The 60,948-nt window shown below is 46.4% G+C and overlaps 1 long non-coding RNA gene across 1 annotated transcript; it reads left to right on the plus strand.

Moving 5' to 3' along the window:
• Nucleotides 1-33,410: 33,410 nt before the first annotated feature.
• Nucleotides 33,411-59,963, plus strand: LOC142803397 (uncharacterized). Its single transcript, XR_012894093.1, has 3 exons — nucleotides 33,411-33,484; nucleotides 50,458-50,493; nucleotides 59,820-59,963. It is a non-coding gene; the product is annotated as an uncharacterized LOC142803397 (long non-coding RNA).
• Nucleotides 59,964-60,948: the final 985 nt, after the last annotated feature.

Raw genomic sequence — 60,948 nt, forward strand, 5'->3', positions numbered from 1 at the left:
TAATAACTTCCTCTAAACATTCCTTGGAACCATTGTCTGTTAGATCTCATATGTATATATATATATATATATATATATATATATATATATATAAAGTTTGAGTACTGACTGTGTAGTTCCTCATCTTCACCTGCACATACAAGTCACCATGATCACCATTATTGTAGTTTCTTTCCGCATGTTCAGTTGCTTGCTCGTGCGTCGGCGCTGAAAATACAACGGTCCCTCCTTTCTACCGGACGTCGTCTCACAAGTGGTGGAGCGTGCTGTGATTTCAAAGTTCTCGTGTTCTTCCGGTCACCCCTGGAACTCTGTTCTGGTCGATGTTTGTGCTTGCGAACTGTGATGGCACAAAACGACCCACCCCCTGGCGCCTTCTTCGAACCACCCACTCAGCCTGCTGGGCCTCACTACACCGTGAGTAGACCACAACGAGACCCTCCGGTATTCCACGGCCTTCGTGGAGAAGATGTGGAAGAGTGGCTGGATAATTACGACAAAACAAGCGTTTGTAATTATTGAGACGAGGCCGAAAAACTGCGCTACGTCACCTTTTGCCTCAAGCATGTCACTAAGACATGATTGCACCACCAAGGACGCAACGTTCCTGATTGAACTACATTCAAAGTGGAACGTCATAAGAATTTGGGCACTTATGCAGGCTGCGTTGATGCAGCCTAACAGGAAATTGCCACCCGCATTCAAATGCTGGACGATTTCTATATATCCTGTATTGAATACGTGCATGCTCTTTGCCACCGAGCCCAAAGTGACATGACGGAGGCCGACGCCACCCGTCACCTACTGAAAAGCGTCAACTCTGTCGCTTTCGACGCCCTCATCATTCAGACACCCGATACATTTCAAGACGTCATCACTTCATGTCAACATCTAGACGCGCTTTATTCCGTGGACCTTCCACAGGCCTCCTGCGGCACTCCTAATACTGGCGAGCATGAGCTACGGGCTCTAATTCGCACCATAATGAGAGAAGAACTTCACAGCCTTGTTCCAGCCAGCGCACTTATTTCATCTGTCCACTAGCCTTCTCCAAACTTGAGAGAAACTATTGAAGATGAATTGGCTTCGGTGACTAGTGTCGCACGTGGCCAACCGCCTGTGCCCTTACATGTGTGTACGTATTCCGGAGTCGTCTCATGCTTTCTCGCACCACTCCACCTGTACCTGCAAACGTCGTATACGATAATTTGGCCACAATGGCAGCCAAGGCACCACTACAACTACACTTCCCTGCCTGGCGCTCTACGCGCCCCGTCTACCACTACTGTGGCATACGGCGACACATCTCCTGCTTTTGCCGCTCGCGACAGCAAGATGAACGACGAGGTTATACTTCGTACGAGAATCACCGTGCTCCGAGGGTTGACCCCTACGTTCCAGGAACCTACATTCCTTCTTCGCGATGTTCACCTTCACCTCCTTTGTCCCACAGTGACTTTCGTTCTTCCCGCTCACCCCATCATCGTTTTAACGTCGCCCTTCAGCCGTACTACTACTTTTACGTTCTGCTCTGATGCCCCTCCAAAACACCTCGGAAAACTCGAAGCTGCACTTTTTGGAGGAGAAACTGCGTGTCGTCGAAGTATCATAAATCCTCCTGCGCGCCCTGGAAATTTACTGACTCTTTGCGTAGAAGGCTTTCGGTTGACGCATTCGTGGGTACTGGAGCCGTAACTTCGGTAATTCATCGCGAACTATATCATCGTCTACGAAAAGTGCAAACTCCATATGTTAATACTATGGTACCTGGTGCTAATGACAATCGAATGTACCCTATTTGAGAATGCTCTGTTCATGTTCTGTTTGATGGAATTCGCCACCATATACACTTTTCTGTGCTTTCTTCATGCACTCATTCGACGATATTGGGCTGCGACTTCCTATCAGCTGCTTCCACTGTCATTTTGTGAGGTGTGCCCGTTATTCGCATTATGGACACTGAGCATTCTAGTGCTTACGATTTCTCGTTGCCTCACCTTGTCACAGCTGCAGATTTTGTACTGCCCCTGGCACAAGAACGTATCCTCACCATTAGGCCGAGTGATATCACTGACGGTGACGAGGTGGTTGTCCGTCATCAGCGCTGCGTTTTCCGAGGAATCACCATCGCCTGTTGTTGAGTGCGGTTTTCACGTGGTCATGGCAGTGTTACCATCTACAACACGGCTACAGAGCCACAGATACTGTGGAAGGGGTCCACTGTTGCCAACTTTATCAACATAGCACCAGTATATGTCGTCACTGTATCGTCTCCGTTTTCAGTCACTAAGTGTACGCCACCAAAAGGCTCGTCTAATATGGCTCTACATCTTACTTCAATGCAAACTATTGACTTAATGGCCATTTTAACAAGCACCATACTTGTTTTTACGTTTGTTCGGATGAATTGGGTCAAACTATGGTGGTTTCTCATCGCATCGCTACAGACTCGTCTCGTATCATTTGCCATCGCCCTTACCATGTGTGGTCTTGACAACGCAAGGTTATCGAAGAACAAGTCAACGACATGTTCTCACGCAATGTTATCAGGCCTTCAGCAAGCCCTTGGTCTTCTCCTGTTGGCCTAGTTAGGAAAGCGGACGAATCAGTGCGATTTTGCGTTGATTACAGGGCACTTAAGAAAATTGCCCGGAAGTATGTATATCCTCGGATTGACGATGCCTTAGAGAACTTACAGGGTACAGAATGCTTTTCGAGCCTCGGCCTACCATCTAGCTATTGACAGATTCCGATGCATGAGTCTGATAAAGAGAAGATGGCATTTGCTACTTCTGATAGTCTCTTCGAATCCAATGTGATGCCTTTTTGGCTCTGCAATGTCCCAACCACATTTGAGCGAATGATAGGTACGGTGCTGTGGGGCTTAAAATGAAAGACCCCTATTTATACCGGGACGACATTGTCACCTTTTCATTTAGCTTCGCGCAACGTCTAGAACGTCTGGACGAGGTGCTCATATGTCTATTGAAAGCCGGTCTCCAGCTAAATACCAAGAAGTGCTGGTCTGCGGGCCGCAGCATCAAAGTGTTAGGCCAAGTTGTCAGCAAGCTTGACATCGAACCTGATCCCGACAAGGTGGCCACTGTGTTGCACTTTTGTAAGCCCACCAAGATAAAAGACCTTCGCAGCTTCCTTGGCTTAGCCACTTACTTCCACCGGTTTGTCCGTAGTTTCGCCACTATTGGGGCTACGCTTCACAAACTCCTGACCACAAATTCATCATTTATTTGGACAAATAACTCTGAAGCTGCTTTCCAGCCCATAAAGCGAAGCCTCAAGTCAGGGCCAGTTCTGCGACATTTGATCCCACAGTCCCTACTATATTACACACTGAAGCAAGTGGGTATGAAATCGGCGCTGTCCTGCTGCAGTGTGACCAGGCTATGGAAGAGCAAGCCATGGCTCACGTGTGCCGTCCTCTCTTTCTCCAGCGGAACGGAATCACAGCATCACTGAGTAAGAATGTCTGGCTATCGTGTGGTCCGTTCGAAAATTTCCCCCCTATTTGTATGGCCGCCGCTTCACGATCGTCATGGATCATTATGCGCTCTGTTGGTTGTCCTCCTTAAAAAACTTGTCAGGATGCCTCGGTCATTGGGGGCTCTGACTGCCGGAGTATAGCTACAATATCATATACCGGTCGGGTCAAAAACACCAATATTCCCACGGTTTGTCACGCTGTCCGCTGTTCCAAAATCGTGACGCATCTACCTATGGCGTAGCATCTACCAGCCAGGGGACCTCGCAGATCACCAGTTTTAGTCCTATCGAGTTTACTGCTCCGGATGACCTCCTTCAGTCCGCAGACCTCACCTCGCTGTAGCGTGCATACATACACTGACGTACAATCATCGATCGGCTCACCGGCTTGTCCCGTGCTCCCAACGGCCGCTTATGACGACAACTCACGCGTTTCAAACTTCATGATGGGGCGCTACTTGGAAAAATTTACCATGCTCTCGGTAGCTGATAAGGCCCTGGCATACCTCGCTCACTCCAACATCAAGTTTTAGAAGCCTTTCATGACTATGAAGTTCGGCAGCTTGGGCTGGCTAGTATGGTATGCCTCTGTCCAAGTCTCTGTCCGAGAAGGAACTAAGGTTCCTCGAAGGTTCCGGTGTGCGCAGTCGTTATATTACCTTTACTTTTCCGCTTCGTTTTCTAATAGACTTTCCTTTGCCTTTTTCTGTGCTTTCTTTTTCCCCCTTGCTCATGTTTTGCTCTTTGTGCTATAAGGTTTTTTTTCATATGGTTTACTGTCTCCTCTGTATATTTCGCGCTATGCGCAATAAACTCATTTGGAAGTTAGCACTCGTGTCCTTCGTGACCTTCTTGTCTCTGTGTCGTCGTTCTGTTCTCGTGCTATAACTATCGTCCTTTCATGACGACCCGATGGCCGGCCACTTCGGTTTCATAAAACCTACGATCGCTTTAGGACTCGCTGCGTCTGACCTGGCCTCTTCACTAGTGTTTTCAAGTATGTCACTTCCTGTTTCTCATCTCAGCACTGAAAACGTTCGACATGTCTTCCCGCCAGCTCTGCAACCTCTTTTGTGCCCACCTGCTTCATTTGAGTTCGCCGACATGGACTTATATTGACCTCTTCCACTTACCCCCACCGGTCACCGCTGGATTGTTATTGCCATAGACCATATTACTCGCTAAGCTGAGACGGCCGCTCTTTTATCTGGCTCTGCCTCAAAGTGGCCGAATTTGTTCTGCGTGCCATTATCTTGCGCCATGGCACCCCTCGTGTTCTCCTCAGTCACCGTGGCAAGACATTTCTTTCTCATGTGCTCGCTGAATTCCTACAGGCCTCTGGGACCATCTATCAGACCACCTCAGCATATCATCCGCAAACAAATGATCTCACCGAGCGTTTTCACGAAACTTTGTGAGGCATGATCTCTATGTATATGCAGCCCGATCACAAGAACTGGGACACAATACTATCTTTATTCACGTTTGCCTATAGCACTGTCGTTACACGCACTTCAAGTTACAGTCCGTTTTTCCTTGTGTATGGCTGTGCACCATCTTTTGTTCTAGACACCAGCTGCTTGTCCACGCCATATGTCACATCTGCGTTCCTCCCGGAAGAGTTCGGTGCCCGTGTCAACCATTGCCGCACAATTACCCGTGCCAACACCTCTACCATTCAGGCACAGCGAAAGGTTTTTTGTGATGCGACACGTCGAGTTGTGTCATTTTACCCATGCGACAAAGTGCTCTTCTGGACACCTTTTCGCGCAAACGGCCTCTGTGAAATATTCGATCATAGATACCTGGGTCTTTACACCGTGCTTGAACGAACATTGGCTGTGAGTTATCGCGCTGCTTCGGTTACTTCGGCTTCTACGCACCGTCGTCGCGGGACCGAGATTATCCATGTGCCTCGCACGAAGCCTTATATCCGGCACTCCTACTCTTCCTAAATGGGCATCTTGTTGACCGCTTTCGTGTAGGGGGAAAAAGTGTGAGCACTGACTATGCAGTTTATCATCTTCACCTACGCATACAAATAATCGTGATCATTGTTATCGTAGTTTCTCGACGCGTGTTCAGTTGCTGGCTCGCGCGTCTGCGTCGAAAATACGACGGTCACTCCTTCGTACATGACGTCGTATAATATATATATATATATATATATATATATATATATATATATATATATATATATATATATTGTAGGCATCTATTATGCGCCTTCAGACTCATCTGGACAGCAGTCAATCATCATCACTTGTTCTAGATCATCGTATTTGAACGTGCGCGTCGTCTTGGTGTCCGTTGCGCTTGTTTGTTCCCGAGTTCATGGCCAATAAACCTCGCTACAAACCGAGTCGTCATACGTGGTGGAGCTAGATTGACAATTGCGGTCCTCACTTCACAATACCTACTCGCTGGAGCTCCATTCAGGCCGCCGCTTGGACCCTCAGTCCACCAACATGTCTCAGAGTGAGTGTGCGGACGCCTTTACTGCTGCCATCCCTGCGCCGCAATCCCCTCCTCTTTAGATCGTAAACCACCAGCGCGACCCTACGATCTTCGTTGGTCTCCGTGGTAAAGATATGGAGGACTGGCTCAGTAACTACGAGCGAGTAAGCACAACTAATAATTGGGACGAATCTAAAAAGCTCCGCCAGGTTTCGCTTTATCTCACGGGCGTTGCCAAGACAGGGTTCTTGAACCATGAGATTGACTTCACAGACTGGCCTGCCTACAAACAGCAGCTTTGCAAGCATTCGGCACACCTGCCATTCGATCCTTTCTAGCGAAGAGAACCCTAGATACTCGCCAATAACATCCCGGAGAGTCGTACACATCATATATCGAGGATGTCCTTGTGCTCTGTCAGCGCGTCAATTCTTCGATGTTCGATTCAGACAAACTGCGTCACATCCTGAAGGGCATCAGAAGCATTACTTCCTGAGTTATTGTTATTTAGGCATGTTATGTAGTAAGTATGTTACAAGACTTGTATAATCAGTCATATTCAATGTAACATGATATTTTTGTCAGCTATTCTTTGCTCTGTTGCTTCTTTTGTTCATAAAGGTCTGGATGCCGCGAAAGCTGTTTTTTTATTTTTATTTTTCGATGTACGAACTGTGTACAAGGGTGTTGGGTCCTCTGTCAGGCTATATGCTTTTAGCCCCAACATCTTTTTGTTTCTTGTGTCTTGTACAAGAAAACAATAACACAAATTTTGAAAATTGAATTGAATTGAATTGCCTACAATGCCCTTGTTGCCCAGAATCTTTCTAGTGTCGCTGACGTCGTCTCTACGTGTCACCGTCTCGACGAAATTGATTCTGTTCGCCTTCAGTCGGGCAATAGTAAACACCGTCCAGGCAACCGGGAATGCGTGACATGATACAGATCATATGCGAATAACAACCTATGGTTTTCTCACCACCTTCTCCATCTGTCACGCAGCCTTCAAGTATGGCCTTACGTGACATCGTAAGGGAGCAACTAACATTATTCAACGGTCCTGCCCACGTACAGCCACCTCCGTCCAGCCCTTCAACGTACGCGCAAGTTGCGGAGGCGCCTCCTCGCAACGTAAACTCTACGTTGCCGCTGCCATGGTTCACGTTGGTTGCTGCTGCACCACCGGTACACTACCGGCCAATGCCGGCCGACCCTCCGTCTGCCCACTTGAGTGCGCCATCTCCCGGTGCGCCAAACGCCCTCTACTACTTGTCTTGGCATCCGTCTCGCCCAACATGGTTTTACTGTTTATATCGTGGCCATATATCGCGCCTCTGCCAGAAGCGCCAGCAGAACGAGCGTTGCGGGTACGACATGCACGAACGGGTCTTTTGCAGTGGGGATTCTTACGCCCGGCGTTATTCACCTGGACAGCAGCGGTCTCCATCTCCGCCCACATCGGCTGAGATGCGGAACACTTACCCTTCAAGGCGGCGCCGATCACCTTCGCGCTTTCATCGCTCCTCCTCTCATCTTCGGCCGGCCTCGTTTACCACTGACAACTGGTCGGAAAACTAAATGATGCAGTTATCGGAGAACAAACTGCATGTAACAGTAGGACTGATATTCCTCCAGCCCGCCCATTCAACATAGTTTCTGTTATGATGGAAGAAATTCTCGTGGACGCTTTGGTGCACACCCGTGTTACATTTTTTGTGATCAAATATGATTTGTGCAAACTCGTTAAAACGTAATGACACCTCATAATGGACCCACTCTAGTCGAAGCCCAGGGGAACACTATCCACCCTTTTGCTGTTTGTACTGCTCGTGTTTTTATCGGTGACATTCTGCATTACATCCAGTTCACTGTGCTTACCCGGTGCTTTCACCAGCTAATTCTAGGGTGGGACTTCCTATCTTCTTTTTCAGCCGCTATATGTTGTGGTGAACGAATTCCGCACCTTACTAATATGAACAACATGTTCGACGGAGTCGCCTAGAAGCCACTACGCCTGTTTGCTCACGAAGATCTGAAACAACCACCACAAGAAGAGCGAATTGTGACCCTGACCTCTAAGGACATCGATCACGGTGACGTCTTGGTGTACTCTTCATCGAATTGCGTCTAAAGGCATAGCTCTTGCGTCAAGTGTCGTACGCTTTCACAAAGGCTCCGCGCTCGTTATTGCTACGAATGTAACACCGGAGAAAGTTCTCCTGCCAGGGCGCACTGCAGTAGCCTGTGTTGTGGATGCTGAGCGAGACAGCGTTTGCTGTCTGCAAAGCCTGCCTCTACCAACGACCCTTGTATGAGTAAGCCTGATTCTTCCTCTTTCGTCACAGCACTTATCATTGATGGCTTAACAACTATGCAGGTGCAGCAGTTGCATGCTTTGTTTACAAAACATGCCGATTCTTTTGACGCCTGCTCCCCTACGTTGGGCCGAACTACCACTGCAGTGCATCGCATTCAGACTGAGGGAACATCTAATGTACAACGCCGCCCGTAACGCGTGTCTCTCGCTGAGCAATAAATAATTCGTCAATCAACTAGCCCATATGTAGTTTCAGAGCAGACTTCACCTGCAAACTACCGCGTGACGCCTTTTGTCGTGCCAACTGACCGCCGTTACCGCAGCACCGAAATCGTACACGTTTCCCGCATAATGCTTTTCACACGACGTTCCTCGTCCCCTTGACTACCCGCTCGCAGCGGTCAGACTGGCCGCTTCCACCTGGGCAGAGTTAGTGTAGGCATCTATTATGTGCTTCATCCTCATGTGAACCGGAGTCAGTTATCATCACCTGTTCTGGCTGACAGTCATCATTGTCTTTGAACGCGCGCTTCATCTTCGGGTCTGTTGGGCCTATTTGTTCCCGAGTTCACGGCCAATAAACCTCGTTATAATTGTCATATACTCATATACTCGTCATATATATATATATATATATATATATATATATATATAAATATATATATATATATATATATATATATATATATATATATATATATATATATATATATATATATATATATGTTTATATATCCTGCTCACGGCTGGTTATTTTTTCAACCACTTTTCTTTCTTCCTATTTACATTCCAATGGTTCTGATAACTTCCCCTGTACATTCCTTGGCATTACTGTCTGTTAGATCTCATCATTATTGTGTCAAAACACGGAAAAACGAGCCCTTAAATATACACTTCTTTCCCCTATATATATATATATATATATATATATATATATATATATACATATATATATATAGGGGAAAGAAGTATATATATATATATATATATATATATATATATATATATATATATATATATATATATATATATATATATATATTGATAAGAAGTATCAAAAAACACAAAAACAAGGGAAGTGTGGGTGGAGAATGAAGACGACGTTGCCTTCACTGCGATCCCTCTGAGTGGGTATGAGCCATGGCGGTGGAGATCATCATCATCATACGGTGATCGCGGACTTAGCGCCCATTAAAAACCCCCATTAAGTTACCTTGCCTTGTGTAACAATATATACTTATATATCTTAAAATAAAGTGTTTTAGAGCAGCACTCTTTTATAAAACAGGAGAGCGGTCACGATAAGTCAAGTGGTAACGGCGGAACCAGCATGTGTCCCCAGCCAACCAAACGTCGTCTTCTTCACAGACTGAGTTATACCCCCTGTCTATCGGAGTAGCACTCATCTTCTTCACTACATTTTCCTCCCCTCCGGAAAAGAGCCAACCTGGCGACTCATGGGCAGGAGACAATAGAGGGATCGTAATACAGTTTTAGGTGGTCTATGTGGATGGTCTCACGTCTACGGCGTCGTCGATCGTGGGATTGCTCAAACAGCTCCATGGTTTAATCGACGGGTGAAGTTTATTAAACCACACGGTAAGGGCCGTTATACGTGCACATCAGTTTCATTGAGAGACCAGGGCTGGTTGAAGGGATGCGAAGCCAGACAAGGTCATCCGATGCGTAAGAAGCCGGAGGCATCGGGCTATCGCGGTGGCATTTCTGGCGTTGTTGTTCAGCACTTATTTGGGAGTGGGCAAGCTGACTACACTCTTCCGCACATTTAGCAGCTTGTGACATCGTCGTCAACTCAGAAACATCCGGGTGGCAAGGAGGGATGGTGTATAGCGTGCAAGAGGGCTCGCGACCATAAAGAAAGAAGTAAGGAGAGAAACCAGTGGTTGTCTAGACAGCAGTATTATGTGCGTATGTTACAAAAAGGGAAAATGCTGTCCTGGTTGGAGTGATCGGTTGTGACGTACAATGACAGCATATCTCATAATGTACGGTTGAATCGTTCTGTAATGCCATTAGTTTGAGGATGATATGCGGTGGTGGTGCGTTGAATGCCTTGGCATTCGTTGAGAAGCAATTCGACGGCGTCCGACAAAAACACACGCTCTCGGTCACTCAGGAGTTCACGTGGTGCACCGTGACGTAAAATGATCTGATGCAGTATGAAACGACCGACGTCACCCGCTGACGCAGAAGAGAGTGTTGACGTTTCTGCGTAGCGCGTAAGGTGATTGATAGCGACGATTGCCCAGCAATTTCCAGCCGGTGTAATCGGAAGACGTCCATACAGATCAATACCAACACGGTCAAACGGTCGGGTAGGACAAGGCATGGGTTGTAGTGGAGCTGGAGAACTTGGAGTGGGATTCTTCCGGCGCTGGCAAGCGAGACGGGAACGTACATAGCGACGAACGAAGCGATTCATTCCACGCCAGTAGTAGCTGTGGAACAGGCAGGTGTAGGTTTTTAACACGCCAGCATGGGCGCATTGTGGGTCAGCGTGAAAGAAGGCGCTTATGTCTGAGCGGAGACGTCTGTAAATAACTAGGAGCCATTGGCGTCCTTCGGAGAGGTCATTCCGTCTGTACAGCAAACCATCTCTGATAACGAAGTGCTGTGTTCGAAGGGCGTACGTCTAGGGATATTTTGCGAGAGAGTTTGATACAACAAGTTGATAAATGAAGCGATCCCAGGATCTTTTCGTTTCTCCTTTAGCATGTCGCTAAAACTAAGTGCAGATATGTCGGGGACAGGCGAAGACGGCGACTTGTCACTACATCGTAGAGGTGATCGGAACAAAGCGTCTGCGTCGGAATGTTTTCGCCCAGATTGGTAAACGACGTGAATGCCGTACTCTTGTAGCCGAAGCGCTGAACGGGCGAGCCGGCCGATGGGATCTTTTAACGAGGAGAGGCAACATAATGCATAATGATCTTTAACCACGCTGAAAGGGTGCCCAAAAAGATAGGGTCGAAACTTGCCTATGGCCCATATGATGACTAGACACTCTTTTTCGGTTACTGACTTGTTGGATTCTGCTTTTGTGAGTGCACGGCTGGCGTAAGGGACGATGTACTCGTCAATTCTGGGTTTACGCTGGGCGAGCACAGCACCAAGACCAACTCCGCTAGCTCCCGTGTGTGTTTCCGTCGGGGCAAGAGGATAAAAATGTCGCAGTATAGGATGTGACGTAAGAAGGTGGCGGAGTGTGGCGAATGCATCATCATAAACTGACGACCAACTAGAAAGGTCGCTGTTGCCGGCAAGAAGGTCAGTCAAAGGTGATATGATGGAGGCAAAGTTGCGAACAAAACGACGAAAATATGAACATAAACCGAGGAAGCTACGAAGTTCTTTTAAGGTGTTCGGCTCAAAGAATTCGGCAACGGCACGGAGTTTCGTCGGTTCCGGAAGAATGACATGTTTCGATACAACATGGCCTAAAATTAGGAGTTTTCGAGCGCTGAAGTAGCACTTCTTCAAGTTGAACTGTAAACCGGCGGAGGTGAGGCAAGAAAGCACTGTCTCGAGGCGATGAAGATGCGTTGAAAAGTCGCTTGATAATATCACGACATCGTCTAAATAACACAGACATGTCTGCCATTTCAGGCCACGGATGATGTTGTCGATCATGCACTCGAAAGTGGCAGGCGCATTGCAGAGCCCGATTGGCATGACATTAAATTTGTATAGCCCATCGGGGGTAAGGAAAGCTACCTTGGGGCGATCAGCCCCGGCCATGGGAACCAGCCATTAACTTGAACGCATATCTGGTGACGAGAACTCCGCACCTTGTAAGCAGTCAAGGGCATCATCTATGCGGGTAGCGGGTAAACATCTTTGTGCGTGATCTTATTTAACGGGTGGTAGTCGACGCAAAATCTTAATGAGCCATCTTGTTTTACTAGAACGACTGCGGAGGCCCACGGGCTGTTAGAGGGCTCAATAACGCCGCACTTCAAAATGTCGTCAACTTGTTCCGCGGTGATACGACACTCAGATGCCGATACCCTATACAGACACTGACGTAAAGGAGCGTGAAAGCTAGTGTCGATTAGGTGAGATACTGTGGAAGCACGGCCTAAATTCAGTTGCTGGTGATCAAAGTTGTCGCGGAAGTGCTCGAAGAGTGCGATGATGTCGGCGCCCTGCTGGGCCGTAAAGGTGGTATCAATGCAGCGCGAAATTGTGTCGGTGAATGATGGGGAAGAGGGTGACGCGCAGCAATCAACAGCGTCAGTAGGTAGCGCAGTCGAGTGGTGCACTCGAGGCTATGGACTCAAGAGATCAATGCGCACTCGAGGGATCAATGTCATCGGCAAAGCCCAGGCTCTCTGCACAGTAACTTGGAAGGCGAGGGAAACGGACTTGAAACATAAATTGCACTTGATTCATCGTGAATCTTCAGAACGGCGAAAGGGATCAGGAAGCACTTGCGGCGAACAGCGGCTTCAGAAGCCGTAAAAAGAACAGTTGAGCAGCTAGAGACATCACAGGAAAGCAGAACTAGGGCGGATGAGAACGGGGGTATTGAAGTGTCGGCGGCAACGAAAACTTTTGCAGGTGAAAGGGGCGAGTCGAGTGAAGCAGCGTCGCATAATGGCGCGAACTCCACTTTGGCGTGAGCACAGTCGATGCCGGCATGGTAGCTGCAGAGAAAGTCCTAGCCTAATAAAATGTCGTGGGAGCACTGCGGGAGCACTACAAGCTCGACGACATAAATATCGTCAGCAATAGCGACACGTGTTGTGCATGCAGCAAAAACGTGAATTCGTTGCTCGCTCGCAGTGCTCAAAACAAAGTCGTGAAGAGGCATTGTGAGTTTTTTAGTCGACGGCAAAGTTTTTCAGTCATTACAGACACCGCGGCGCCAGTATCGACCAATGCAAAAACAGGTATACCTTCAACGAAGATAGCAACGACGTTGGAGGGCGAAAAACAAGGTCTTGTGGAGTTCGAAAGATCCGCAGTTCTTGCCCCCGAAACTGCGGCGTCTATTTTTCTCAGGGACAGGGTGAGGTCGATATAGCATAGGGGAAAGGAAACGGCGTTGAGGTGGAGGTGACCAGTGTCAGTTGAAGTTCTGGCGAAGTGAAAATGTGTCCATGGTGGCAGGCTTGCCAGATACAGCAGGCTCAGGTCGTGGTGAGAAATAATATTTGTTGGGTTGGACGTCGTCACGCAGGAAAAACTCACGCCGCCGACAAAATTGCGCCACGTGACCCGCAATTCCACAGGCGAAGCGTACGAGGCAGTTGTCTTGAGCGTGCCGAGAATTCTGGAAGCGTGGTGGTGGTGGTCGGAAGGAAGGACGGGCAGCCTGGTACATAAGCTCAGTCGGTACGACAAAGGGGCGCGTGGACGTAGGCGTCCGCGACAAAGAAACGCGGGCATTCGCGACAGGCGGACGCCGGGTTCCGTTCAGAGCTTCGGCATAGGTCAGTGGAGCAGCCACAAGTGGTGCGTGAGCTGGTGGTAGTGCCTCGGACACTTGCTCCTGAACTACTCGCTGTATTGATGGCGCTGAAGTAGATGAGGCACCTTCAGAGGTATAAAGCACGAGGGACAACTGGCGTGCGACCTCCTCTCGTACAAATTGCTTGATCTCGAGAAGCAAAGTGGTGTGGTCTATAGCAGTGCCAGCCGACGGTAACGTGGAGATTGTTGCACATGGCGCGCTGGCACGACGAGTGGTGTCATGCTCTTTCCAGAGCTCATCATAGCTCTGACAAAGTTGGATCTCTTCCGCTACCGTTTGCGGTCTATTGGCGACAAGCATCTGAAATGCGTCGTCAGTCACGCCTTTCAATATGTGTTTGATCTTCGCGGCTTCTGTCATGGCCGAGTTGACACGCCGGCAAAGGTCGACCTTATCTTCGATATAACTGGTATAATTCTCACCATTCTGCTGAGCTCTAGTACGCAAGCGCTGTTCGGCCCGTAGTTTGCGAGGCGCTGAACGGGCAAACAAGTCCGCAAACACCGTTCGGAAGGCCGACCACGTGGCGAGGTCACTCTCGTGATTACGGTACCACAAAGTGGCGACATCGGTCAAATAAAATTGAACGATAGTAAGCTTGTACGCTTCGCCCTACTTGTTGTGCTTGCTCAATCGGTCGTATTCGTTGAGCCAGTCTTCAACGACCTTGTCATCGGTTCCACTGAAGGTAGGCGGATAGCGTTGCCGAAAGGAGCCGAGGCAGACAGGAGTTGCAATAGTTGGAGCCGAGGCGGCCGCCTACTGATCGTCTTACATGGACATTGTAGCAACTGGAGGCAACGTACGGTTTCGAAATTTCAATATTATCCGTTACCCCACACCTCCAACAATTAAAATGAGGCGTTTTAGAGCGGCACTCCTTTATAAAACAGGAGAGCAGACACGATAAGTCAAGTGGTAATGGTGGAACCAACCTGTGTCTCCAGCCAACCAAACGTCGTCTTCTTCACAGACTGAGTGGTACCCCCTGCCTATCTGAGCAGCACACTTCTTCACTACAATATATATATATATATATATATATATATATATATATATATATATATATATATATATATATATATATATATATATAGTGTGAGCGCGACAAGCGAATGACTCTTTATTCTCTTTCATATCATCATCACTCGTACATCTTCTTCATCTGAAAATATTATCACCAGTGTGAAATAGCTCGAGCCTGGCTGAATAAACCAGTTCCTCACAAGTGGTGGAGGTGCTCGGTTCCTCACAATATATATATATATATATATATATAGAAGTATGTATTGTTTTTTGTGCTAAAAATAAAAAAATAAATAAACAATGAAAAAAAGGATCTTCGACTGCGATACGAGCAACTGCGTCTATCTGCTGCATGTTGAGCTCGCGAATTTCAATATATAGGTCACACTGAAATGTCACTTAGATTACGTGTAAATAACCACAACGCAGATGTGACCACATATCCTAACCTATTCCTTTCGAAGCACGTCAGCATAGCGAGGCATTCTCTTGACCAACTTACAGGAAATATATGGGAATCCAGTTTTCGGTCACACCCCGAAAGAGACGTGCGCGAATCCTTTCTTATCTATAAATATAGGGCCGTATCATCTGGTAATAATAAAAGTGCTGGAAAGCTGACATTCCTGACCACATAATAGATCAGCCATTCTCGCATACACCTGCTAATTAACAGAATTTGTACATTCTCTCAGCATGTTTTCGACCTGTTCTCACTGGCTTTTGTAGCGCACCTTGCTGAGTTCATTTTCATCACTGTCACCGTTTTTACGTTTTACATTTTTAGATGTCACCTTTTATTGTAATGTTGGTTTAACCTTCTTACTGTTGGCACAATTCATTTGTTATGTTTGTTCACTTCATAATTTTATTGTTCTATTTTTTACCTTTTCATTCTTGTTGGTTTACCCCTGGTATTGTTAGCAGACTTCATTAGTTATGCACGTTCACTGCCCATTTTGACCACCGTTTCTGTTTACCTACTTCTTTTTGTTATTTTACACTAGTTTTTGTCAGCCTTTCGAAACGTATTCTTCTTCTTTTTTTACTTAATTTCTTGCACATCTCTCTTGTGAGCGCCCTGGCGCACCCTGCTCTTTGCGCACATTCACCGAAGGGACAATGTAAAAAAAATTTTGGTCGAATTTTTATTCATTTATTTTCTTACGTAAGGTGAGTTTTCGTGTTCACAAGTAAGCCTGTAGAATGTTATGAAAGACGGTGACGCCAACATGGTCCAGAAGGCGCCACTGCTTCGAACTCCACCGGGAAGGTCACCAGCCATTCAGTAGCGTAGGTTTCTCAGCTCGCGACTGCTTCTTCGCAGAGCTAATAGGCGAGCGGACGAGACGACGTCAGTTAAACAAGGTTTATGTACAGCATATATACAGAGGCGTTACAAATTCGGCACTGGGGCTGACAGCTTAGAGACTCGAAGAGCCGAGCTCTTTTCTCTGACACATACGTTTACTGCTCGCGACGCGCCGCAGGGCTTTTTTTATATGCACCGCGAGGATTCTTTGAGTAACCAAATGTCCAACAAGAAGCGCCGCTGGCCGTGAGGTCAGAATCCTCCAATGGGTCGCGGCTAGGCCGCGTCATTCTCATCGAATCCGGAGCCGCTGCGCGTGGTTGCAGCCAAGGACGAGTGACGTCGCCACGCATTGTGCAAGACTCGCCACACAGGAAGGCGCCTATTGCTGCATTGGGCTCGTGGGCTGATGGAGCTCGCTGTGCGTTGTGCGACAGAAAGGCGCCGCCGCGTGATGACGCCGTCGAGTTGTTTGCGTCTGGAGGGTTCGCGTGCTGGGCTTGACACTGAGTGCCTTTTTCAGAGGCATGGACGTTTGGTGTGGACTCGCAGGCATACCAACACCCCCACCGCCAGACAATGCGCCGGAAAGACGAGCTGCTTTTACGTGGCTCAGATGTCAGGCGCGCTAATTGGCCAGGTCCCTCCAGGTTCGCCTCCAGGGCCATGGGGAGAATGCAGCTCCAGACTCTGTTCCTGGAACACATCCCATTCTTGAAGATGGATCCCTGCTCCACCGGCTTGTCGCGACAACTTGTCGGCCAGCTTCGCTCATCTCTTCTGACGATCTTTGGTCTCAGCACTTGTCGATGGTTCTGCAACTTGTCAAGAACGCTTCGGACACAGACAACACACGACACAAGAAAGTGCCCTCGGCCACCCAACAGAACACCAGGCAAAGTATAGTACAACCTATACCTAGCTACTTGTCTATCGGAATTCCGTTACCTCTACATCAAGAGGCACATTTGGGACACAAGACTCGTAAAATGACAACTAAAATTTTTTCCACGTACAAAAACGTAACGAAATAGAATACAACATAAAGTTGGCTCCTTGAGCTCACTCTGGACGAGAGCACTCAGCTAAGGCCGTGATGAGGACCAAATTTGCCCCCGAATCGCCAGCGAGAAACCGAAAGGCGGAGAAGGTACTAACTAAACGCACCGCTCAGTGCGTCTGCAATAGCGTTTAGCTTTACTTTTTTTGTAGCGAACGTCAAAGTTGTGCTGTTGGAGTATCATGCGCCACCTCAGTAACCGGCCACTTCTAGGCGACGATACCTATGCGGTACTAAGGACTGCTCGTACTTGCAACGTTGCACATCTGTGTAACTACAATATGGGAGTCAATATTTCTCATAAGAAGAAACATTCCTTTTCATGTCCTCCTTCTGAACTTCACTTAACCTAGGCTCTAGGTTCAGCTGCTCCAAGATTACCTCTGATCCCCTTTCGATTACATCACTAGAACTCAAAATTTCTGCTCTGTCTTCCTCTGAAGCATTCAACAGCAGAATTACGACCGCTTGACGTTGAACGTATGGTTTCATCAAGCTACTGTGGTAAATTTTGTTCCGCCGCCTTTTTCACTTCATAATTCGTATCAGCAAGCTTCAATATTACTTTGGCGGGCCCTTCGCAACGAACCTGAAGCTTGTTTTTTTTGGACGGCCGTAGCAGCATTACCCGACTTCCTACTTCGAAAGCGCACTTCTTCGCCGATTCTTCGTAGTGCTCCTTCGACAACACTTGTGCAGCCTTCTTGCGGCTTTCCACTATATCTTTCGTTTTTCCAAGCCTCTGAAGAAGGTCTAGAACATACGCAACTACATTAAGGTCCTCACTGAATTCCTCCCAGGACTCACGCAGCATTCGCAATGGTGTTCTCAAACTCCTGCCATACACAAGCTCTGCAAGGCTAAAACCAGTGCTCTCATGAGGAGCTTATCTCAAAGCGAACAAAGCGGGAGGAATACACGCTCCCTAGTCGCATTTGTGCTCGTTGCAAAGAGCTCTCAGTATCCGTTTCAGAACGGAATGCATATTCTCTACTGGATTAGATTGCGGGTGATGGATCGAGCTGTGCACTACTTTTATTCCCCATTTATCCATAAAGGAAGAGGTAAGGCAGCTGGTGAAGACACTACCATTGTCGCATTGGATTTTAGAAGGAAATCTGACGCGTGCAAATATAGATACCAGTGTATCTACGGCATTAAGGTAATTGAGCTCTTCAAGTGAAATCGCTTCCGGAAATTTTGTGGCTACACAGAGAGCCATCAGGATGTACCGACAACCTTGCCTTGACTCTGGCAATGACCCGACGATATCACTTACTAGGCGCCGAAAAGGTTCTGTGATAATTGGCACAAGCATCATGGGTGCCTTCTACTTGTCCGTGGATTTCCCCGTTCTCTGACATGTGTCGCATGAGCGTACAAAGTCTTCGATATCCTTCCAGCATTTCGGCCAATAAAACTCAAAAGGAACTCTAGCTTCGGTTTTTTTATGCCGAGATGCCCTGCCCTTGCGTTTTCATGTGCCAGTTCTAATACTTGACGACGATACTTTTGTGGCACCAAGAGCTGCTCATGCTTGCGACCTTGCGCATTTGTGTAGCTCCGATAGAGAAGCCCTGCTTTCTCAAAAAAGAAACGTTCTTTTTCTTTTTTTCCCAAGTTTACGCTTTCCATAAGCGCTTTAATCGAGAGGTCCTCACGCTGCTCTCGAATGAGTGTTTCTCGATCAACCCTCGACAGCTTACTCCAACTTTCCGCAACAGGCGAGAGCGTTGCATCCCTCTCGCTCTGACTCAATGGCGCCATGTCGTCTCTCCCTGCTACGGAAACTGCGCCAGTCGCTTCGGCGACGGGCCGCTCGAGTGACTGCTAACATGAATAACACGGTGAATTTCCTCTCTCAGGTTTCGTCGACTCGCCCCCAAGGTCACTTGATGGTTCAACACATTGAATAAGATCACGCCCCTGCGAAAGCTTCCGCGCATGCGACCGCGTGAGGGCTATGTATGCTAAGTTGGGGAAGAACGATTTACCCTGCTCTTTGAAAAACTGCTCCGAGTTGTTAGAGAAAAGACAAGGAAAACGATCGGGAAGCGCGACAGACAGTGCGAAGCTTACCGGTGCGAAGCTTACCGAACGGGCCTGCAATGACAACTGTAGCGATTGGTAAGCAAGCACTCTGCTCCTCGGCAACTTGCCTGATCCACGCGCATTCTCCTGTTAAGTCATCCGGAGACACCAATGAAGGATAGACAACGTCCATGGTTGCCGCTGAGTCTCGAAGTGCTCGACACGTTTTCCCATTCACACTATTTTTTTGGAGATACGGCTCTAACAACAGCATGTTCTTTTCCGATTCTCAGATTGTTGCAAAAGCAAACTTTTGCTTACGGTTTATCGTGATGTGCGCTTCTTTTTCTCAGGCGTAGTAGATTAGTGGCTTGCGTGATTCAAATGCCCGTGTTGTATCAGTGCGTTGTTTAGGAACCTCACTCGATTTCTCCGCTTCCGTTGCCCTTGCCCTATAGTGTCCTTCGTAAGAGACGGGTCCTTCTTGAAATTACGGTGCGGAGCGCGTTTCCGTTGATCAGGTTCTTTTAAAAAGCCCTCTTTCCTTTCATCCTTTTTAACACGCACGGCCCTGCTATGCAACTTTCGGCGAGTATAATACTCCTCAGCTGACTCTGCTGCCTTGTTTTGCTGTACTTCACCTAGTTTGTCCTGCTGCCAAAGCTTGACATCCTCCTCGATGCAGCGGTGGAATTGCTCCAATGCAATGCATTCTACCACTTTATTGTGATCGTCATAAGCACCTTCGCCCTTGAGCCATTCAAATAAGTCGGCTTTTAGATGAAAAGTGAACTGAACGCGTGACTCATTCCCCTTTTTAGCATACCGGAACCTTTGCCTGAAAGCATCGGGTGACGACTTTTAACGTCTCAAGAGCACGTCTTTAACTCGTCATAGGTCTCAAACGCTTCTCTCGACAAGCAAGTTATCGCGCCGGAGACTTCACCGGGAAGAAGAGTTAACAGGTTCTGCGCCCAAAGAGACCGCTCCAATGCATTTCGCTCACAGACGTGTTCAAACTTGACGAGATACTTCGCTATGTCCTCTAACGGTGGCAGTTGGTCCCGAATTCTATAACCGCTGACCTGAACTGTCGGAGAAGCTACGCTAGGCGCCTGCCAACACTGTAGAATTGCCAATTCTATTCCTTTCAACTCGAGGCGCTCCTGTCTCTTGGCCTCCTCACGCTCGCGACGTTCGCGCCTTTCAGCTTCTTCACGTTCGCGAAATTCTACTTCTCACCTTTCAACCTCCTCGCGGCGTGCTTTGATGTCCGCCCAGGCCTCATCGAATTCCCCAGCCGACACTCCTTCATCCTTCATGATCTCAAGGATCGCTTGCTTTCGTTTTGCACGGCCCAAAGTAATGCCGATTTCCTCACAAATTTCGATAAGTTCCTTCACTTTAAGGTTCTCCATCGTTCACACTAGCCTCTTGCTGTTTGCGCCTGTCAAGAATCTACTTGCCATACCCACTATGAGTCTACTAGCAAGACGCACAAGCAATTTTAACACTGCCGTGTTTACACCTTCCGCATTAACTTTGGTTTCAAAGCCCTCTGACTTAGCTTGAAACGATCAAAGCTCACTCTAATCCTTCACACAGCCCTTTAACCTGAGCTATACTAGTCTAGTGAACTGACGGGAAAACATCAGGCACTCACCCCATCAATGTCGCTGACGCCGGTCGATCCCGCAGCTGCCAACCACTATTACGAAGCGCGTTTCTCACGACGTTACGAAGGGCGTCATGAATCCCACGCTCTCACTGCTACAAAGGGCGGCGACGCCAACACGGTCCCGAAGGCGCCACTGCTTCGAACTCCGCCGGGAAGGTCACCAGCCGTTTGGTAGCGTAAATTTCTCAGCTCGCGACTGCTTCTGCGCAGAGCTGATAGACGAGCGGACGAGACGATGGTGAGTTGAACAAGGTTTCTGTACAGCATATATACAGAGGCATTACAAATTCGGCACTGGGGCCGACAGTTTAGAGACTCGAAGATCCGAGCTCTCTTCTCTGACACATAAGTCTACTGCTCGCGATGCGCCGATGGGCTTTTTTTATATGCACCGAGAGGATTCTTTGAGTAACCAAATGTCCAACCAGAAGCGCCGCTGGCCGTGAGGTCAGAATCCTCCAATGGAGTCGCCGTTGTGCCGCGTTATTTTTATCGAATCCGGAGCCGCTGCACGTGGTTGCAGCCAAGGACGAGTGACGTCGTGACGCATTGCGTAAGACTCGCCAGACAGGAAGGCGCCTATTGCTGCAAAGGGCTCGTGGGCTGATGGGGCTCGCTGTGCATTGTGCGACAGAAAGGCGCCGCCGCGTGATGACGCCGTGGAGTTGTTCACGTCAGGCGGGCTCGCGTGCTGGCCTTGACACAGATTGTCTTTTTCAGAGGCATGGAAGTTCGGTGTGGACTCGCAGGCATAACAACATGCACGTAGCCCACACGTTGCACTTGGAAACTGCCTCTTGCCAACAAAAGTTTTTTTCATGAAGTGATAAATATATCGCATTAATGCCTCTGCTAATTGATAGTGATATGATATATGCTGTATCTATTACGATTATAGTTTAGCACGTGCTGGGCGCCCCCGCCATACTAATGCATTTATGATGTGCGTTTTTGCCTGTGGCCTGTATTTCCTGATGAAGGCAGGCCCTCCTGCCAAAACGTAGGAAGTAATAAAGATTTTCGCACTTTCACCCGTTGTTTTTCAAGGCATACAAATCACTGGATCGGCAGAGGAAATTCTTGATATATATATATATATATATATATATATATATATATATATATATATATATATATGTGTGTGTGTGTGTGTGTGTGTGTGTGTGTCGCCCCGCCGCGTTAGTCTAGTGGCTAAGGTACTCGGCTGCTGACCCGCAGGCAGCGGGTTCAATTCCCGGCTGCGGCGGCTGCATTTCCGATGGAGGCGGAAATGTTGTAGGCCCGTGTACTCAGATTTGGGTGCACGTTAAAGAACCCCAGGTGGTCAAAATTTCCGGAGCCCTCCACTATGGCGTCTCTCATAATCAAAGGTGGTTTTGGGACGTTAAACCCCAGAAATCAATCAATCAATATGTGTGTGTGTGTGTGTGTGTGTGTGTGTGATACGTTAGATTCTGTGCATATTTGAGCTATCTGTTGAATCAGAAGGTGTGTAGTATGCGAGCACTTGCCATCAGACTGAAGGCAGAGGTCTAAAATACGAAGTCCAGGTACCTGAGAGATAATACAACCATGAAGGCCTTGCGAAATCTCAGCAGAGTCATCGATGTTCAGGCACCACTTGTATACCAGAAACAAACCCGAATTCTCCACTGAACACGGAGTACTGCCGGCAGCCGCATGGTCTTGTACAACAGATACAGTTGCCTGGAGGGTGTCCTGAATGGTTTCGTCTAATTTTTTTGTTGCCCAAATGATGATATTTTCTGCATAGACGACATGCTGGACATTGCGAATGTGTTGTATTATTGGAAGGAGTTTACCATGGTCACGTTGAAAAAATTAGGTGAAAGTTATGATCCTTGTGGTGTTTGTATGCCTGTGAGATGAATTTCCTCTGACTGGTGGTCTCCAATTAAAAGGTGGCCATGTGGCCAAAAAGAAAGAACCTGGCGTAATTGGGAATTCGCGAAGCGCACTGGGAGAAAGCTAGATTGTCAACAATTAGGCCGTGAGAGACGTTGTCCAAAGCACCGTTCAGACACAGGGCCAGAATTGCCCGGACCTGGCTTGAAGTGAACTTTGCAACACTACCTCAATGAGCTATAGCAATACGATCTTAGTAGAGATACCAGGACAGTCGCCGAAGAGTGTATGAGGAAAAAAGTGGGTGTCTTCAAGAAACAGCTGCAGTCGAGGGAGGACACCACCTTCAAGAGTTCAGCTTCACATGAAGTTAAAAATATAGCTCAATAAAAGTAGTAATTGGACTAGTAGGTTATTCTCCATATTGTAAGAACTTAGAGCAACCTTGACTCTCACAAACACTCAAACAAACACTCACACATCCACCCGAGTAACACACACGACACGCAGCGCTCACTACCTACTGATTATTGCTGCTAAATGACCGTCTTATATATGTACAAATGAATGCAAAAAGGAGATATTTAGCAGAGTGGCGCATGTGGAAAGCCTAAAGCACCTGAGATATATGGCGCCGCCACGCAATAAGGCACAACTAAAAAAAAATTGGCAGATCCCACGTACAATGGGAATCAATGATAAGCGAAGCACGATTAACATATGTTTATATGTCACTTTAAAATTAGCACAACGTTACGAGGTGGAGGTTAATGATGCTGTACATGACTTCCGTGTCATGATTATTGTGTTTGAATGTGTTGTTTACCTTCGTCATCTATTCACGTCAAGTGATACCAAATTTAGTATATGTGGAGCTAGCGAAACAACCACAAGAACATTATTAACGTGGTATGTTGTCATGTTCTTGCATGACACGCGTGTCAGGATTATCACGTTTATAGCGTATATTTCGTCATCTTTTCACGTCACATAACACAAAAGTTGGTATATGTGGAGCGTGTAAAACGGCCGCGAGCGCATCATAAAGGAAGAAAAATAGGAGGAAAAGAATGGCAGGGAGGTTAACTAGCTTATAGGCAGCCGGTTCGCTACCCTGTGCAGGGGAGGGGGATGGGGAAGATGAAAGACAGAGAGCAGAGAGCGAAGAGAGATAAACACAGCACATTCGGCATCACACGCGCGCACACTCAGTCATGGTCCAGGCTTGTCTTTCGCGGTGTGTGACATTGCAGATACAGCTGCTTGTTCAAATCCGTGTCGAGTAGAAATTTCAACAGAGCTTTTGTCACCTTCTGTTTCACTGTCTATGAAGGGTCCAATATACTCCAATGTAGCGTTGACGCGCACGCACGCTGGGCACAGGGAAGCAACGTTAGCAAAACGCGAGCACTCTATAGTCTGACGCCAGGCGCGACCGGTGCGACCAGCGTACGTCGGCGCGGCCCAACGGCAATCGGTGCTAAATGCGACTTGCCGCATCTCGCGCCGATGCATCACCCAGGCAACAGTGCGTCACCCACTTTTCGTGGCGGAGGGACGCCGGACGCGCTGAAACGAGCATGCGTCAAAGCAACGCAGCGCGGCACACGCCTGCAGGTATATAGCAGGACCGGCGCCTGGCGTTGCTCGCCGGCTTGACCGGCGTGACGCGACGAAATGAACGCGGGCGAGCACGCACATCGTGTCACGTCGAAATGTATTGGCGCCTTGATTGTGGCATGTAGTCATGTTCTCACATGACACCCATCTCATGATTATCATGTTCGCCTTAGTGACATATCTTCGTCATCTATTGGCGTCACGTAATACCGAATTTGACATATGTGAAGCTAGCGAAGCGGCCGCGAGCGCATCACAAGTGTGGCATGCCGTCATCTTGTTACACGACACACATGTGGTGATTATCATGTTTGGATGTGTCATTTAACTATGTCGTCCAATCACGTTACGTTATACTGCGTATGGTACATTTGAAGCAAGCGAAATGGCCGTGAGCGTATCATGAGCGCAACATGTAGTGAAGTTTTTAGATGACACGCATCTCATGTTTATCATGTTTGCACCAATCACATACCTCCATAATCTATTCCAGTACCGTAATAACAAATTTGGTATATGTGAAGCTAGCGAAGCGGCCGCGAGCGCATCACAAGTGTGGCATGCCGTCATCTTGTTACACGACAGGCATGTGGTGATTATCATGTTTGGATGTGTCATTTAACTATGTCGTCCGATCGCGTTACGTAATACTGCGTATGGTACATTTGAAGCAAGCGAAATGGCCGTGAGCGCGTCATGAGCGCAACATGTAGTGAAGTTTTAGGGGCGAAGCTCCTTAGGGCGTGGGCTGTGCGTCCCCTGTAGCCTGTATGTAGCCACCTCTAGTTTAGTTCTTGCAGTGTTCACTAGATGGCGGTACCGTCCCCTGTATGTAGCCACCTCTAGTTTAGTTCTTGCAGTGTTCACTAGATGGCGGTACCGTCTCCTGTATGTAGCCACCTCTTGTTTAGTTCTTGTAGTGTTTACTAGATGGTGGTACTTGTAGCTGATGATGAAAAGATGCAAGATGTTATAAACTAGAAAGCGGTACTTGTAGTTGATGAAAGACGCGAGATCTTATAAAATAGGAATGATGTCACGTATGGCGCGTGTCATTGGTTGAAGGCAATCGTTCGATTTAGTGCGGCGACGTACGCTAGGGGGAGCGATGTAATAAAATCGAGTGGGCAAAATGTACAGAGGATTCATGGTTTACCAGGTTTACCTCCGGAGCTTCGCCCACTCATCATCATTCACTTCGTGGATATGGCGGAATTTTTTTTAGATGACACGCATCTCATGTTTATCACGTTTGCACCAATAACATACCTCCATAATCTACTCCAGTACCGTAATAACAAATTTGGTATATGTGGCGCTAGTAAAACGACCGCGAGCGCATCATGAGCGTGGTATGCCGTCATCTTGTTACACGACACACATGTGGTGATTATCATGTTTGGATGTGTCATTTAACTATGTCGTCCAATCGCGTTACGTAATACTGCGTATGGTACATTTGAAGCTAGCGAAATGGCCGTGAGCGCATCATGAGCGCAACATGTAGTGAAGTTTTTAGATGACACGCATCTCATGTTTATCATGTTTGCACCAATCACATACCTCCATAATCTATTCCAGTACCGTAATAACAAATTTGGTATATGTGACGCTAGTAAAACCGCCGCGAGCGCATCATGAGCGTGATATGTCGTCATGTTGTTACATGACAGGCATGTCATTATTTTCCTGTTAGGGTCAGTCGCTTGTGTTCGCCATGCAATCATGTCATACCATACCAGTTTTGCAACATGTCGTGTGAACGATACCACCGCAAGAGCTGCATGACCATGAATTGTAAATCAAGACATTCATGGCATACATGTAATAATTTTCATGTTATGACTAGATATGTATGTTCTTCATACAGTCATGTTATGCCACACCAAGCTTGGTATCGATATCATTATCGAAACGGCCAGGAGAGCTAAAAGTCGTGATAGATAGATAGATAGGTATATAGATAGATGATAGATAGATAGATAGATAGATAGATAGATAGATAGACAAATAGATAGATAGATAGATAGATAGATAGATAGATACGCTCAAAGTCGCCGAAGTTCGTTATGAAATGCTTCGTATGTAAAAGCACAGGAACTTTGCTGATTAGTTCGTATGAAATCACCGACCTCATTTAGAACTTTTGCTGCGGAAAGGATCACTGACATGTAGCTTCTTTAGTTTGCTTAAAATAAATTTACTAACGTTGCCCTGCCATGAACCATTCTCACTAATAATGGTTCTGAAAGCTATGTCCACTTTGTGGGTTTTGGCGGAAAAAAAGGCGTTCAAGTTAATGCTTTTGCTGCTTGCTAGAGTACTATCTAGCCTAGGTAGTCCTACTTCTCTACAGAACGCGGTGAATTTTAAAATAACGCATACAGGATTCTTTTTAAAAGAACACTAAATCCAACTATTAAGTCGAAGTTGATTGTTTAAATGGCGTTCCAGAAACCTCATAGTGTTACTTTCATTCAAAAGAAGAGCTCATTTTGAAGTAAAATGAATTTTTAGTGCTCCGCATTGGGTTAGCAGACTTCAAATTACCTGCCTACAGAAACGGACCAACCGGACCGCCTCACGTCACTCTTGACGTGCACAGCGTTGTCCGGCTTTACTGCGCTCGTAGCAGCAGACTGAAAGCAGGGGGAGCCACAACAGCAACAACGGCCATTGATCAATTTCTCGTCACAGACTTCGAGATTGCAAATGCTTTTGTTTCAACTGCGCCCCGCTAGATGGCACCACCTGTGCGGTGTAACAGCGCGAGAATTAAATTTTTGAACTACTCGCGCCATTCCCTAGAGTAACGTCTGGTGGTTCTTTTTTTTCATGAATCGAACAGAAACAAACAATCAGCATTATATTGCGTCTCCTAATGCACAGAAGGTTCTTTATTATTGCAGTTAGATCGATTACTACTGATTATTTGTAGGTGGTCCTTCTGGTGTCATCAGGCTTATTTTGAAAATATCCTGCTGCGGCGCTTGTGTTCTTGTGCATTTACCTCAACTTCTTCTTAAGTAGGACACTGCTGCTGATAATATTGTCGTTTTAAATGTTTTCATGCATTGAGCTTTCACTCCTATGTAAATTTGTAGTTGACTTTAGTGTCCCTTTAACAGCCGAAATTCTTGTCTACTGCGCTAAGCGCCTTCTCATTGTATAAACCATGAGGCAAAACAACAAAACCACACTCTTTGTCAGCTTATAATAACATCAAATTCTGCTTTCCTAAAAAAAGACAGCACTCTATTAAGTCTTATGCTACAGCCATTGCCCGGAACTTGGGCTGTACATCTCGTTATGCATTCCATACCATCTAGCAGGTATCATTGTCGATCATGGTTGGACTTAGATGATAGATCCTTCTTCAGGCCGACCAGGTCGTGGGCGGAAACTCTTGGTGTGCACGCATAAGTAGGTACTTTTTGCAGCATCTTTTCAATGCCTTAAAGTAGTACTGAACCCCCGAGAACACAAGGTCCTGTCTTTTTAACGCGATAACATTAGATATCTCCCGTCGCAGAATATCCGCTATCGGCCTCAGCCCCGTTGGTTGTGAGCGACGAATCGTTCGTGAGCAAAAACATTTGTTACAGAGATCGTCATGCTACTTGTCCACGCGTGCGCTCGCGATCACATTGAAAAAATCTCGCATCCGAAGAAAAAAAATGGCAGCATATCCAAGGAGTGAATGATGAATAGTGGGCAAAGCATCCGTGCGTCAATTCGTTCTTGCTTCCATTCATCCATGCGTGCGTCTGTGTGGCCGCCCGTGTGTCCATACGCCCATCCGTGCGTGCGTCTGTTCATGCGTCCGCACATTCATCTGTGCATCCATACCTGCTTTCGTCCATGCATCCTCTCCTGCGTCCGTTTATGCGTCCATCCATTCGTGCAGCCATCCGTGCGTCCGTCCTTACATCTTTCTGTGTGTTCGTTCGTCCACCTGTTCAACGCTTCAAGTACCACCATCTCGCATCTTTTCGTCATATATTTCTCATATAGAAGCACAGCCATCCAGCGGAGATTCCAATGACTGAACGAGAGGAGGCACACGCACACTTTCTTACGGCTCGCGCTTCGTGTTCACTTCCCTCCTTTAACCACCTGGAGTTCATGGTATATACTAGTTCACTGTATTCATGGCACTGCGGCCCAACGCTCACTAAACCTTTCTAAAACCTAGGAGGTTACGCCCAGCGAGTATAACGTAGCAACCTTTCTTGTCTTCTCTGCGTTGTTGAACAATTAAAAATTCGCACCTTGCGCGTTAACTAAAAGCCGAATAATCCTCTCTAATTCCCCTTTAGCAGCCATTGGCATGTACATTGAGCACTATCTTTTATTGTTCAACAACGCGCAGAAGAAATCTATTACCGGCACCACCTTGTAGGTCAAAATGTAACACTGGTTACACACTACGACTACTACTACGACATCGAGGGACGAACGGGTGCTGCTATAAGCAGCTTCGCCCCTACAAAGCAAAATTGCTCAAGGTCATGATGGGTCGGTGGTGTAGTTTCTATCCCCCTGCCACCCCTCACTGCTTAGCTTCCAGCACTTTCGTCGAGACGAGGAAAGAGAGAATGCAGTTGCAGCATGCGGCAAACTTTCGTAACTCCACTCGCACTGGACGGAATCTTGAAATCTTCGCGGTGTTGAATTCGCGAGGCAATAAGGTCTTCTAGTGGATTCATTCCATGGTTACTCCAAAAAAATGTTTCAGGGTCCCTTTAAGGCATTTTGTTTGACAGGTGTCACGATGAAAACGAGCCCATTCGGCAATTTGTAGGCGCATTTGTGAGGCCTCGACCTACGTCGAAAAAGGCAGGGATAGTGCAGCCATCACCGCTGAAAACACACTGGAGCAATCAAACAGCCCTAAAGTTGACAACAATTTCCATCGAGCAGAAAAGATATCAAGCCTTTCTAGAGGCGTTGATCAAGCCAACAGTAAACGCTAGATAATGTGCTGCCATCTGTGAGACATTTTAAGACTTTTTATGGCCTCCGAGATGGCAAGCACGCGGCGTGTATCTTGGAGGCCATGCGACTCTTGCTTTAAATCAAAAACCTGTGTGTACCATTCGCGCTGGCGCGCTGGTACAATCTACTGTGTGCGCACGTGTGTGTATGTAACAAAACACATTGATAAGTATGCACTTAGCAGTTGAAGGATGCACTAGGGGCCGGATTTCGCTATCACGTTAAACACTCAATGGCAAAGCCCAAGGGTACCCCATTTTTTTCTGTTCTTCATTCTCTTTGACTGAGTTAGCTGAGCTAGCAAGACGCTTAACTTTCCCAAGTTTATAAACGGTAAGTTTTTCCGAGTATTCGCACTGATGAATGAAACGTTGCTGGTTGTAAAGCAGCCTCACTTGGCGCCACAATTCCATTTTAAGAATTTTCAGCGCTCTTTTTGCGTGTCCCATGCTTCGTAGCGAAAGAGTATACAGATTTAGTGACGCATCGCATTAGCTGTACGAACGCAGCCTGCTTGTCATTAGCAATGGCAGCTCACTTCCACGTGGCTGCTGCGGATGTGCAAATAAATCTTAGTATTTTTACTCGACGAGCACTTCATGGTTGCGGGCAGTGGAGAGGGTGGACCAAGAGAGACGTGTGTTGCGAGATGGTGTAGGAGCCAGCAGCTGCTGCGGGAGAGGGAGAGAGTGACGTCAACGCGCAGCTGCGAATTGACACACTTGGCATCATTTCAGCAACTGCGGGAAGAGGGGCGCGGTGGCGCAAGTTGGCACGGGCACACGGACAAACAGCGTTACACTGGCTAGTCAAAAAGCTATTTCGCATAAAAAACAAGAAACAAAATGAGCGTTGTAGGCAGACCTGACACGTTTTCCAAAACGCGTTCTTTGCCAAATCTCCTGCAAAAGCAGCGCATGAAGTTACTGTTAGGTGCACTCAATTTCACATATGACGTACAGGCTGCTGTATGAATCAGAGATTCACTATGCAGGGAGTACTTCCTACTAAAAGCACCTATTTGATTCCCTTTTTCATGAATAAAGTCGTATATTCATTACATAAATGTATGATAAAGAAGTTTATTCACATGTGGCGGCCCCACGGTCAACCAGCAGCAGTCAGACACACTTTCTCACTTTTTCTAGGGAAATCTTATTGCGTTGCGTGCGAGGAAGCGAAGTGGTACGAAAGTGTGCTACTGAGCCTTAGAGGCTCTACAATCGCACAAATAAAAGTTTGTTGCTGTTTGTCCTTCATGGGGACGCACTATTCGCTTCAGTGTGCTGGTTTCCAGCCGCACTGGCGTTCCGCACAACACGCATATTCTGATGATTATGGTCGCCAAGTTCGTGATATCTGACTCGTGAACGCTTAATGTATTCCTTAGTTTCACATTGACCATCAGAGCAAAATGAAGGAATAGCTGGCAAGGGCAATCCAGCAACCAAATTCTTGTTTTGATTTTAAAGCGAAATTTAAGCCTTTGATGTCTATAAAATGTGAAAGAAGGCAACCGTACGTCGCTATTTGGCGTCACAAATCAATAAAATTGGCAAAATTACTAGGACGTCATTGTAACACCACTAAGATGTAACACCCCTTGAGGCTAAATGTTGACGTCATCAAGGGACATAGTCACTAAGGACGCAGTGCGAAAGAATCAAAGTGCAGAGAGCCTTAGTTTTCCTGCGATCCCGGTGGCAATGCAAGACACTTCACCAGCAGAAATCTCTCGGAGGAGGCCGAGGCATCCACAAAGAAGAAAAAAGAAGGTGACCTCTTTCCCCTTCGAATCGTATCATATACTTTACTTGCAGATGGCAGGATTCTGAAATTCATTCTCAACCAAAATTTATTTTCCTTCAATAACACCTTACTTACTTCGCAAGGTCCGAACTAAACATGGTTTTGAGAAGCTTGCTTTCCGTTTAGGCAAGCTATGGATTTTTCGGCTTCATAAAACCGTGTTCTTCTGCATGTATCATAATTCGAACGTAAGGTCCGCTTTTTCTGTTCATTTTATAGAACCTCTCATGGAATGTCTTTCAAACACTAGTTAAGCCCAGTGAATACTTATTGCCCACTTTGCATTCTGATACAGATGCTTCGTCTATCGCGTATGTTTTCCATGCTAATATTATTTACCTACATAAGAAAACCACGCACGATTTTCTTTTTTTTCACTTTATACTCTCAATATCATGCTGTACTTTCCTTTAAGAGCATAATTGTATTTTTAAACCCTGCGGTGAGTCTTCCCGGCAATCGCTACACTATGGATTATGATATATACCAAAATATTCTAAAATATTACCTGCACTGAGTAAGCAAACATCAAGTTTGAATATTCAAATGCATAGAAGACCCCGTGAGTCTAATGTTTCTTTGTTGAACCATCGCTAAGTGAGATCGACTGTCATGTGAGCGCATGTGCGATGCTCATAAACGTGTAGCTTTTTTTCCTTCATAGCTCCCTTCTTACCTTGCTGCAAAGCCTTTGAAATAGGCGGGCGAATGTCGCAACAAAGAATACATAAAATGAGCAACGAAAAACACTTTGCCAAGTTAGTCAACGATTTTAAAGCGTGACACCTAAATTATTATCATTAGCGCAAGAGTGCGCATGCGAATCAATGGCTGGTGGTACTGTCGCTTTCCCGACAATGGCACAAAAGAAACGTGTTAATTTGGTTTACAGGTGCGATGCAGCTTGATAAAATACGGACTTTTTATTATATGCTTTGATTTACTTCCATTTCGCTTGCATGCCCGACGTTCCTTTATGATGCAAGCGTCATGCTTGTTGTCTACCTAGCATACCGCTACGTTACGGAAGCGCATCCAGGAAAATTGTGCAATACCAAAGTATCACTACTTGTTTCGGCCTGATCAGAACTCTTTACCACATGTGTTCATTCGGGGACGTTGCATTCCATTCACTCGCTCACTTGAAGGAGGTTACGTCAAGGTTTTTTTTTGTATTGGCACCACCTGATCTCCCGAACGAATAAAGGGCAAGAGGTCCTTACTCGTACCATGCTGTTCGAGTCAGCTTTCTTGTATCGGGAGGTAAGTATGACGTCCCGCGTGGCCCCTGACGCAAACAGCTTCTTCTTTTGTGTAATATGCCCCTTGGCTCTAAATTAAATGCACAATGTTGCTTCTGTTAGGCAGTATGAATACTGCTTTACTGAAATTACTTCGCATATTCGATGTCCGCCGCAGCAGTATAGTTTCATTAGCTGCCCACCTAAATGCGGGTGCCGCGGCAGGAACTCAAACCTGTATACTTCCTGGAGCTGAGTAGCAAAATACATTATGCATAAATCCACCAGGCCTGCACGCAACACGCAGCATAGTCACCGCAAAAGCTGCAAGAGCGGCCTTACAGAGCCTTTGTGAAACACTCTTTGAGTAATTGCCACAAGCGTACTTGTAGGGTAGCCACTGTGCAGTAAATCATCATAATTTTATGGACAAATCTCCTTAGGGTGGAGCGATGTCCCCTGTCTGTCGGCGTGACACGCTTGGCACATACCCACTCTAGAGGGGGTATGTGCCACAGGGCATGCAAGATGGTGATACTTAGAGTGTTCACTAGATGGACGCACAGACGGACACACTGACGGAAGGCCAGGTGGAATAGCAGACGGATGGATAGACGGACGGATGGATGCATGCATAGACAGACGGATGGACGTACGCACGGACACACGGACAGACGTACGGACGCACGGATGGTCGCGTGGACGGACGGACAGGCAAGAACAAACGGACGGACAATCACAGCATATTCACTCTGTGAATATGCTGTGATTTTGTTTCTTCAGGAGGTTGGCATTCACTCTGTCAACCCTCGTCATTCTTTGAAAATGAAAATTTAGAAGAACTCACAAAATAAGCTTTTTGCGATAAAGTAACATATTTCCCCCTTTAAAACCACTTGATGGAACTATGTGCTTAGAAAGAGTGCTTAGAACAAACACATCGTGAGCGAGCTCGATGTGGGAAGAAGTAAATACCAATTTATTTTGTCAACGTCGCAGGTTTCACCAAACGAGCAATGATGCCTCTGCTTCTCTTCCATTGTCTGGCGATGTATGCAGCAGTACTGTCAAGTAAGTATCGTTTTTCCATAACCAGCATTGATCGAAAACGCAAAAGAAGTGCCAACGCTAATGTTGTAAGTTTCTATGAATATATGCACAAATGAAGTCCGTATTGACAAACTCTTAGGAAGCAAAGAGTGCAAGTGGTCCTATTCGGAGTGCGCTATTGTGACCTACCAGGCCTTTTTACATGAGACCAGGCTCAATGGTTCTGTGACATCACACAGGTGATCGGTCTTATTGGATGTGCCGTAGAAGTGACTGGCAACTTTTGAACTCAATTTTAAACAAACATTGTTCGTTATCTTAGGCACAATTCACCATCACCAGGGGCAGAAAAACTAAAATCGCAATGTTAATCCCAATTCATTACTATACTTGGGAACTTGTAGGAAAAACAGCGTCGTCAGCAATTCGCTCCACATTTATGCGTCCCGCGCGACAGTGCTTTTCTCGAGTTTTAACCATATCAAGCACCATCGGTACGTGGCTCAGTACAAACCTCGTAAGCGGCGACATTTCAAGCTTTGACATCGTGTGTCTCTAAAAGGCTACTGGCAAATTGAGTTACTCCAGCGCATCAATACAATAAGCATCGGGCTCTCGCTTTACACACAACTCGGGATTTACGCGTGTCACGCCGTAACTGCCCCCCCCCCCCCCGAAAAAAAATGGAACGCTGATTCTGGTGCGTATGTTTGCCACACACGCCTCTTTTATGTTATGCTTTATGTGACCGGCATTGTGGATAATGCCTTACACAAACCACATCATGATGTCTGAGAGCATTCCAGATATTTTTTATTTGGCTTGAGGACGCAAACGCAGCCAGTTGAGTTCATACTCAAACGATCGCGACTGCCAGTGATAATGCAGGAAATATTCGCTGCCACGTGTGTATATGCGGACATGCCTTGGCGCAGATCAGAAGATCGACGGCCGGCACTCGGTTTGCCGCTATCTGTGCGGCTGTGTATTACTGGAGTCGGATTTTCAGTCTCCCAGTCAAAAGTTCAGTCAAACTAGGAGTCTCACCTTCGGCACGATTGTAAGCTTCTCAACGTCACGAGCGCGTGACAAGTTTACCGGCGTTCCTGCTGAAATACTAGTTATCGTGTCCACGTACTTCATTGCGTTTGCACATTTTAAAGAAAATGAAGAGCTTGTGAGTGGCCGATGTCTGAGCCACTCTACATTGACTAGTATTGCAGTAACAAATGCCGGCGTTCAGCTAAACCGACGCCTCCTAGAAAAAACTATGCGTGGAACGTCATTCTCTTTTCAATTGGGAGCTTCCTGCCAGCACGCAATTTCTAAGGCAATGCCTCCTGCCATGTGCTGCGAGCGGCCACCGCGAGGAACCACTCGCCTCCCTACCGCTCAGTCACGTTACGTTGGCGTACCGTTCTGTCACATGACATCCCAGCGGCTCGGAGGCAAATGTGAGAGCATCGCTGTGTTCGCAGGGGGTGGGCGCCCGAGGCGTTCACCTTCGTGCCAGAGAGGGAGGGCAAAATCCGAGGTTAGGGCAGCATGTTCGTGGCTCACCTTCCAGGTGTAGTTATTTTTTTCAAGGTGGCATTCGATAAACTTTACTGCCAACGTTATGACACCATCCGAGCTCTTTATTCATAGTGCCCCGCAGGGGTGCGTGCGCAAGTAGGCGTTTGGTGTGTAGCGACACCATGGACCCGAGCGAACGGGGGAGTTTTGACTCCCTACCACGCCTAGCCGTGCGTGGCTTTGCCATGTCCGGGAAAAAGGGAATCCTGGAGTTGAGCTGACGCAGGGTGATTGCACCTTTAAGGCCCCTCGGCGGAGGCAACACACCCCTTTGGCACCGGCTTCAAGTAGACGGCACCCCGGGGCTGACCCACCCAGGGGAAATCGGCAGTCGCCTTTTCCTATCTATCTCCCTACATCTTCGTCTTTATCTCTTACTATTTATCTGTCCTGTCTTCTACTCTCTTCTGTTTACTTCCAAATTTCCTGGCGGCAAGGGTTAACCTTGTGTAGTTACCCAACCTTGGGTAGTTATATCTTGTTTTAGCGGCGATGTATGACTGGCGCCTTCAAGTGTTCTACCCTGTAGCGTCCCCCTGATGGGCTCGGTGGTGGGTGGTAACCATTGCCGCCAAACATGAAATGCACCACATGACAAAATGTTTCCCCCTTCTCAATGATTGGTCTCTGAAAAAGAACCGCACCGATGAAATCTCCAAACGAACCGGAAGCGGTGACCACTTCCCACGCTTTATAGTCATACACTCTCTGGCAGATAATGTCTCTGTTGCAGGACTGTCGGTTTTTCTAATAGCTAAAAGCCTTGCTAACCTGATAGGCAAAAAATACGACGCAATGAAACTGTCATCCGGTGATCTTCTTGTTGAAGTAAGCCAGAAACAGCATGCAAACACTCTCCTTAAACAGAAGCAGCTCACCCACCTGGACATGTCTATCACCCCCCATCGCAGTCTTAACACTGTTCAAGGCGTCATTTCACTACGTGGTCTGATGCAAGAAACCGGAGCTGACCTCCTTGAAGGCTTCCGGGAGCAAGGCGTAGTCGCCATCCGTCAGATAACCATCAGGCGAAACAATGAGGAAGTGGTGACGCCTCATATAGTACTAACATTCAACCGCTCCATCCTGCCAGAATCCGTGAAAGCTGCGTTCCTTCAATGGAAAGTCCGCCCCTACATACCCAACCCTAGAAGGTGCTACAAATGCCAGAAATATAGGCATGGGTTGAATACCTGTCACGGAAAACAAACTTGTGCAAAATGTGGCGATCATGAGCACCCAATGGAGAGTTGTAGTTCCACGCAAACAGAGTGCCCTAACTGTCACGGGCCGCACGCAGCGTACTCTCGGACATGTGAAATTTTCAAAAAGAAAAAGGAAATCATCCAGATAAAAGTAATGGAAAAGATCACATTCTCTGAAGCCCGGAAGAAGGTGTCGCTCTTCTCCGGAAGAACGTACGCTGACGCAGTGGGCCGGGGGGCCGGGCGGCGTCCAGCAACGGTGGGCGCGCAGTACAGCTTTGCTGATGCGTGCACATTTCAGCTCCCCACCAAGCAGCCGCAGGCTGCACCAACGTTAGAAGTCTCGCAGGTCCACATCCATCAGACCTCAGAGACAAAACAGACAATTCAAACCCCGCAGGTCAACCTCCGTGAGACCTCGGGGACGACGCACACAACTGAGAGTGCACCTGTCCCTCTTGAGAAACCTCCGTCAGCCTCCGAGTGTTCACAGGGGGCAATGGATGTGACACCGGCGTCCTCAGCATCTCCGATACTCACGGAATCCATCCTAGTGAAGCGGAGCCCAACAGAACGCCTCAGAGGGAAAATCACCCTCCAGTCCAGGCGCCTGACAAACGCGGCGTAGTCTGAATAACCCTCCTACCTTTCTTCCTTCTTAAAAAAGGCTGCCGAGAGTATCATCTACTGGAACTGCCGAGGTCTACTGAAGAACCTGGATGACATTTATGAAATACTTGCGCAACACCAAGCTAACATACTTTGCCTGTAGGAGACACGCTTAAACTCAACACACACTAACTTTCTAAGAAGATGTGCGGCATACCGAAAGGACAGGCATGGCACTGCCCATTCATCCGGCGGTTTCGCTATCGTGGTGCAGAAAGCACTCCCGTCCCAAAACTTCACTCTGGTTACCGACTTAGAAGCAGTGGCAATACGAACGCTTATCTTTTGACGAATGACAACTGTGTACTCATTATATATGCCTCCAGACTACCACCTTTCTACTAAAGAGTTTGAAACTCTAGTCGACCAGCTCCCACATCCATTCCTCTTGGTTGGAGATTTTAATGCGCACAACCCCCTATGAGGATGCAGATGAACAGATTCTTGAGGCTGCTTAATCGAAAATTTCCTCTTGTACTCCGGCTCCTGTATATTTAACAAAGAAGAACCAACGTACTTTAACGCAGCGTGCAACTCATACATGCCGTAGATCTTGCTACTGGCTCCCCTTCACTCATGGCAACCACAGATTGGCCTGTTATTCATAACCTCTATGGAAGTGATCATTTTCCTGTCTGCCTAAAACGCACAGGAAGTACAAGTAAGACGACTACAAATGTATTCAGGTTTAGAGAACAAGATGCTGACTGGACAGAATTCCGAGAACTTACAGAATTGTCGCGTTCTTCTATTGAAAACCTAGACATTGATGACTGTGAAGCATTGGTCGTACTTCACATCATACAGGGCGCAGAGCGATCAATCCCACAGACATCTGACAAGACGCGAAACAAACGACGGCCCTGGTGGGATTCGGAGTGCAAAAAAGCTCGCGAGAACCAAAACAAAGCTTGGTCGAAATTTTGCAGGTACCGGACAACTGACAACCTGATGAATTTCAAGCGTGCAAAGGCAAATGGTAGGCGTATCTGACGAGAATAAAAGAGGCAGAGCTGGCAGTCATTTCTCTCGTCAGTTAACTCCTACACTGATACGCATAGGGCTTACAACATTGTAAGAGCACTTCAAGGGCACAACACTCATCAGGTCCCTCTCGTCAGAACTGCTGGTGATACGCTGGAACACCAGGCAGATGCCATAGGCCAACACTTTGAGTATATCTTCAGCTCAGCACATTACACAGACTCCTCTAAACGACACAAGCTTGCTCAGGAACGTAAGCCTATCCGCGATAGAAGGCCATCTGCTGGAGGCTACAATACTCTGTTTACCATCGACGAATTGAAGGCAGTGCTGGCAACAAGTGGCAACTCAGCTGCAGGCCAGGACAAGATTACATATGGCATGCTGAAACACTTACACGAACACACGCTTGATGTCATTCTCTTACTGTTCAACAGCGTATGGTCCTTCGGGCGTCTACCCAAGTCCTCGAAAGAGGCAGTTATGATACCCATCCTCAAACAAGGAAAAGAAGCCACACATTTCGCTAGTTATAGGCCTATCGCCCTGACTTGCTGCTTGTGCAAGATATTTGAGAAAAATGGTAAACCGCCACCTCATGTGTTACCTTGAATATAATGGCCTCCTTGACCGTCGTCAAGCTGGATTCAGATCAGGCTGGTCGACAGCTGACCAACTCGTAGCATTCGAATCCTACGTCGGGGATGCCTTCATTCACAAACAACACTGCCTTTCTGTATTTTTCGACTTGGAGAAGGCTTATGACATGACATGGCGTTATGGCATTCTCCGTGATTTGGAATCTCTTGGAGTGTCAGGGAACATGCTGAATACAATTCAAAGCTACCTCTCTGAACGTACGTTCGTGGTTCGTGTTGGAAATGTCCTTTCAAGGTGGTTTACGCAGGAAAATGGTGTCTCCCAAGGTGGCATGCTTGGTTGCACACTATTCATCATAAAAATGAAATCCATAAACACTATACTGCTCAAACAATTTCCTACTTTGTATATGTGGATGACATTCAGATCAGCTTCAAATCGTGCAACCTAGCCATCTGCGAACGTCAGATTCATTTGGCAGTAAATAGGCTCTCAAACTGGGCAGACAAAAATGCCTTCAAGTTTAACTGTGACAAGACTGTCTCCCTACTCTTTTCAAAACTACGTGGCATAAGGCCGTCCCCCAACATTTCAATGAAAGGACACACCATTGTTACTAAGAAGGATCATAAATTTCAAGTTGTTGTGATGGATGATAAGCTCAGCTTTGTCCCACAAATCAAGCAGCTACAACTGAAATGCTTGAAAGCCTTGAACTTGCTCAAGATTCTCTCACATCAGTCATGAGGTACAGATCGCGACTGTCTATTAAACCTTCTCAGTAGTGTAGTGCTCTCGCGTATTGATTATGGCTCGGTTTTGTACGAATCAGCATCGATATCCGCACTTAAGATGCTCGACCCAGTGCATCCCTATGGGCTTCGTCTGGCTAGTGGCTCTTTCCGAACCAGCCCAATAGCCAGCCGGCATGTTGAGACAGATCGGTGGTCATTAGAAGGACAACGGCAGTTTCGCAAGCATCAAGTATGCAACCAAGGTGCTCTCTCAAGTCGACCACCCATCTCATGAGTTATTGCAGGATACATCAAACGCCCACCTGTTCTTGAGGTGACCATCAGCTACGCCAACGTATCCCATCAGAGTGGGCTCACAATTTGAAAAAAAATTATATACCCGTCTCCAATCTTCTACTAAGTTCCCACATGAACACCGTGGCACCATGGGAAATGCGAACTATCAATTGCGACTTGTCATTCTTAGAGGTAGGAAAGCATGGCCTCCCAGTCACAATCAATCAGCATTTTATGTACTTGCAGGCAAAATACAGGTGTGCCGAGTACTACACTGATGCTTCCAAGTCCTCGGCATGTGCTGCATACGGCGCAGCGTACTCTGAATCTGCAACAATGAATGAACATACCAGCATATTTACTGCTGAGTGCTATGGCATATTGCTAGCTATAAGGCACATCTTAAAGAAGAAAGAACCAGCCTCCATCATATACACAGATTTCCTCAGTGCAGTGACTGCGTTGTCTTCCGCAAAGACACATAAAAATCCAATGACTAATACTTTTCTAAACTGCCTCATGTCAGCCTACAGATCCAAGCTAAAAATCACGCTATGCTGGATTCCGGGACACTGCAACATAGCTGGCAATGAGGCAGTGGACCGACTTGCGAAGTCCGCTGCACTCCGCCGAACAGTAGACGTAGTCGTCATTCCATATAAGGACTTGAGGCCGCTAACCAGAAACCGAATGCGTAAGCAATGGCATTAGGAATGGAACGCAGCAATTGAAAATAAATTGCACACAGTAAAGCCAAGAATAGGTAGATATGCTCCTGAAAAACGTAACAGGCATCAAGAGGTTGCGCTGTGCAGACTCAGAATCTATCATACACATGCTACACACTCGCACCTTTTAAGCAACTCTCCTGCACCGTGTTGTGAAAATGCGGTGATGTGCTATCTGTCGTTCACGTTTTAATTATGTGCCCGTACCTTGAACCACAAAGACTGCATCACTTCCCAAAGCTATAAAAATGCCACATACTGCCTCACCCTCTATTTTTTCTCGGGGACGATCCTATGTTTCCCATAAAAGTTGTTTTAAAGTGCTTAGCTGAAGTTGGATTCCTGCACCCAATTACATATTCTTACTAATCTCAGACCTCTCTCAATCCTGAGAGAACCGCTGAGACTTCTTTACCAAATGTCATGCAGCACGCACTCCTCGTCCTGACAGGGACCACTGCCGCCACTGCGTGACTTTTTAAAACCCATAGGCTTGGACCGTTTTAAACTCATCACACATAGTCATTACACTTAAGCTAAATCCTTATGCCCCACTCTTTTATTCTTGCGACCCTGAGATTTTTCTTATAATTGAACCAACGAAAAAACCCTGTGTTTGGCGCTCTTCGGCCTGAGTTGCCCTTGCGCCACTAAAATCTACCACCACCACCATCATCATCATCATCATCATCATCATTGTCATCATCATCTTTATTCATAGTGGTTGAAAAACTCTGTAAGAAATCGTGACATGCTCGTGGGAAAAAATCTCCGGTCGATTGAACTCTGATGCACCTCCAGCGAGCGACAAGAGAAAACTCGCAGCATCGCCACAACCGCTGTAGTAGATGTTAAAAAAAGACGAATTAGTGGATGTATGCTATCAGCGCCCGTTTTATAAGTGGGCGCTGACCTAATTGTGTGCTATCAAGTTAAATAAGAATAGCGTAATTGGCTATTCTGCTCTCTCTTTCTTTATTTATATTCAAATACTGCAGCTCTATGCAGAGCTATTGCACGAGTGGGATGTTTTTATTAACATCTCAATAATGTTCGTTTATTTACAGTAGCAGTTTCGCAATGTCTGCAGCTTCGTTGAAATAGACATGTTAGTGACACAGCGCAACACAGCACGTTTCAGTCATTATCGACAGCACATTTCCGGCAGAATTCAAACCGTGCGTGCTGGCTGCCCCGCCATCGAAACGTCTTGCACCGGCAGCCTCAGACAGTGTCGTTTGCAGTGGTCGTCTCAATATGACGACTTGAACTAGTTAGCGTGGCAAGCGGTCCCGGTGGTTGTGTATGCCTAAAGGTCTTACTGGGCAAATCACTGCGGCAAGACTATAGAGAGAAGTAATATTGAAAGAATGAGAGAATTTTATAAGCGCAGTAAGAACTGTACGATGTTAGCAGCAATCTAAAACACACTGATAGCTTGAACATGTTCGTTGCATCAAGAATTGAGTCGACACTCATAGCCGCAAAAGATGAAAAGGGTCTGTGGTTCACCGTTTTGGCGGTGACTGCATTGCCGCTACCAATACGCCCCAAAGGATGAACGGTTAGTCCTTTCAGCAGGAACTCTCAGAGGACGAACTCAAAAGCCTCAGTAATTTTGAGGGGTGGAACATACAGGATTAAAAGTTACTTTTTTTAGGAGGAACAGACTGCGCAGGGATGAACTGTTACTTCCGATAGGACTGACAGTTGCTCCTTCTCGAAAAAGAAAAGAAAGCCAATCGGAAACTAGGGGGTTGATGAATGCATTCCACGACACATACAATCAATACACAAGAAGTACACTACAGAAAAGTCATGACAAATACAAAGGATCTGTACTGGTGCTCATTGAATCAGCAGCCACGTTCGCTAACCACTATACCACCGCCCCAGTAGATGGCAGAGTGAAAATTACTGGGACACAGGTAGGCGCCGTGTGGACACTATACGTTCTACCATGTTGCCCAAAACGACAGGGTTTCTTATATTAGACTTAAATCTTCAGTGTTTGTTAAGCAAATATTCGATGATGATGATTGTGAAAAAGTAAAATGTGTTAATTAGGTGTTTCTGCCCGCCTACTTCGAGTGCATTTGCGTGCTTGACTAGTGTGTGTATAATTGAATACTCCCATCTATGTTGTAGTCGCTGTCTCAAACTTGGTCGCATTTGATAGTACAGGGCGCGGTTGGCTGTGTCGTTAAGTGATAATGTCTGTTTATGACAAATAAAAATTATGAACTATCCATAATTTTATGCTGCTTTGCATCCATAAAAAGTGAAGGATGCAAAGCAGCAGGGGTGCGCACTGTCGAACCGATTGAAACGGGCGTCGACGCGGGTGCTGGAAGGACGGTTTGAAGTTAAACTCTGCGTAGCGCTTACTCGAGTAAACGTTTCTTTGAGACGCAAAGACACGGGAGGTGGGTCGGGTTTCGTGTAAGTTTTATCGCAAATAAATCAGCTGAAATAGTGTTTCCACTCGACGTGCGGTCGAGCATTATGTTTGGTGGAGAGGGTAAAGCGAGAGAGAAATTTGTTGCGAGTGGATGGACGAGGAACACCACCTAGGTGTGTTGGGAGGAGCCGACAGCTGCTGCAGGTAAGGAAAAAAGTGACTTCAACGAACAACTGTGACTAGACCTACTTAGCTTCGTTCCAACAACGGCGGTTGGGGGGGGGGGGTTGAGTAGTGCGACGTCAGTGATTTCCAGGCAGGGAGTTTTTTCCTTTTTCGAGAAATTTTCGCCTGCCATTTAGCCAAAGGGAAAAATCAAATCCTCGTAATATTGCAGGGAACTTTAGGAACGATTAATTGCTCCTATAATGACCGATCATTAGCGGTCACAGAGCGCCTTCAACTGTTGTAGTTGGTTCTAGCGCATGCACTACGCAAGCATAGCCATTGAGATTCCTTTTTGACATTTGCGTTGAGAGATTTCCAGTTCACTATTGGTGTTAGACTTGAAGCCCAGAATACGTAGGGTACTAACGTTATATGAACTAATATAGTCACGCTCTTGTTGTGCAGCAGCGGAGGGGCTAATCTTAATTTCAAAAGTCACCCGTTCGTCAGACACGTGTAATTATAGTATGTGTGCGCGTAGATGGGGGCGGCAATTAGTACTGTTGTGCAGAGAAATACGCAGAGAATATCGTCCACGCTTACAGAGAAAAATGTCTGAAATAATGCATTTTTATATCTCTGAATGGGAATTCTTTGGCGTAGTAGAGACAATCACTGTGTGGCGCGTTTCCACGGAGACGCTAGCGGCAAGTCTGGCCTAACGGCGCGGTGGCATAGACCAGCGGCCACTGCCATTCGCAGGAGTGCTGTTCAAAGTGCACGGCAAGCTTCGCCGGCAAGGCATTTCAGCCTGCAATCAAAGCGGCTGGCCTTTCGAATATAGTTGTCGACCACCTCCAATCCATCAAGCGGCCGCTGTGCGCTGTGTAGATCGTAAGCTCTGAACTGGTGCTTCCATTCGCTTTAGACTCATGTCCTTAAACTTGGATAATATGGTACTCGCGTATTGATTCGACTCTGTTTCTTTGAGAGCCGTACTCAAATAATTGATATTTTAAGTTTAAGGAAGCCTTCGCGAATCTTGGAGAGCACATTACTCTTTTGTAAGTTGTTGTTAATTTTGGATAGCTGGTGCCACTTGCTCGGCTAGCACTTTTGGGGCACGTTATCTGGTTTTACGCTGCGTATCTGAATACCACACAGGCTAAAACTCTGTAATAACTGCTAGAACGTAGTCTGAGAACAACCCATACGACATAACGTGAAAACCGCGGAAAAATAAGCAAGCAGCTCAAAGCATCCTGCGGCCGCCGCAGACGACACGGAAAGCCGGAAGCAGACAACGCATCTCGCCAATGTAACCTGCTCCGTCAATGAAGGGCTGCGTTGCCTTACAGCAGACCGAAAACGGCACCAGAATAGGTCTCGGACCCATTCTTTGGACGGCAAAGAACGGCAGATGTACGTGAAGGAAAAAGCCCGTTCATGGTGGCCTGAAAACGTCAATTACGAAATGGCTTGGCATGCTTGCCACCAGCGTTAATCGGCTCTTACACGGGCTAGTCAAAGAGCTGCTTCGCCTATAAAAACTAAAACGTCTATAGACACAACTAAGCTTATTCAGCGACTGGGCTCCGTTATGCACCATCGTGCGCACACATCAATTCAGCAACTTAGATGAGTACAAAAGTTAGAGTGGCTTTCCTGCACTCTATAGACAGACACCAACAGCCTAAATGTTTTATTGGAATGATTGTATCCAGCCGACTTAAGAAAGTGCACCCGTCCAATCAATCAACAGCTGCTGAGAGCATTTACGTAGCTTCAAGACGTTGACCTTTCTCGGAAGGCGCAACAGCCATGAATTTCCTTTAAAAATTATTGCAGAAGAGATTATTATTTCCAATAAAACTGTTCGCGCTTTTGTAGTTACGTCTCATTGCGTCAGTTCGAAATACCGCGTGCGTAAAAATTCGAAAGAACCTGCTTGTTCACAGAATCTGTCATGCAATCAAGCTGTTCAGAACATGGTGTAAAACTCAAAAAGCCCTTTAGCGAGTTTATCACTTCAAGCTTTTACGGCAAACGTTTGTGGGCCCCCTTACTTATGAATAAAGCTTGTGCTTTATTTTAGAGATATAAAATTAAACTAGCCTAGCATAGCCACAGACGAGAGAAGTCTCCGACATGGTGACCGACTGCTTGTGTTAGCGGTGCGAAGCCAAGCTAGACAGGCAATGTTAACAGCCCACCTTCCTAAATTACTTGTTTACCTTGCAAAAGAGAATATTGTGTGCGGAGTATACGTGAATTTTCTTTTTGAAAGTAGCCAAAATTTTCGATGAACAATGCTTATTTGGGCTGCACTGAAAACAAAACAAACTTTAAACAGCAGTACATGCTACATCTAATGCTAAGCCGTCATTGATGCTATCACGTTTTGATGGCCTAGCAATCACACCTGTAGTTCTATAGTAAACAGGGCAGCACTCACAGTGGTGCGTAGCACGAGCTTATCAACCATGCGTGTTTTTAGTTTGCGAAGAACGTGAGTGTTATATAAGCGGTGATCGTTACATATTAACAGCACACAAGTAAAATCTCGCGGAGGGATTACAGCCTTGACACTCACTTTTCAGGCGATACCTTGGTGGCCACGTAGCATATCGATAGCGTAGCGCTTCAGTCTAGTAGCGAATCTCGTTTACCATCATGTAATTATGATTCAATGCACCACAAGAGACGGCAATCAAAGCCACGTAATGATAACACATCCACGACCAAGCGCTACACCAATGAGGGTTAGCTAGTCGAGAAAAGCACGCCGTGCGTTGATGCGGCTTGGGCGCGATCACTTTTTTTTTTTGAAGGAGAAGGGGTTCACAAATTTTTTTATTTTTATGGTAAAAATATAATATTACTTCGCTCCTGACGTAGTTTCCGCAGTTGTGACTATTTACATTATAAATAAATTGCTAACAGCTGATTTCTTTAGGGAACTATTTTCTGACACACATGCTGGCTATTCCTTCGAGACCGCCACTGAACCGGAAGGTTCCATAAGAGTAAATGTTGCTGGCGAAAAATAGCATTAGGGAGATTGTGTCTCCCTGCCTTACACCCTTCTTGAATGGTATTTTGTTGCTTTTTTTATGATGCACTATGGTAGCAGTTGATCCCCTGTAGATTTCTTCCAGAATGTTTATATATATTTCAACTACGCCCTGATTCCGCAGTGTCTGCATGACGGCTGATATTTCTACTTAATCAAGCGCCCACTCGTAATCTATGAATGCTATGTAAAGTGGTTGGTTACACTGTGAGCATTTCTCTATTACCTGATTGACAGTATGTATGTGGTTAATTGTTCAGTAGCCTGTTCGAAATCCTGCTTGTTTCTTTGGTTGATTGAATTCTAATGTTTTCTTTACTCTGTTAGCAATTACCTTTGTAAATAGCTTGTATACTTCAAAGAGCAAGCTGATCAGCCTGTAACTCTTCAAGTCCTTGTCATCTCCTTTGTTATGTATTAAGATGATGCTAGCAATCTTCCAAGACCCTTGTACTCTTCCCGTCAGGAGACATCTTGTAAACAGGATTGCTAGTTTTTCTAACACAATCTGTCCTCCATCTTTCAGCAGATCTGATGTTACCTGATCCTCATGAGCAGTTTTGCCTCTTTGCATGCTATCCAAAGCTTTTCTGACTTCTATCAATACTGGTGGGGTGTTATTTGGGTTACTGCTAGTTCTTATAGTATTATGGTCGTGCTTGTCTCGGCTACTCTACAGATCTCTGTAAAACTCCTCCGCTATTTTACCTATCCTATCCATATTGGCAGTTATTTTGCCTTGTTTGTCCCTTAGTGCCCACATCCGATTTTTTCCTATCCCAAGTTTCCTCTTCACCGCTTTGACGCTTCCTCCGTTTTTCAGAGCTTGTTCAATTCTCTCCATGTTAAACCTTTTTACATCGCATACCTTACGCTTATTATTCAACTTCGAAAGTTCTGCCAGTTCCCTTTTGTCTGTTGTACTTGAGAGTTTCATGATTTGACGCTTCTTAATTAGATTATTCGTTTCCTGGGAATCCTTGCCAGTGTCATGTCTAACTACCCTGCCTCCAACTTTTACTGCACACTCCGTAACGATACTCGTCAGATTATCATTCATTGTATCTACGCTAAGGTTGAGTACCAGTTCTGAAGCGACACTCTGAATTCCTGTACTTACCCTTTCAGTGCTAGCTCATTGATTGGCTTCTTGCGTTTCAGTTTCCTTCTTCAAGTCTAGGCGAATTCATCGTACCTTGCCAACCACTTCCACATCCTGCACGATTCCAGTGTGTGCACTCATTATGAAGTCTATTTCGTTCTTATTTTTGCCATTAGGGCTCCTCCATGTCCACTTGTTGTTTCCTCGTTTTTGGTCGAAGGTATTCAAAATCCGTAAATTATTGCATTCTGCGAATTCTACTAGTTGTTCCCCCCAATGCTATTTACCGCGTGCTTACAGGAGGTTTTGAGAAGCCTAGAATGGGAACAGTTAGGGATAAAATCTAATGGAGAGTACCTTAGTAACCTGCGCTTCGCCGATGACATTGCATTGCTGAGTAACTCAGGGGACGAATTGCAACTCATGATTACGGAGTTAGCAAGGCGAGCAGAAAGGTGGGTCTTAAAATTAATCTGCAGAAAACGAAAGTAATGTACAACAACCTCCGAAAAGAGCAGCCCTTCGAGATAGGTAATTGTGCACTTCAATTTGTAAAGGACTATATCTACTTAGGGCAAGTAATAACCACAGAGCCGAACAACGAGATTGAAGCAACAAGAAGAATAAGAATGGGGTGTAGCACATTCGGCAAGCACTCTCCAATTATGACCGGTAGATTGCCACTACCCCTCAAGAGAAAGGTATATAACAGCTGTATCTCGCCGGTACTTAGCTACGGAGCAGAAACCTGGAGACTTACGAAAAGGTTCAGCTTAAGTTGAGGACGACGCAGCGAGCAATGGAAAGAAAAATGGTAGGTGTAACCTTAAGAGACAAGACGAGAGCAGAGTGGATTAGGGGACAAACGCGGGTTAAGAATATCACAGTTGAAATAAAGGAGAGGAAATGGACTTGGGCCGGGCAAGTAGCGCGTAGACAGGATAACCGCTGGTCATTAAGGGTAAGAAACTGAATTCCCAGAGAAGAGAAGCGGTTTAGGGGGAGACAGAGAATTAGGTGGGCAGATAAGATTAAGAAGTTTGCGGGTATAAATTGGCAGCAGCAAGCTCAGGACCGGGTTAACTGGCGGAACATAGGAGAGGCCGTTGTCCTGCAGTGGACGTAGTCAGGCTGATGATGATGATGATGTTGATGATGATGATGATGATGAAATGTATCTCCGTTTGGTCTGACAATTCCTTTCTCAGTTAACACACGGCGCCCTCGTCTTGCAGTTAATCTCTCCGTGGACTAACTGTTAGTTGTGGGGACAAATTGCCGTACTTCCTCCCATTTCGGTCTTTTGTGGCTAAGAGCATACACGTTGTTAAGTAATATCTTTGATTTTGCCACAGAGTTTGTATGAACACTCTCAGCCTGTTCGTGCCGCTACCGTCACTGTCATGTCCAGTACACGTATGTGCATGTACGTGTACGCAAAGGCCACAAATAGAAAAAATGCAGACATGAAAGCTTCCAACCAGCAATCACCGGCTTCAAAGCGTGCTGTCTTAGATATTTAGGCCAAGCGCCATTTTTTCTCAAAGTAGTAAGTGTAGATACTGCGAACAGCACACAACAGAACTCATCACATTTGAATTACTGTAACATACACGACACCCACAGTGTTCCAAACAGTAGAAGGCATTTCAAATGTGAGGGAAACACGCAAAAAGTCCAGAATTGCAAGAGACCTGACTACGGTGAGCCACTTGTAGCTTGATGGTTCGTTGCCTATGGTTGCTGAGCAGCAGCATCAGCGTCGATAAGGCACGTGGTGTCCAATGTGCATCACGATGGGCACGCTATTCGTGTGTGGACAAGAGCTCTCGGAATTATAGGAAAGTCACGAAGAAAAATAGCCCTGAAAATTCCCGCATCGCGTGTCAGAAAACGTAACCAGGGCCTCAGGCTCCGTGATACAGCACATTAAAACACTCAGTCACAAGCTATCAGGTCTAACGACAAGCTATTTTCAGATGTTCTTTAGAAGTGGCACAGCGTTATATATCTGGTGCGCTTCTGCATTGTAGAGGCACATTTACGGATTCACTATATAGAGCAAAGGGCCTCAGGGTGTGATAATAGCGCATGCCTCAATGCAGCCTCGCTCGCCTTGCTAGTTACTTCGTTACTTACTTCGCGACCCTTTTCATAACGCGCCAGTGCGCTTCTTGGCCATGCATCTTTGCCCTACTAATGGCGGCTTATGTCGTACTTCAAATGCAGACCAGGTCTTAGTTAAACACACTGAGGCTTGTCTATTACGCGCATTATTGTCGAGATAGTTAACCTACATTTTGTTTTAGTGCAAGTGACCTACACTTGAGAACTCTGTAGAAAGTGACTAGCCGCTATTAGTGGGCCAAACTGCATAGTATGAAGGCTAGCTGTACAATTATTAAAAAGGTCTATAACTCCTTTCTTGAATGTTTTTAAGTTACAGCTCTTCTGAATTGTTCCCCTGATGCAGTGTTTTTCAAGTCTTTTTTGTTGTATTTTGCATTGGAAAATGTAAATTGAATTGTACACATATGTAACCCCCTTCTGACTATGACTTCGCGTAGAAGTTGACAGCGATAAATAAATAAATAAATAAATGAATAAAAATAAATAAATAAACGCATAAATCTTGGCAAGCACCAGCGGCGACTTGTTGCGGGCCAATAACTTTCACACAGTGACATCTGTTGGTCTAACGAACGCACGACATCGGTGTGTCGGCTGTGTCTCGGTGATTTTGTAGTGCCTGGTGGCTTTGCTGTAAGTTCTCAAGCCTACGACAGCCGCGTTTCGTAGCATTGAATATGATACACAGACATCATGATATAGTGACACCGTTTAAGCACCAGCACGAAGAAATGCGTTGCGTTACGCAGCAGTGATTTTATGTTTCAGCAACGAATTAGTTTAGGCTGGTCGTATTTTGTCAGACTCTAGCCCAAAAAAAGACTTGTAGCGACGTTGCCTAAAAACTGCTCACCTCGCACAGCTGATTTGACGTCATGCAAAGTCACGTACGTGCCAAGATGGCTGCTGTGCACCGAGCGCGCCGTAGCACTCATACCTAAATTTGTGCCAAGTCAAACATCGCTACTATCCAACTACAGTGACGTTAAGTCACCGGGCAACAAGTGCACAGAAACCGCGCTCGAACTAAGAAATGAAAGTAATGTTGTGCCAAGACAATTGCTGTCACGGGTCACCGTAAAAAAAGAACGTACTCTTTCACTCTCTCTTTATATGGGTCTGCTCACATCACCGCACGTGCTCCTTACCTACCATCCCACGTACTCTGTTAATCATATGGCTCCTAGAGGTATGTTATATGCACAATACTAGGATTTCTTTAGAGCGAACTTAATGTGTTGGTTTCGCAGGGAAATTTTTTTATTTAGCAATATTCTCATTGCATTCTTTGTGGCCCTTGTGCTAATTTCGTTTTAATTTCAATATAGAAAGCACGAATGCGGCACCGTTAAACAGGCCTGGCTGTAAGTATGATACTTCTTCCACTGCACTGCATGCACTCGCTATTACTAAACAACTACAACTAGTACTATTTCAAAACATTACAATATTTTGAGTCACACTATTTTGAAAACTCATAAACGCTTGCAAATGTAAGCAACTTGATAATAAATAGCAATTTCATAAAGTTCTAGTTTGATGAATTCTCACCTAATCACAATTGATATAGGGCAATAAATCGACTGTACTTCCGGATATGAATAGCACAGTAGAACTAAGTATTTTGCTTAAGAATATACACTGCGTCTAATTGTGCTACACTTCATTTTTGTGTTTCCAAAACTCGGTCATTCTTTCCCGAAAGACCATTCAACAAACGCGACCCTAGAAAATTGAGCTTGGAGGACCGTACAAAAATAACTCCGCTTTCAATCGAACTCATTTGAATTTTGCGCAAATGAAATCAAACCACCAAATATAATAGCATTGCCATTTTGCACAATCATAGAATCAGATCGTAGTTTCCACACTACGGATCTCACTATATGAAGTTTCTACACTATTGGCTACGGCAGCGACGTAAATTGAGGAAAGAAGTTGCTTAGATTTGCACAAATTGACAGCTAACGTTGCCATTACAAAGAACATCTTTTTTATATTTCACTTATGGTCGCTCTTTTAAGGACATAAGACTTCGCTATTCGAGAAATGCATCGATGGTGAGTTTCAGGGTGACTAAATTATAGAAAATATTTATGCAATACTTCAACACAAGGCAACCGCATGGGGTTCCTGTAGCTCATAAACGTAATAATGGAAAAATAGGCAGCCCGGCACGCGCACGACGAAGACAGCAAGGTGTGGACAGGACCCCTCGGGTGTTGTGCTTGCGAGCGTTTCTCTAAAATTCTCATAGAAGCCAATAACAAGAAAATATGTGCATTACTACATGGGATCGAGCTGTTAAAAAGTACTTCAAAACGTTCAATTTATTTTCGATCAAAGAAAGAACGAGAAAGTACCCAATGTATCTACAACATTTTCTTGCATAACAGCTCCGGAAAAGCAAGTGTTTATATTGTGGGTATTAAGGCGAAAGCCTTAGATGCCTCGTAAAACATGGAAATTGGTCGGCGTCAGCAAGAGCGATGGAAATAGTTGTGGCGTGATGACGTCAACGTTTGATGCCTTCACGATGTTGCATATCATCACAAATTGCCACACCATCATTACGCTGCGATGACATCATGATGACGTGGCACAATCACGTCGTCAAATGGCAACGTCGATTGCTTATTTAAAGGCGAGTCCGATCACGCAGACCCAGCCAAACTAGGTGGAACGGAAATAAAAATCTCGCAATGCCACCGACAATGGAGCGCGTGAAAAACCACGTTAGTTACAGAAAATTTTAGGTTGGTGGCGGGGAAGCATAAATGCTGCGTAAGTTCTTTGATCCAGCAAATGCCCTCTGTCTTGCGCTCCGATTACTCATCGATACTTTCTTGCGCGCCGGCGGTGCGCTCAGCGCACGGCCCAATTTTTAGCCTTGGTTAACACGAATTCTCCGCAATGTTGAACGCAGGCGCGGAATTATGCGCTAGCTGCGCACTCCCAAGGCCCACAAAAGTTAAAAAAATAGTAATAGCAACCTGAAAAATGCAGAAGCTAACGTCTACGTGGAGTAGCCTATTTTGAGAAGTCGTGTGAGTGGCGCTAATGAAAAAAATATCGTTGAGGACCGTGTAAAATTTTTTATCCCACATTCATACACTTTTGCAAATGATATCTTGTGCTCGTGGCGTATGCTTGTGCGTTTGAATTTTTGAATATCAAAGCAATTGAAGCTCTGTGCACATAGTCAATAGGAAATTGAAATGATGCTGATTATGAACCGCGATGTGTTTTTTTTACATTCAGTTTTTAAATGCGAAGCATTTCTTAGCGAACTTCGGTGACCTTGAGCGTATCTATCTATCTATCTATCTATCTATCTATCTATCTATCTATCTATCTATCTATCTATCTATCTATCTATCTATCTATCTATCTATCTATCTATCTATCTATCTATCTATCTATCTATCTATCTATCTATCTATCTATCTATCTATCTTGTAAGCACAATATTCACAACGTTTGACCTTCAGCATCTTCATCTGTATATAATCATCATCACGAAAAACGTCATCTTCGTTCGCAGGGTTGATCAGGCAATTCGGCCTAAAACTCCCAAGCATTTCCCCGAGGGTGAACATGGTTAATTGCGAATGCACGGGGTGATGTTATGAGGGGTATTTATTAATTCGCACTATTATATTTATAATTTACACTATGGTGCCTTTATGGTGTAATGGTTCCTGGGGATCGCAATTTGTTCAAACGGGGGAGTTTACGTTAACTCGCTGGCGAATGCCAACGGATTTTAACTTTACTCCCCCTCATAGCATGCGAGCCCCGGACGAGCAAAGTCCAGGGCTCGCACCCTCTCCCGCGTGGCACGTTCACTGGCTCGAACAGCTTCGGGAACGTCCACTCGCCGTTGACGATTGCGAGCGGCGTCTTGACGCCGGCCTTCATCGCCCTTCTCCGCCTGACGCTTCCGTTGTCGTTCCGCTTCTTGGGCCGCATTCGCGGCTCGATGCTGACGCCTCATCTCGGCCTCGCGAGCGCGCAGTTCACCATCCGCTGCACGCTTCGCCCATTTGTCCTCGGCCTCGCGAGCGCGAAGTTCGGCATCCTCTGCACGCTTCGCCTGCTTGTCCTCGGCCTCGCGAGCGCGCAGTTCGGCATCCGCTGCACGCTTCGCCCGCTTGCACTCGGCCTCGCGAGCACGCAGTTCGGCATCCGCTGCACGCTTCGCCCGCTTACGTTCGGTCTCACGAGCCCTTCGCAGCGCCGCCTTGTCTTCCAACGTCGGCGAAACCACCGCGGTACCGTCACCTCCAACGACGGGTGTAGTGCTGGCATTCGGTTGTACTGCATTCGTTGTTGATGGTAACGTTGCCTCCGGGACATCCATCACACGACCCGCTCTCGACGGGAGACTGAGAGAGAAGGAGGGCGCGCGAGAGAGAGGGGTGCGCGCGCAGCTGCAGCGAGCGAGGAGAGCGGAGGAGCGAGCGAAGGGGGATATCAGCGTCGCGTCCGTGGCTTATTCGGTAGAGCGTCGCGCTGCGGCCCGCCAAGTCCTCTTTCTTTTAAAGATAGAGAAAAGACTGCGGACGCCGCCGATGGCGGTGGATGGTTTGGGGTCGCTTATAAAGTGTATTCACACTTAATAAACGCCGTCGAGACTCCAACGCTGCTACTGTCTCACAGAGTGGTGGAGGCTGCTTCGATCCCCAAGTTCTCTCCGACGTCACGTTCCCCTGGAGCTCCGTTCGGGTCGCCGCTTGCTTCTCCCGTCCGCTGTCATGGCTGAAGAACCGCTGCCCAGAACATCCAGCATCCCTGTCCAACAAACCATTCCTGCGTGGGTTGTCAACGCCCGGCAGCGCGACCCACCCATCTTCTCTGGTCTTCCACGCGACGACGCCGAGGTATGGCTGAAATAATAGGGCATGGCCAGTGTTTATAACCAATAAGATGAGCCTCAAAAAAATTGCCCGCAGCTTCCCTCGGGGGAACACTGAGGAGGATGCGGAGCATATAATTGGTTAACGGGGTGTTAAAGTGCGACTTACTTGGGTCGATGGCTAAATTGGTTAACGTGGTTGTGAAATGGGGTGTTAAATTGCGACTTACTTGGGTCGATGGCTAAATTGGTTAACGTGGTTGTAGGAGGGGGTGTTAAATGAGTGAACACGTACACACGTATGCGAAAGGGCGGCGCTGGTCGAAGGGACGTCGATCATTGTATTTGTGGATTCGTTGGAATTCATTTCACCGCGACCTTGGACGTCGACGCGCCGTACAAACCAACCGACGAGCGGCATCTGAGCGAGCGAGCGCCGGCCTTGAGTATATATACAGCGCGACGGCGCATGCACTGTCAGCTGTCGAATGTTCGAGAAGGGGGAGAAGCGCAACGGCGCATGCGCGCGCGTCAGCTGCCGATGTTCTCGAAGCGCGACGGCGCATGCGCGCGCGTCAGCTGCCGATGTTCTCGAAGCGTGATGGCGCATGCGCGCTACATTATACAGCTAGCGAATGTTCGTGAAGAGGAGAAGCGCACGCGGTGTGTAGAGGAGGAAGGGTGCACAGATGGTGGAGGAGTGAAGCGCGCGCGGTGTGTAGAGGAGGAAGGGATGCACAGATGGTGGAAGAAGGAGGAGGAAGCTTGCGGACGGCGCCGCACTACAAGCCTCGAGTATTAGATGCTCCGCATCTAAAACTTCGTCACGTCGCCTTCTATCTGTCCGATGTCGTGAAAACGTGCTTTATTAACCACGAGAGCAGCTTCCCGGATTGGCCTACTTTTGCTAAACAAGTCCGTAGGATTTTTGGGAAGCTGAACATCTATTCCGAAGTGTCAAAACGAAAGCTCAATGGGCGTATGCAACATCCCGAGGAGACGTACACTTCGTACATTGAAGACGTCCTTGCCCTTTGCCACCGCGCGAACTTGGCGATGGCAGAAGCTGATCGTGTTCACCACATCATCAAATGGACAGGCCATGACGCGTTCAACACTCTGGCTGTTAAAAACTCCACCACCATTGAGGACGTCATCACCACATCTCAACATCTTGATTAACTCCGAGCCATTCGATTGCACCCAGACTACCCAGACGCCAGTGACAGCCGCCCTTCCTCGGATGCCGAATTGCGCGCGCTGATTCGCACTCTGATTCGTGAAGAACTTCAAGCGCAAGGGTCGTCATGCGCACCCGCCCCTCGGCCTCACTCTCAATCTGTTGGTCTGCGCGACATCATCAAAGACGAGCTCTCATGCATGGCTGGCGCTCTCCCATCGAACACTACGGCGCCACCAATGCCACCCATGACGTATGCGCAAGTCGCTGCCATGCAACCTGCCATGGTTCAGAACGCGCATCCTGTTCCTGCGCAGTCCAACGTAGCAACATTTGCACCACACTCGCCTGTTCCAGCGCTAGTACCAGCGCCTTTGAAAGCTCCAGCACACTACGCCCCCTGGCGCTCACCTCACCCAATATGTTACTATTGTGACATTCGGGGCCATATTTCACGATTTTCCCGCAAGCGCCAATGAACGCCATGGCTACGATGTTTTTCGTGATGATGATTATATAGATGAAGAAGATGAAGGTCAAGCGCGGTATCTTGTTACGTTCTTACATGACACGCTTGTCAGGATTATCATGTTTGCACCAGTCATATATTTTGTCACCCATTGACGTCACGTAACACCAAACTTGGTATACGTGGAACTAGCAAAATGACCGCGAGCACATCATGAAGGGCTCAATATACTCCAATGTAATGTTGACGCGCGCGCACGCTGGACACAGTGACACTACCTTAGCAAGACGCGACCAGCGTCCGTCGGCGCGGCCCGGCGGCAACCGGCATGAAATGCTAAGTGCTGCGTTTTGCGCCGGTGCGTTACCCAGACAACACTGCGTCTCCGTCTTTTCTACGGAGGAACGCCGGACGCTGGACGCGCGGAAACACGCATGCGTCAAAGAAACGCAGCGCGGCGCGTGCTGCGAGTATATGGCAGGAACGGCGCCTGGCATGGCAACGCTGGCGTGCCGCAATGAAATGAACGCCGGCGTGCACGCGCACCACATCACGTCGATATGTATTGGCGCTTTGACTGTGGCGTGTGGTCATGTTCTTACATGACACGCATCTCATGATTATCAAGTTTGCAGCAGTCAAATACCTTCGTAATCAATTTGCGTCACTTAATACCAAATTTGTTTTATGTGAAGCTAGCGAAACTGCCGCGAGCGCATCATCAGTGTGGCATGTGGCCATGTTGTTACATGACACACATGTTGTGATTATCCAGTTTCGATGTGTCACTTACCTATGTCGTCTGTTCGCGTCGCGTAATAGCAAGTTTGGTACATGTGAAGCTAGCAAAACGGCCGCGAGCGCATCATGAGCGTAGCATGTAGTCATGTTGTTACAGGACACGAATCTCATGTTTATCTTCTTTGCACCAGTATCATACCTTCGTCATCCATTCACGTCTTATAATGCCAAGTTAATTGTAGATGAAACTAGCGAAACAGCTGCCGGCGCATCATGAGCGTGCAGTGTAGTCATGTTGTCACATGACACGCAACTCACGATTATCATGTTTCCACCAGTCATGCACCTTCGTCGTCCATTCAGGTACCGTAAATCAAATTTGGTATATGTAACGCTAGCGAAACGGCCGCCAGCGCATCATGAGCATGGCATGTATTCATGTTGTTACATGAAAACATGTCATGATTTTCATGTTAGGGTCTGTCACTTGTGTTCGCCATGCAATCATGCCATACTACACCAGTTTTGCAACATTCTATGTGAACGAAACCACCGCAAGAGCTGCAGCACCATGACATGTAAATCATGACATTCATGACATACGTATCATGATTTTCTTATTTTTACTAGTCAAATATGTTCTTAATACAGTAATTTAAGCCATACGAAGTTTGGTATCAATTCCATCATCGAAACGGCTAGAAGAGCTGAAAAGTCGTAGGCGGCTAGATAGATAGATAGATAGATAGATAGATAGATAGATAGATAGATAGATAGATAGATAGATAGATAGATAGATAGATAGATAGATAGATAGATAGATAAATAGATAGATAGAGAGATACGCTCAAAGTCGCGAAAGTGTGCTAAGAAATGCTTCGCATTTAAAATTGGCCGATCCTACCTACAGTGGGAATCGATGATACGTGAAGCACTAGTGAGAAATGTTGATATGTCACTTTAAAATGAGCGCTACGTTACGAGGTGGAAGTAGGTGATACCGTACATGGCTTCAGTGTTAATAATAACATGTTTGGTTGCCTCGTTTACCTTCGTCATCCATTCACGTCACATGATACCAAATTCGGTATATCTGGGGATAGCAAAACGGCCGCGATCATGCTATGAGCGTGGCACGTTGTCATGTTCCTACATGACATGCGTGTAAGGATTATCATGTTTCCACCAGTCATATATTTCGTCTTCCATAGATATCACTTAGCACCGAATTTGGTATATTTGGAGCCAACAAAATGGCTGCGAGAGCATCATGAAGGACCCCATACAATCCAATGTAGCGTTGACGCGCGCACACGCTTGGCACAGCGACGCTACGTTAGCAAAATGCGAGCACTTATAGTCTGACACCAGGCGCGACCAACGTCCGTCGGTGCGGCCCGACGGCAACCGGCGCGAAATGCGCCATGCTGCACTTCGTGCCGATGCGTTACCCAGACAACACTACGTCTCTCTGCTTTTGTAACGGAGGGACGCCGGACGCGCTGGAACGCGCATGCGTCAAAGCAACGCAGCGAGGCGCGCGCCAGCGAGTATGTGGCAGGACGGGCGCCTAGCGTGCCAACGACGCGACGAAATGAACTCCGGCGAGCACTCGCACCGCGTCACGTCCATATGTATTGGCGTAGTCATATTCTCACACGACGCGCATTTCATGAGTATCAAGTTTGAACCAGTCAGATACCTTCGTCAGTCATTCGCGTCGCGTAATATCGAGTTTGGTACATGTTAAGCTAGCAAAACGGCCGCGAGTGAAAAATGAGCGTGGCATGTAGTCATGTTTTTACATGACGCGCATCTCATGATTAATATATTTGCATCAGTCACATACCTTCACTATTCTTTCATGTTTCGGAATACGAAACTTGTTATATGTGGCACTAGCGAAACGGCTGTGAGCGCATTATGAGCATGAAAAGCAGTCATGTTGTTACATGACACGCATGTCATGATTTTCATGTTAAGGTCGGTCCCTTGTGTTTGCCATGCAATCATGTCATACAATACTAGTTTTGTAACATGCCGTGTGAATGAATCCAAGACAAGAGCTGCAGTACCATAAAATGTAAATTACGATATTCATTACGTATAAGTTACGATTTTCATGTTATGACTAGTCATTTAAGCTCGTCAAACTGTTATCTTGTGGCATACCAAGTTTCGTAACGATACCATTATCGAAACAGCCAGGTGAGCTAAAAGTCGTAAGTGACTAGATAGATAGATAGATAGATAGATACGCTCAAAGTCGCGGAAGTACGCTAAGAAACGCTTCGCATTTAATAAAGACCACCAAGAGGGAAGTTTTCGCGAAAATAACTTTCTCTCCATGCTGGATTCAAACGCGCGTGCCTTCCATTCGTAGCTTAACGTCCTAACCATTTGTATATTCTGTTACGCTAGAAAGTTAAAGCATAACCCTATATAGATTTGCATACTACTATATAAATCAGCAGGAAAAGGATGGAAGCTCGAAGTGAAAAAATCCGTAAACAGGGGTTGTGTAGAGCCGACGTTCCAACAAGCAGACTTGTTTTCCTCAAGGCTAGAACAGAACTACTTTCTTTAGCGCTAGCGTTTCTACGCCTTGTACAGTCTCCTCCAATTCAACACAGGAGGAGAGCGAAAACATTGGATAGGATACACGGGTGGCAGAGAGTGCGGAGGAGGGTGGGGCTGCGATGATTGGTATGAGTGAAAAACGAACTGGTACAGCGCGAATAAAAAGAAGATTAACGAGAAGTGAGGAGGTGATAATATACACGCGTTCTTGAACGCTGGTTTTCAAAAATTACCAATGGTGAATTCGAAATCAAAGATGAAGTAGTTTTTCGTGTAATTACCAAACTGAATTATTTCAAGAGCCCATTTAGAAACGTTTACACCTACTGGTTGGGATGTGTTGAACTTGATAATACATTTTCTGTTCCTTGCGGATAGAAAGTTTGAAGTATGTAGAAATTTAGGTCATCGACGTTGAGTTGTGTCCGGCCACGTTTAAATGATGTGCCACTGCTTTAGGTAATTTATTTGCTATGTCCGCGTGGTGATCGTGTATTGTGACCTTAGCAAGCCGACCTGTTTTGAGAATATAGCGTTGAGACAATATGCATATTCAATCATTTAGACAACGTTTGCACTAGTGCAGGTAAAACTAAATTCTATACAATGGACATAGTCACCCCCGGTACTTTTAACTATCTCGTCATCTTAAAAGTGTTTGCAAATCTTGCATCTTAGACGGCAGCAAAGTGTTACTTCAGCAGTTGAATACGGGCTTATTTTTGCATGCACCGACATGCCATTGAAATTGTTATCGGGGTGATACACGACCTGTGGCACTTGAGGAAACACTTCCTGTCTTCTCAGGGGATTGCAAAAGAGATACATTGACGTTTGTTTGTTTCTTCATTGTATGATTCAGACTACGAACCCTATTGGAGGCCAGTGATCTATCGCGTGCAACCAGCTATTTTTTATTTTGACTACACCGAAAGTTTCGAAAAACCTGATAACTTGCCCTCTCGCTTCGATTCGAAGCTCATCGAAAGCCCTCAACATCATGGAAAAGTGGGTAAGTATTCCAGCAAGTTACATAGGGAATAAACTTTAAAATTTTTGTGTTTCATTTTGTATAAGCGCAATCAACATCCACGGCTTGTGAGCTGAGAACAGCGGTTGGCGTTGACACATTTTCGTAGCCGGAATTTGAAACGTAACTTCGAAGTAAGCCTTTTTACGGTGAAAACTGTGACGAGTTTGCAAAAACAAGCTGTTTTGATTGCGATGTTCACGGTCATTGCAGCTTTTTGTAAAGGTTTGTTGACAAGCGGTCATTTTCGACCGTGACAGTGACGTCCAAAAAGTTAATGCTAGTTTTGGAAATTTTGTGCGTGAATTTTATTGACGGGTGGCATTTGTTAAAATCCTCAATGAAGCGGAAAAGACTTCCCTCATCATGGTTCCATATCATAAAAATATCGTCTAAGTATCTTCTGTAGTAGAAAGGTTTCAAGGTGCGTCCCTCAATGAATGGGATTTCAGGTGAAGCCGTAAAGGTGCTCGCGAAGTTTGGGGCCATTTTCGCGCCCATTGCAGTGCCACTGACCTGAAGGAAATGCTTGTCGTTGAACTCAAAATGGTTATAATTTAGTACAAGTTCAAGAAGTGTAAACAGTACCCCGCCAATTACACTAGTTGATGAGTCAGAATTTACATATTCAGAAACCATAGCCGCTTATATATATATATATATATATATATATATATATATATATATATATATATATGTATTATGACGAAGAGCTTTATTCGAGACGAGCTCGAGCTGCAACACACTGATGATGATATCTACAGATGAGTAAAATATACAAATAATGATGGCACGTCCAATTGATAAAGATGAGTCGGTGACTGCGCTCACACTAATTCTCCGTCATGCTGGATGCGGCCTCCTGGCCGCACGAGAGACAATATTAGGAATTGCGTCGGTTATACAGTTTCAGGCGAGAAACGTGCACAATTTCTGTCCCATGGCAACGGTGGTCTGAGGG

The sequence above is a fragment of the Rhipicephalus microplus genome, chromosome 3 (assembly GCF_043290135.1).
Source record: "Rhipicephalus microplus isolate Deutch F79 chromosome 3, USDA_Rmic, whole genome shotgun sequence".
In the NCBI taxonomy this organism is placed as follows: domain Eukaryota; kingdom Metazoa; phylum Arthropoda; class Arachnida; order Ixodida; family Ixodidae; genus Rhipicephalus; species Rhipicephalus microplus.